Here is a 72,089-nt window from a genome sequence, read left to right as displayed (position 1 = left end):
TTGTATGCATCTGGTCCACCCTTAATTCTCTGACCAAGATGAGCAGAGACCACTTCTCTCTGCTTCACACCTGAATGCACTTAGTTGTACATATATTGCATAGCACAAGTCTGCAATGACTTTAGTCAGCAGTGTGATTCCTATAAGTGTGTCCCAGAAGTGTGAAGATTAATTTAGAATTAAAACCAGAATTGAACCACAAGGGAACTGAAGGTAACTGGCAAGTCACTATAAACAATGTTTCTGTTTGTTTTCACTTTCACCCCTATAATTCTTCACTTTCTGCAAACTCCCCTTATCCCTACTCCTAGTAAAGAACTGTTCATCTCTTCTTCAATCCTCCCCATGCATCTCACCTCCTCCTCAGAACTGTCCCTTAACGTACAATCCTCTGTCTCCAAGCACAGACAGCCACCTCATGCCCTCTCCTGCTCCCCCTGCTAACACTTTCTCTGCTCCTTCTCACTGCTGGTGACATCTCTCCAAATCCTGGTCCTCCTCACCACATCCCCACAGTCAGTCCTACCTCCCATCCACGCTCTATCACAAATTTCCGTAACCTCTCTAACCTTATACCCATTTGCCCAGCCCCCACTTCCCCAGTCCCACTAACAGGAGCTCTGTGGAACGCTCGCTCAGTCTGCAACAAGCTTTCCTACATCTACGATCTTTTTGTTACTACCAAACTTTCCTTCCTCGCCATTACCGAAACCTGGCTCACCCCTTCTGACACAGCCACTCCTGCTGCACTTTCGTATGGTGGCTTCCACCTTTCTCACACCCCGCCCCAGCAGCAAGCATGGCGGAGGAGTTGGTTTTCTCCTGTCAGATAATTGCTCCTTCACCCCAATCCCACTGCCACCCTCTGTTACCCTCCCTTCCTTTGATGTGCACTCTGTGCGCATCTACTCCCCCTCCATCCTCCAACTGGCTGTCATTTACCGCCCCCCTCAGGGCCAGCCACCACCTTCTTTGACCACTTCACCACCTGGCTACTTCATTTCTTTTCTGCGGACATCCCCACTATCATTATGGGCGACTTCAACATACCCATTGACACTTCCCTCTCAGCTGCCACTAAACTTCTATCTTTCACTTCCTCCTTCTGCCTCACTCAATGGTCTTCTGCAGCCACTCACAAAGATGGTCACACATTGGATCTCATCTTCACCTGCCTCTGCTCCCTATCAAACCTCTCTAACTCACCTCTTCCTCTTTCTGACCACAACCTACTCACATTCTCTTCCCTCTCCACTCCTTGTCTACAATCCCCACCCCACAAACTTGCACACCCTCGCAGAAATCTTAAACACCTTGATCTACACTCACTCTTTGAATCCCTCCTCCCTCTCACAGACATAAGTCCCCTACACAATGCGGATGACGCTGCCGCTCTATATAACACCACAATAGCTGCAGCTTTGGAATCTCTTGCCCCTCTCACACATACCAAAGCTCGCAAATTCAAAAGACAGCCCTGGCACACCAGCCTGACCAAAGAACTGAGGCGAGCTTCCAGGGCTGCAGAGCGGACATGGAAAAGATTCCACTCCATTGACACACTCCTGTCAATTTACCTGGAGCTTAAGTGTATCCAATTCAATTAAGCATATACGTAGTTTACTTAATTTTAAGAAGTTCATCTTGTATCCATCCATTTTTGCCAGGCTCTATGAATGTGTGGATCTAATATATGTGCACAGGATGATTTGAAATGATTTAATAGGCACATCATAATGCACATAAGGAGCACTGTGAAATACTATCCAATTAAAGCACTTGGGTAGGCAGAGGAGGGGTGAGGGTTAAATGGACAGATAGCGAGTGTATATAGCTTGGGTAAGCCAAGGACGCGTTAACCCTGACGAAGAAGGAAGCGGCTCCTTTGAAACGCGTTGGTTTCTCTTTTGGTCCCAGCACCGCTCCGTAGCCTCTGTGACGTCACACACTGAGCTATTCTGTAGACCATTTTTTCCTCGCTGGTATCCAAGGATGTCAGCGACCAGGGCCTCCCCTGGCTCTACGCAGCTCCACCGCTTTCCTGCTACACCGTGGTTGTTCCAGGCATACCGTGATAATCACCATTCGGATACTTCTCCACTGCAACCCAGCTATCGCTAGCCAACAGCCTCATGCAGCAAGAGCGGTCTCACCACGTTCAGAGTGCACAAAGCATCAGACGCATCGGTGAGTTACCAGTGGGTTTTAACAAACCCATCGAATATATTTTGCATAGCTTATGTGCGCATTGTTTCTGGGTTGTTGACCCCTTTAGCTTACTTTTCCCGGTGACATTAACCATTTGATGGCCTCTTGACTTCTCATGGTATGGATCATATAAGCCTCAGCTAACATTCTAATTATCCTATTGCCCAAACCAGGGCCTCAAGGCACATAAAGGTGGTATTTAATGGTCCAGCTGCCTTTTATAGGGTTCCATCTACTGTGTATTATACCATGCCATTAGGCGGATCCTATATACAATAGGTGCACATACATATTCTTCTTCGCTTTATACCCTTAAGTGCGGTTCAGCTGGTACAAGTACCCATTTCCGTAATACTGTGACAGGGTTGGCACCCACCTGTCTAGACTCCAGCTGCTGTGGGTATTGTTCAGGAGGTAGCGCTTGTGTGTTCTAGTGTACCAATAGAAAAGATACACAGAATCCTTTAAGACATTTTGCCATTTATTATGCTATATTATTTCTATACTGTAAGGGTATGTGCACACGTTCAGGATTTCTTGCAGAAATTTCCTGACAAAAACCGGACATATCTTCCTGAAATCCGCATGTGGTTTTTTTCACGTTTTTTGCGCATTTTTTATGCATTTTTTTCACGTTTTTTCCGGAGCTTTCCCAGTGCATTAAATAGCGGGAAAAATGCGAAAAATCCGCAAAATTAATGAACATGCTGCTTTTTTTACCGCGATGCGTTTTTTCCACGAAAAAACGCATCGCGGTAAAAAAAGCAGCATGTTCACAAAAATTGCGGAATGCATTGTAAATGATAAGATGCATATGTATGCGTTTTTTATGTGTTTTTATGGCGAAAAAACACGAAAAATCCTGAACGTGTGCACATACCCTAAGTGCGCCAATAAATAGCAACTTGGTTTATTATGTTGAAGCGTTTTATCAATATGATGTGGTGCACGGGTTTGCTTCTTAGCATTTCGTGACAGGTAATGTAATCAAAATATCTAGCTTTTTTTTTTTAAAGGAAAAATTAGTAATGCATTTTTCGCTTATAAACCACAATATGCAGATATTTCTCAGAAACTAAACCACATGAAATAAATATGGTATATATACACGTAGTAGCATCCCCAATCTAAGCTACTGACTGGACCACTGAGAATGATGCACCTTCTAGTGCTACTTGTTTTAACTCTCCTTCACATCAATGGACGTAAGTAAATGTTAGATTACTAATTAAAGGGGATTCTTTTATGTTCTGCATACTAGTACAAAATACCATACTACATAATACTCATAATGTTATACTACTACAAAATACTATACTAGTATAAAATACAATTTACACCACTACACAATACTATACAAATATACAATACTATAATACTAAATAATACTATACTACTGCAATTATTATGCTAAAAAATTAATATAATACTACTACACATGACTACACTACGAGATACCATACTACTAAACAAAACTTCACTAGTATAGAGTACCACTACAATACAGTACTATTACTACTAGTGATGAGCGCATGAGCTCGTTACTTGGGTTTTCCGAGCATGCTCGGGTGTTCTCCAAGTATTTCAGCGTGCTCAGAGATTATGTCTGAGTCTCCGCAGCTGCATGATTTGCGGCTGCTTGACAGCCTGAATACATGTGGGGATCCCCTAACAAACAGGCAATGCCTGTATGTATTCAGGTTGTCTAACAGCCACAAATCATGCAGCTGCAGCTACTCAAACATAATCTCCGAGCACACCATAAAAACTCAGAGAACACCCGAGCATGTTTGGAAAATCCGAGCTCACTCGCTCATTACTAACTACTACCAATCAATGCTGTACTACTGCATGCAAATCTTAGTTGGTCCGGTATCCAAAATAATTAACCCTTCACGACATGCGCCTTACATACATGTATATGGAAAGTAGGAAGGAGGGATCACCAACTGCGTTCCTGATAAGGACTCAATAGCATGATAAAATCAATGGATTTTATTATAAGGTTTACCTGCAAAAATTGGTTGATTTTATCCTGCTATTGAGTCCTTATCAGCAGCACAGTTGATGGCACCTCCTTCCTTCTTTCCATTTACCCTGGGCACATTTCTCACTGGCGTCATGCAGCAGCTGTAATACGTGCTTATCTCATGTTGCTATTTGCAACCACATCAGGTGAGTGGTCTCACATTACTTATTCTCCCGTTATCATCGCATAACAGGCACAGACTGGGACTGAAATTTAGCCCTGGCATTTGGAATCACATAGACCCATGCTGTCACTGTCTCCAAGCACCAGGTGGGATATATTTAGTGATGAGCGAGTGTACTCGTTGCTCGGGTTTTCACGAGCACGCTCGGGTGACCTCCAAGTATGTATGACTGCTCGGAGATTTGGTTTTCATCGTCACAGCTAAATGATTTACAGCTACTAGCCTGCTTGATTACATGTGGGGATTCCCTAGCAACCAGGCAACCCCACATGTACTCAGCCTGGCTAGTAGCTGTAAATCATACACTCGCTTATCACTAGATATATTACTAATATTACCCTGGATGGAGGAGAGTAAGATGTACTACAAGACCAATATTTCTAATGAAGCCAGAGGCCTGCTGTGGTAATTGACAGATTTGATTTTTTTTCTTTTACTTTATTGTCACATCGCTGTGATTAGCTTGTCAGAATTGATCGGTCGATTACAGAAATAGCCGACACGGGAAGGTAAAACAGCCCCCCGGGGCAAAATGCAGGGATAGGCTGCTGCCATCTTAACCCAAAAAAAGATAATAGAAATAGCAATGTCATACAGGTGTGTAAGCAAGAGAAAGAACTGGGAGACAAAAAGAGCGCAATAGGGTCTTATCAGACAGGGCCAGACTGGCCATCTGGCAATTCTAGCAAATGCCGGAAAGGCCTGTCTGGTCGTGAGCCGCTGTGCCTACTATGTTGTTAACAGAATGGGTGTCTCAAAACATCCATACTGTTAAGAGTTGTGATGAAGCACAAACTACGTTACTCCTTCTCCTATTTTGGTTTTACCCCATCCTCCACTCTCTGGTGAATTCCTCTGTTATATGTAAGTGTATATTTGTATGCCTTGTATTTTCTGTTTCCCCTGTTCGTGTTACCTTGTTCATCTGGTTGGTGTACTATGGCGCACAACTACTCCCCTCTGCCCTGGGTGGGGGAACGGTACAGAAGGAGGGCAGATTCAGGAGATAAGGCAAGGTACATGGCCCTGGCATCTTCATCTTCAGAAGTAATGGGGAACAGGGCAAGCCAGGGTGCCTCCTAGTGTTAGGGACAGGGAAGTAGCCCCTGGTCCCGGGTCAACCGACAACAGTCGTGATAGGTACCCATGGAGATTTGTGTGCTCAGATAACTTTTACTAAGGTTTCAGACCTAATTGGCCTGTAAGGGTATGTCATCACAATCAGGAAGTAGCAGTATTTTTGCTGCTTCCAAAATGCAGGCTCCGGAGTTGAGCCCACATCAAAGCCAGGACCTGTCAGCTGTTTTGTACAGCTGATATGTGCCCGCAATAGCTGCGGGTGGAATCGCGATCTACCCGCCGCTATTAACTAGTTAAATGCCGCTGTCAAATGCTGACAGCGGCATTTAACAAGCGCTTCCAGCCATGGGCCGGAAATGCATGCACCATTGACCCCTGTCTTGTGGTCAGCAGTGCATTAGCATAACAACCATAGAGGTCTTTTGAAGACCTCTATGGTTGTTGATGCCAGATTGCTGTGAGTGCCACCCTGTGGTCTGCGCTCATAGCAATGCAGCAATTCTACTACATAGGAGCGATCTGAGCATCGCCTCTATGTAGCAGAGGCATTCGAGTTGTGCCAGCTTCTAGCCTCCCATGGATGCTATTGAAGAATGGAAAATGTAAAAAAAGTTTTTAAAAATATGAACAAAATAAAACTAATATAAAAGTTCAAATCACCCCCCTTTCACCCCATTGAAAATAAAACAATAAACAAAATCAAACCTACACATATTTTGTATCGCCACGTTCAGAATCGCCCGATATATCAATAAAATAAACCTGATCGCTAAACAGCGTAGAGAGAAAAAGATTAAAAACTCCAGAATTACGTTTTTTTCGTCGCCGCAACATTGCATTAAAAAGCAATAACGGGCGATCAAAAGAACACATCTGCACCAAAATGGTATCATTAAAAATGTCAGCTCAGTGGGCAAAAAATAAGCCATCACTCAACCACAGATCACGAAAAATGGAGAAGCTACGGGTCTTGGAAAATTGCACAATTTTTTTTTTCGCTTTAGCAAATTTTGGAATTTTTTTCACCACTTAGATACAAAAAGAGCCTAGACATGTTAGGTGCCTATGAACTCGTACTGACCTGGAGAATCATATTGACAGGTCTGTTTTAGCATTTAGTGAACATAGAAAAAAAAAAACTAGTGTGGGATTGCACTTTTTTTGCAATTTCACTTGCAGTGGTGCAGGCACTGAGCTTTCCCAGGCAGACCTGCTTCAGTAAAATGCAGGCAGACTGTTTTCCTGAAGCAGGTTTACTGTCGGTTTTGCTGCTGTCTTTCACTCTATGCTGTGAAGTATAGAGAGTAGGCGTCTTCCTAGTGGAAGCCACCCAAAAAATGAGTATGGTGTTTCTTTTAACCACTTCAGTGTTTCTGAATTCTAAAGGGGATATCTGGGACTTAGTGCTTAGGCACACTTTTTGTTTCCCACAAACAGGCATGTAGTTGCTACCTACCTGCCTGTTGTGCCCAGCGTCGTTCTATGCAGACACAGAGCTGTCACACTCTGTTCTGTCAGCGATTCAGCTGCCTCTGCTGACATCATGTCGACAGAGCGGCAGCTTCTTTTCCGTGACTTCTGACATCATTCTGATTCACAGCCGGCTCCACCAGTTAGGCAGCAGGGATCCGGCTGTCAGAATAACGTTGGAAGTTCCACGCTGTCAACAGAATGGAGCAGAAAAAAAGTTGCCTCTCTGTCGACATTACATCCGCAGAGGCAGCTGAATTGCCAGCATGAGTGATCTGCTGGCGAAGAACGGCGGCGGGCACAACAGGCAGGTAAATAGCAAATACTTGCCTGTTAGTATTACACACATTTTTTGTTTTTGCAAAGTTTCCAAAATACCCTTTAAAAGAAGTGACATTAGATGGAACATCTGCACAGCAATAGCACTAGTGAAAATGGGTTCTTCTGGGTATGTGTGTTACAGTTTGTCTCAGGTCACATACAATATGATGATATAGGTACCTCCAATTTATTCAGCACACGCAAAATATTCTTTACTGTTGAAACTGGTATAACATATATACAAAAGGTAGCAGGTACAAAGTGTGTTTTTAGTTCATCTTCTATTTTACATTTATCGGTTGCAAGTAGTGGTATAGAGTTTGCAAAGCACTTGTCAACCACATGGCATAAACAACGACATCTCTCATGTGATGATGAGTCACTTCTCACAGAGAAGCCATGAGTTGGAGATGTCAAGGAGTCCAAGGTCAAGATCCAGGAGGGTATGGCAAAACAGAGAGGAGAGACAAAATCGTAGTCGGGACACAGTCTGGGGTCAGAATTCCAAGAAGGTGATGGATCAAGACAAAGGGGCTAGAAAAACTGATGATCAAAGGCAAATCCAAGGTCAGGCAAAAAAGATCACAATATCAGAATATAAGAACTCAGAGCACAGAGCAAACACACACCACTTGATTTAAGCTACAACTAGCAATGTTCTAATCATTACCAGCCAGCTAAAAAGCTACATAATCACCCAGAATTGGCGACACCTGGAGGAAACCCCACAGGTATGGCCAGATTGGATAGCAGAGCTATCATTACAATACTAACAGCTCATCATACCCCTGCCTCAGATTGGGTGGTTGAGCTGTCACTCACAATCCTTACAGCTCAGCATGCCCCTGATCCTATATGGTGGCTTAGCTGTCACTCACAATGTCCTGTTAACATTGTTAAGTTCTTTATCACTCTCTATACCCAACTCCTGCAGTAGTTCCCATTTTTTGGTCGGCATAGTGTTTTTCTTATGAAACTGCAGCGCCCCAGAGTCCTGGTCGTTGCATTAATGTCGCTCTGCCACTAAGGGGAGTGATGTTACGTCTGATGGCACTGAAGGAGTTCATCTGACCAGGTATCACAGACACCAATACATTTCACAATCTGGCCTCCAGGGGGAGCTAAGGGTACTATTCATTAGGCCACTCCTCACAGTCTGGTAAAACTGGGGGTTAGGCAGGAAGTTAGTGAGAAAGCTGACTGGGTTGAAACCAGGCAACACCTTGTGGCAGAGGGCATTGTAGGGGAAGATTCAGAGGGGTCCCTGTCAGGGGTGGGATCCTGACAGAGGCCTAGCGAACAGAGAGAACATAACGGGACCGCGCCTGCACGACATAGCGGCGGTGCCCCAAGAACGGATAAGAAGCGAGATTTATTGTGCTGAGTGAGAAACGAGATCAACGCAACAAGGAGAATACCAGTAGGAGTCGTGCTGTAAGATGAGGCAACATCCTACTGAGGCGCACAACCGGTGGCCGGAACGCCGAGGAAGTATTAGGCTCCAGGCAATACTTCAAACCTACGGCAGGACAGTCAGTTAGAGGCGGACTGTCTCAACCAATTGACCTAGGAAGACACAGGGGGGTAACAACAGGAGTGGGGCGATGCTTGAGCTCCGAGCCTCCCCGTCATACGGGTGCGTCCTAAGCTTAACATCTGGGGGACGCAGAAGAACATCAGAATCGAGTTGTGAGGGAACACGAGAAACAGACACAACAGTTGTGGGGACTATTCCGTAAGCACAGCAGGGAAGGACCACAACACACAAGCGCTAGAAGGTAGGCACAGATTTCCACCTGCAAAGGGAGCTCTGGATGTGCCATCGGACCGGCCGGACTTGCGCAGCCTGGTTAACCGTATTCCGGATTGAGGACCCTGAAGCTTTCAGTAAAGAGGTAAAGAGACTGCGACCTGGTGTCCTCGTTATTCACCGCGACCTGCACCACACCACAGCATCACCACCATTTAGCACCACCTTTCACTGGACGCCCCTCAGCAGGGTCACGGACCGGGTCTAGCCACCGTGACAATCCCAGAACAGAGACCCAGAGGCCCGGTGCCGGGTACCCCTCGGCCCTGCGGCAATGGGGGCGCTCCATTTTGGCGTCACGAACAGGATCTACTTAAGCCTGAAGAATCAGGTCATGTGTGCCTTGGAACTGTGATTTACTGTGCTTTGACTGTGCTTTATTGCAAGGACTGTGTATTGCCATTTACCGCCAAAATCTGCTATTACAGCACCCTGAGGAGATTGCAGGAGAAGAAGAAGGGCGTGGAGTGGGCGTAGACAAGCTGGAGAGCGCGAAAGACAATGGTCGCTCAGTCTAAATATTTCTGCCCCTTGAGGACGTGTCCGTCAGCAGCCGAGATCCGCCTACTGATCCTCAATGGGGGGCGGAGACGACGAAAGCGAAACCACCCACGAAGAAGAGAGCGGGAAAAGGACGAGGAAGAAGGAGCGAGCCACATGGAGGACGCCATGGCCAGCCGCCCGGAGCCGGAGCGTGGGGTCGGAGCCGAGGACTCCCCCAGCTACCCGGAGAGGTACCGCAGCCAGACCTCCACAGTTGACGCTGACCTCCTGCAGACCGGAGCGGACGGGCTGATCCACCAACCCCTACAGACGCGGCTGAGCACTGAGGCCGGGTGGAAGAAGACCATCATCGGGAGCCTCGCCAGACGTCTGTCGGCAGCCTCATCTGGTCCGGAGCAAGAAAGAAGTTCCAGCGCTTTGAAGCTGGAAAGCAGGGCCCTGCCGGAAAGCGGGACACTGCAAGCAGAGATGACAACGTCGCAGCACAAGGCCCCGCAACCAGCGTTCCAGACCCCAGTGGAGATGGAGCAGACCGGCACCGGAGGGACCGCATCTGAAGCAGGTATGAAGGACGACCCTGCCCTGACGACCGACACCACTCCAGTGACTGCTAGTGCCACAGCTGCTGACTCCGTTCCGGTGACTGATCTTGCAGCAGCCGCTACCTCTGCTGCAGCAAATGCCCCTACTCAAGCTGCGCAGACCTCCATCGCTGCGCCCGATTTAACCGTACATGCAAGATGGATTAACGGCGTTTGTCCAGCACTGGGTATAACCCTGGACCTCACTTTTCCCAGGCCAAGAAGGGTTAAGTGCCAGGTGCAGCCCTGGAAGCCATCCAACTAAACCTCGGAAACCTGAAACTGTACATAGTTAACTGTTCTGTTGTTTTGCTGCTAAAACCCGTCTAGGGTTATTCTTAAAGGGATCCCTTTGTTGACCCGGGATCCCTATTGCTTTTAGTTTGTTTTCTACTTTTGTCCCAGTTATCAAGAGACTGCCGAATCATGGACGGTGAATGATTCACAAACTGATGCTGTAAATAGTTTGCACCTTCTTAAAGGTGTCCTCTACTGGTTTTACATAAAGAAAGGACTCTTTGCGAAGACACTGTTCTTGGAACCAGCACCGGAGTCCTTGCTGCGTACGGACTTGCAGCTTGAGGAGTTGCACTACCTCATAGAGACTCGGTCCCCTCTTAAAGGGAACATTCACTCATAGCACTTAAAGTCTAATGATGCCTTAAGAGAAATAGTGATAATGCTTGCATGTAAAGTTATATGTAGAAAGCTAGTTAATTGTAAGAAATGCTTAATAATGTGTTAGAGAATGAGGACAGAAAGTGAACCCAGACGGGGTTAGTCAGTGAGTCCTCCTAGGAGCCATACCGAGATGGCTCAGTAATCCTGAACTGAAAGCTGGATGATAAGTTCTATACTGTGTATAGTAGTAGAAAGGCAGTAGGCCCGGGCAGAAAGGGGCGGTCCTGTAACAGAAAGGAGAGGCAGTAGGCCTGGAGCAGATAGGACAGGCGGTCTTGCAGATGTAAAGAAGGAGAATGCAGTAAAGTTGATTAGTATTATGATGTTTTATGAGTAGGTCTTTAGTGGATTGAGCGTGTACGTCCTTAAAGGCAATGTTAAATTATTGTTCAAAGTTTGCACTAAGTAGAATACCCGGTTGGGTAAAAGCAGTTATTTATAGTAAGTTATTCTAAATATTTAACCATGTGTGTAACGTTCAAGTGTCCTCACCTCCCATAAAGGGAAGGTCTGTTCAAAGTTGCTTATTGTTATTGCATTTCAAAATTGTATGTCTTTTTGCTGACATGTATTGTTGTTTTCTTCCCAGTCCAGGAGTACTGGATATAACCGGGGGGGAGTGCAGCGCCCCAGAGTCCTGGTCGTTGCATTAATGTCGCTCTGCCACTAAGGGGAGTGATGTTACGTCTGATGGCACTGAAGGAGTTCATCTGACCAGGTATCACAGACACCAATACATTTCACAGTCTGGCCTCCAGGGGGAGCTAAGGGTACTATTCATTAGGCCACTCCTCACAGTCTGGTAAAACTGGGGGTTTAGGCAGGAAGTTAGTGAGAAAGCTGACTGGGTTGGAACCAGGCAACACCTTGTGGCAGTGGGCGTTGTAGGGGAAGATTCAGAGGGGTCCCTGTCAGGGGTGGGATCCTGACAGAGGCCTAGCGAACAGAGAGAACGTAACGGGACCGCACCTGCACGACATAGCGGCGGTGCCCCAAGAAAGGATAAGAAGCGAGATTTATTGTGCTGAGTGAGAAACGAGATCAACGCAACAAGGAGAATACCAGTAGGAGTCGTGCTGTAAGACGAGGCAACATCCTACCGAGGCGCACAACCGGTGGCCGGAACGCCGAGGAAGTATTAGGCTCCAGGCAATACTTCAAACCTATGGCAGGACAGTCAGTTAGAGGCGGGCTGTCTCAACCAATTGACCTAGGAAGACACAGGGGGGTAACAACAGGAGTGGGGCGACGCTTGAGTCCCGGAAGAGCTCCGAGCCTCCCCGTCATACGGGTGCGTCCTAAGCTTAACATCTGGGGGATGAAGAAGAACATCAGAATCGAGTTGTGAGGGAACACGAGAAACAGACACAACAGTTGTGGGGACTATTCCGTAAGCACAGCAGGGGAGGACCACAACACACAAGCGCTAGAAGGTAGGCACAGATTTCCACCTGCAAAGGGAGCTCTGGATGTGCCATCGGACCGGCCGGACTTGCGCAGCCTGGTTAACCGTATTCCGGATTGAGGACCCTGAAGCCTTCAGTAAAGAGGTAAAGAGACTGCAACCTGGTGTCCTCGTTATTCACCGCGACCTGCACCACACCACAGCATCACCACCATTTAGCATCACCTTTCACTGGACACCCCTCAGCAGGGTCACGGACCGGGTCTAGCCACCGTGACAATCCCAGAACAGAGACCCAGAGGCCCGGTACCGGGTACCCCTCTGCCCTGCGGCAGTGGGGGCGCTCCACTACCAGGACCAGCTTACACATTGCTTTTTCAGCCCCGCTCATTCTGCTTGCGCCCACAATCCACATTTCTGTTTCTGGCTTCAGTAAATGCTCACTACAGCTGACTCCCTCCTGTCAGTTTCACTTCTTAGTGTGAAGGATCTTCCTTAGGCCATTCCTGGGTATGTCTGCCATTTCCACTCCATAGCAGTTACTTTCAGGACATCCTACCTCAGGAATCTTCCCATCACACCCGCATTTCAAGTTTGCAGTATCTCAATACTCCTGTGATCAAACAAATGTGAAACACCCATCGGGGCTTTACCCTGGGATCCTGCACTTGCACTAGGTAAGTTTCTTTACATGCATATGCACTTTGTTGGTTCATTGTTGACTGTTAGTTATTGTTATTGAACATTCTGGGACTATAGGGTAGTTGATCAAAGAACTATAGATTGTTAGACTTCAAGAGTCATTGTGTCCAACCCCCTGCTTAATGCAGAGCAGGATTTACAAAACCATCTCAGACATATGTCTTTTCAGCCTCTGTTTGAAGACTTTCATTGAATAACTCACCACCTCTTGTGGCAGCCTGTTCCACTCATTGATCATGCTCACTGTCAAAAAAAAATTTCTAATATCTAACCTGTATCTTCTCCATTTCAGTTAAACTAATTGCTTGTTTCCGTGTGCAAATGAGAACAAGGAAGAACACTCTACACTGTGACAGCCGTTTAGATATTTGTAGACAGCTATTACATCTCTTAGCCTTCTTTTCAGCAAGCAAAACATTCCCAGATCCTCTAACCGTTCCTTATAAAACATATTTTGCAGTCAACTTACCATCCTGGTAGCTCTTCTCTGAACTTGCTCCAGTTTTTCAAATTCTTTTTTAAAATGTGGTGCCCAGAACTGGACACAGTATTCCAGATGCGGCCTGACCAAGGAGGAGTAGAGTGGGATAATTAAGTCATGTGATCTGGACTCTATACTTCTTTTAATACATCCTAGAACTGTGTTTGCCTTTTTTGCTGCTGCATCACACTGTTGACTCATGTGCAGTCTGTAATTTATTAGTATATCCAAGTTTTTTTAAATCATGCTGTTGCTTAGTTCTATTCCTCCCATTCTGTAGATATAATTTTTGTTTTTCTTGCCCAAATGTAGAATCTTACATTTCTCCATTCTGTTAGTCGCTGCCTATTGTTCAAGCTTATCTAGATCCTTCTGAACCCTTTCCCTGTCTTCTCTAGTGTTAGCTATCCCTGCTAGCTTTGTATCATCTGCAAATCTGATTAGTTTACATTCAGTTCCCATACTTAGATCATTTATAAAAAAAAGCTGAACAACACTGGGGCCAGGACAGAGCCTTGTGGAACCCCACTTGAAACACTCTTCCAATTGGATGTAGAACAATTTATTACCACTCTTTGAGTTAGATCACTGAGCCAGCTATAAAAAAACCAAAACATAGCCTTGTCAATCCCATATTTGATCATTTTTTCAATAAGACTAGTATGATATACTTTATGAAATGCTTTGCTGAAGTCGAGATATAATATATCTACTGCATTTCTCTGATCCATCCAGTCAGTGATTCCATCATAGAAGGAAGTTAGATTAGTCTGGCATGACTTGTTTGCTACAAACCCATGCTGGCTCTGGTTAATTACTATATTCTTACCCAGGTACTTATATACATGCTGTTTAATAATTTGTTCAATGATCTTTCCTGGTATAGAAGTAAGGCTCACTGGCCTGTAATTTCCTAGCTCCATCTTCATTCCTTTCTTGAAGATAGGAAACACATTTGCCCTTCTCCAATCTTCTGGGACTTCTCCTGTTCCCCAGGATTTTTCAAAGATTCTGACTAGTGTTTCTGCAATTTCCTCTGCTAATTCTTTCCATACCCTAGGATGTAATTCATCTGAACCAGAAGATTTAAATTCAGTTCCCTCACAATCTATCTGTTTATGGAAAGTGTAAATTCTTGTATTCCTTCGATAAAGGAAGATCAGTTGATGTTACAATTGCTTTCTTAGAGAATAAGATGCAATATAGAAATTTAAAAGTTTGGCCTTCTCAACATCAATTTTAACCAATTCACTCTTTCCATCCTATAAAAATACTATAGCAACATTTACTTTTCTTTTGCTTTTGACATACCTTCAAAATCCTGTTTTACAGCTTTTGGTCTCCCTTGCAAGCCTTACTTCATTAATGGCTTTAGCTCTTCTGTGCAGACAGCATTATATTCTTCTTTAGATGTGCCCCCTCTTTCCATTTAATATACATTTATTTATTTCCTTTTTAACAAATGATTAACTTCTGTGTTCATCTACCCTTTTCTGTTTAAATGCTTAATAATTCTTCCTTATTTTTCAGGATTGTTACTGACTGTGCAGTGAGAATTTCATTTAGCAAAATCTCCCATCCGTCTTGGACATTTCTGTCCTTTAGAACATTCAGCCATTGGATCTTTCTTATCCTCTTTCTGAGTCCAATAAAATCTGTCTTTCTGAAGTCCAACTTTAAAGTCTGAGTCATCGCTGGTCTTCCTCCTCTTGTAATCCAAAATTCGAGACCAGCATGATCACTGCCCCCTAAATTCCCAGCCCCCTTTACTTCCTCCCTGTTGGTAAAAATTAGGCCATTGGCTGAGGCTATTGGCATTGTGAATAACAACATCTTTCTCTTTGTAACGTGTCCATTTGATTGGTGCATTATTCTGTAACTATCTTTACTGTGATTTTTTTGATCACTTGGGTGATACTGCATCTTATCTATAATTCACGTCCTTTTTATTATATCTCATTATTGTTTAGAAACATTTTTTGTAATTAATGAAAATTATGCTAATTGATTATACAATTGAAATCAGCACTCCATTTTTCAGCTATTGAATATTATTGAGTAGAAGTTTCTTCTATTTGCATACATAATTGCAGTACTAACAGGGGACCATGATATTTGCACAATTAATTTGCTCCCAGCTCACATAATTTTCAGTTTTGCTTTGAATTTTTAAGGATGTAAATAGTGATGAGCGACTATAATCGTTACTCAAGATTTCCCGAGCATGCTCGAGTGTCCTCTGAGTATTTTTTAGTGCTCGTAATTTTAGTTTTTATTGCCGGAGCTGAATGATTTACATCTGTTAGCCAGCATAAGTACATGTGGGTGTTGCCTGGTTGCTAGGGAATCAACACATGTACTTATGCTGGCTAACAGATGTAAATCATTCAGCTGCGGCAATAAAAACTCAAATTACGAGCACTAAAAAATACTCGGAGGACACCCGAGCGTGCTCGGGAAATCTCGAGTAACGAGTATATTTGCTCATCACTAGATGTAAAATACTGACCAAACACTGACCATGTGAACGTGGCCTGCTAGGTGCAGAAATGCTGCAGAAAATATGCAACATCAAAAACTCACCAAATAATCAACGTGGGAAAGTAGCCTGGGGTATGTGCATGCTGAGTTTTTAAATTGAATTTTTGGAGTTTTAACTAAGCAGAAGCTACAAGTTTTGGTGCAGATTAGAATAGGTGAATAGGATTTTGAGAGTTTCTGCTCACTGACTATGTGCACACGGCATTTGTAATTTGATGGCAGAGCCATCTGAGTTTACTTTTGCAAAGTTTCTTCAGAAAAAAGTCAGAAGATTCCTTCTTCGGCCTGTTTCACACGTCAGTGGCTACGGTACGTGTGGTGACAGTTTCCTCACGTACCGGAGACACTGACACACGTAGACACATTAAAATCAATGTGTCTCTGCAGATGTCAGTGATTTTTCGCGGACCGTGTGTCCGTGTGCAAAACACAGAGACATGTCCACGTTTCTCCGGCAGCACGGTCCGCAAAGCGTCCCACACATGTGCACACGGAGAACAGTGTGCACTCTCCTCCGTGTGCACGTACCGCCGTTAAGTGCTGTCCCCTGCTTTTTGTGCTGAAGCCGGCATTCATTCCTTCTTCCCAGCAGCGTTCGCTGGAGAGAAAGAATGAAAAATCAAGGTTTTTTTTATTTTTTTTTTTGTTTAAAATAAAGTTCGGGGTCACCTCCCGCCTCCCACCCCCTGTGCGCCCTCCTGTTTGCATTAAAATACTCACCCAGCTCCCGCGATGCCTCCTCTCAGCGCCGGCAGCTTGTCCTGTGTGAGCGGTCACGTGGTACCGCTCATTAAAGGGATGAATATGTGGCTCCACCTCCAATAGGGCCCCGAACTTTATTTTAAACAAATAAAATGAAAAAACCTTGATTTTTCATTCCTTCTCTCCAACAAATGCTGCTGGGGAGAAGGAATGAATGCCGGCTTCAACACCAAAAGCAGGGGACAGCGCTTAACTCTAGTGCTGTCTCCTGCACGGTCCGTGTGGTCCTCAGTCAGCACACAGGCGGCGCACGGCTGCCGCACATGTGCCACACTGATGTGCCATGTGAGCACACGGACACACGGACACGGATAACTCCGGTACCGATTTCTCCGCTACCGGAATTATCTGGATGTGTGAGACTGGCCTTAAGAGGAACCGCTGACAGTTTTTCCATTGTTTATGTGGTGGTATCTTTCTACTACATCTACTATTAAGAGAATGGATTGCTTCCGAGCAAAAGTCACCCGAAGAGTGGTTTCTGAATCAAGAAGCAGTTAAAAGAAGTAACAAAAGGCTGAACATGTGCTCAACAATGTTATTTCTTCCACAGACAAGAATATGTTTATTCTATTGAATGTTTTTGATGGGTTTTCAGGCAGTTTCCACAGTGGAGACCACCTGAAATTAGGTGCCGTGTACACATAACCATTTTCTGCTTTATAAACTCCTTAAAAATCCTCACTGTAACATCCCTGATGGGCCACGTCTATCATTTTCCTTTCATTCTAAATTCTGTGCTGATTTTTCCATTATAATAAATTTGTGTCTATAACTTCATTTCAGTTCATAAGGGTGGAGATATTTATTGATGCCGTCAATTGTCGGGAACTGGGATCCTTGTATTATGATGACCAGAAATGCCTGCAGATGTCAACGATAGGATCTGCTGTCACTCCATTTTGGATAATGTAATTGTTTGATTTGGAGTTTTCCACATTACAACTTGCTAGACATCATGGTGTCCCTTCAGTTATTCCAGACTAATTTCCAATACTGATCCTTATCCACAGATGTCGGCATGGATATTATTGGAGGAAAAGCTGTCACTGCGCACTCCAGAAAATACATGGCTCTTCTGATGTTAAATGGTGAATGTGGAGGGGCATTAATTAGACCAAAATGGATTTTAACTGCCGCTCATTGTAATGTGTAAGTATAAGCACCCTACCTGACAGTAGCACCAATAGTTAGAGAAACCATACATTTTATTCTTTTCAGAGGTTCTCGCAATCATCCAACGATACTCTTACACGCATTGTAACCTTGAAAGGGGCTTAGGAGGTGGGACTGAGCCATATCTGGCAGATGCCAGCTGTGTTACACAATCAGCATCCGCCTGTAACAAAAGCCACTGAGCGCCAATCACTACTGGTAATGGTAACCCTTTAAATGCTGTTGTGAATCTCAGACAGCAATTGCAGATAGCCCGAGTGACCCTTGTGACTTCACTTGTGTGAAGCCCAGCAATAGTCGACTGATTTTAGTTACGTACTGCAATTACTTCCGTACTGCAGCATGTAGAACAAGCACTCAGACAATCGTAGGTTAAAGTCCCCCTAGGGAACTAAAAAAAAAGCAACAAAAAAACAAAAATTAAATCCACTTTTATCCCACATTAAAAATAGATATACTGTATAAAAAAATCACAACATATTTGGTATTGTAGCTTCCATAGAAGTCTGAGTTCTCAAAGTATAAAATTATTTAACCAGTAATATAAATGCTACAAAGCAAAAATCTGTTTGACAGAATTGCAGATATTTGGACACCCTAACTCCACCATAAAAATGCAATAAGAAACTTTCAAAATATCATATATACTCTAATTTCTCTGTAATTCTGTACTCTGTCATTTCTCCTCAGCCTGATGGGTTGACTTCGGAGTCGGGGGTGTGCTGAAGGCTCCAGTAACTGACATATTGGTCCTCCTGTGAAGCTCAGCTGTAGGCCGGGGTCACACTAAACCTGTGGAAAATCGGTCCAAGTCTCATTGCCGAGAGTCGCACAAGTGGTCTCCCTATAGTCATCCGTGTGTAATGCGTTAGCAATGCGATGATGCGATTTTCTTACACTTATGTATCCGTATGGCTTTACATTCCTCACTGCTTTTCCTCATTGAAGTTAATGGCTCAATGGGCTGAAATGAGGAAAATGTCACACTGATGGTCTGCGTGGTGTCCGATTTTTTCTCTCACCCATAGACTTGCATTGGTGTACAATCACAGCATGCTGAATACGTCCAAGAAAAAAAAAGAGTGATGGGAGCTGCCCCATAGATTAACACTAGTCCGAGTGCTATGCGATGATTTCTCGCATAGCACTCGTCCTTATTATGCGCTAGTGTGATCCCGGCCGTAGCCTGAGCTTCACAGGAGAATTGGAATTTTTCTATATATTGCAATACCGTGGTATCAAAGTATATAGTATAAGCAATCGAACGACTGTAGGTTAAAGTCACCTAAGGGGACTAACAATGTGAGAAAAGAAAATTAAATATGAAAAAAGCATAAAAACAAAGTCAAATCCTCCCCTTCTTCATTAAAAGTAAAGAAATAATAAAAAAGTGGTATCTCTGTGTCTATAAAAGTCTAATGGTCTAATGTTTCAAAAATCTAAAATGAATTAACCAGATCAATATACACCATAATGAGAAAAATTGAAAACCCAGTATTGCAGTTTTGCGGTTGCCGCAACTCCGCCAAAGAATACAATAAGCAGTAATCAAAATGTTGTATGAAGCCCAAAATGTTATCAATAAAAAGGTCAACTTATCGCATAAAGACAAGTTCTCACACAGCCTAACTGATAGAAAAATGAAAACGTAATGGGTCTTTAAAAATGATGACAAAAACATTTCCTTTTTTTTTTTTTTTTTTTTTTTTTAAGAAATTCAAAATTTTTTCTTTTAATAAATGAGTTTGAAAAAAATCCATGCAAGTTTGGTTTCACTGTAACTCTGCTGAACTGAAAAAAACATGTTGCCAGGTAATTTTTACAGTATGACGAATTCTGAAAAAGCCTAAAAATGTCGGAATTTAACTTTTTTCTCAAAATTACTGCATTTGGATTTTTTTTCTGATTCTTCAGTACATTGTGTGGTAAAATGCAGGGCATCATTCAAAACTACAGCTCGTCCTGCAAGAAAATAGGCCTTGATATGGCTGTCGACAGAAAAATAAAAAATGATTTAAAAAAAAAGTTATGGCTCTCTCATGAAGGGCAGAAAAAAATAGAAGTAGATAAATCGTCATGTCAAAAGGGGTTAAAATGTAAAGTGATTATTGATCAACTGAGTCTTTATTTTTGTCCAAAAATGTTCTGACCAAGGTGATTTTTAACATTTTCTTTCTAGTGGCACTACTTCATATGCTGTACTTGGTGCTCATTTGCGGTCAAATATTCGTGCTGACCAGAAGTTTAACATTAAACGAGGCATTAAGTTCCCGCAGTATGATAAGGATCGCAAAATCAATGACATTCAGCTTTTAGAGGTAAGAAGAAAAACATTGAGAAGATGTAAATCAAGGCTAAAACCAGAACAGTAGAGTTACATAGTAACCGGCAGCTGCAACCACGTCCTGGCACTGACTGACAGCCAGCTCAGAAGGGCTTAATTACAGAGCTGGCTGGCTGTTAGTACCGTGGCCGTAGGCGTGGATACAGCTCACCTATGTACTGAGCAGTGACTGACGCCGTGCCTCTATGACTGAAAGCCTGAGGTGGGCAGGAGAAATTATGTTCATTTCCTCTCGGTTGCCAAGCTTTCAGTATAGCGGCTGCACCTCTTTAGAACCCCATTAACCTGCAGATTAAATCCATTTCTGCAGGTTAATAGCATTTTTTGACATGACAGGTTCCCTTTAACCCCTTTCTGACATCAGACGTAACAATCTATCCATGTGACCTGGGCCAATTTAAAACGGACAGATTATTATGTCTGCACGATCGCCCACGCTCACTAGTGGTGGGCGGGCGATCCCCGCCGGGTGTCAGCCTATTTTGACAGCTGATACTCGGCTTAACCCCCAAATTGCAGTAATTGAACACGATAGCAGCGTTCGGGGATCTGGCAGAGGGCTGACAGCCTTTGGATCGAAGAACCCGCAGTGTGACGCAGTGTCCCCATCGTTACCATGGTAACACCAGAGCTAGGAAACATGCTGATCATGCGCAGTGCATGATCAACAACTTTCCATGTCAGTGCAGAGCTGACAGATTGACATGGGGATGCTGCAAACATGATACATCATTTTGTCCTGCAAAAAAAAAAACGCCAAACAGCTCGATCAGCGGAAAAATCTAAAAGTTATAGCTCTCATAATAAAGTGATAAAAAAATGATTATTTTTTCGATAAAACAATTTCTATTGTGTAAAAGCGCCAAAACATAAAAACTATATAAATGAGGCATTGCTGTAATCGTACTGACCCGTAGAATAAAACTGCCTTATCAATTTTACAACACACGGAACAGCTTAAGCCCCCCCCAAAAAAAAAAAAAAAAAATTCCTGAATTGCTGGTGTTTGTTCACTCTGCCTCCCAAAAATTGGAATAGAAAGTGATCAAAAAATGTCATTTGCGTGAAAATGGTCCCAATAAAAAGTTCAACTCGTCCTGCAAAAAACAAGACCTCACATGTCTCTGTGAGCCAAAATATGGAAAAATTATAGCAATCAAAATGTGGTGATGCAAAAACTTGTTTTAGCAATAAAAAGCGTCTTTTAGTGTCTGACAGCAGCCAAACATAAAAACCTATAAATCGGGTATTGCTGTAATCACACTGACCCAAAGAATAAAGTCACCTAATTACTTATGCCGCACAAGGAATGGCATAAAAATAAATAAAATCAATTCTTCACCTACTGTTCATTTTTTTATTCTGTCTCCCAAAGATCGCAGTAAGGCCTGGCACACATTTGTCCTGCGTTCTGCGTTGAGCGCTTACACCGGGGTTTCCGTGTAAATCTCTGAAATATGTGATTCAGACGTAACCTCTGACAGAATATTCCCTCTAATGAGACAGATGGAGGCACTGTGGACGCCGTCTGACCTATGATACGGCGGTGTTCATCTTTTTAGAATTGCATAAAAGTGCCGTTGGCCACAGTTTTGTGCACTTCTGAAATGAACACCGCTGAATAGAGGCCAGAAGGAGTCCAGAGTAACTCTGCTGCCTCATTATAGGAGTGGATCCTTTGAAGTTTCAACTGAATCACGTCACTCAGAGATTTTGATGTAAACCCCAAAGTAAGTGGTCAGCGTAGAGCGCCGGATAAATGTGAACCTAAACCTTATGTAAAATATTCCCAATAAAAGTCCTCACTCAGGTACATCATCTGTTAATGGAAATATTGGGGGCTTCCACGTTACTGGCAGTACAAAGGGTCTCCAAAAGTTAAATGGCTCCTTACCCGCCAAAAGAAATTCAGCAAATTCGGCCCTTACAAATCCAAATGCCCCCTACCTTTGGAGCCCCACAGTGTATCTAAACCACATATTGTGTCCACGTTTGGCATTTCTGAAGTGATGAGAGCCTACCTAACTTACGGGTGCATGTCTCCAGAAGTATGGGCTGGGCATAATGTACTGGTCACTGCAACAGCAGTTTACAATTTTCATTTGGCATCATTCATTGCTGCTTGCTTCTGGAAAATACCAATGGAGTCAAAATCATAGTTACACCTGTAGACAAAATTTTCCCAAGGGGTATAGTTTCCAAAATGGGGTCCAATGAGTGGGGATTTTGCTCTTCTAGCAATTAGGCTGGGTTCACATTGCGTTAATTATTATTATTAGCATTATTTATTTATATAGCACCATTAATTCCATGGTGCTGTACATGAGAAAGGGGTTACATACAGGGTTATAAATATCGTTTACAGTAAACAAGTTTACAGTGACAGACTGGTACAGAGGGGAGAGGACCCTGTCCTTGCGGACTTACATTCTATGGGATAGTGGGGGAGAGACAGGTAGGTCGGAGGTGCAGCAGCTCTGGCGGTGGTGAGGCGGCTGCTCTGGCGATGGCAAGGCAGCAGAATGGTTATTGCAGGCTGTAGGCTTTCTTGAAGAGATGGGTTTTCAGGTTCCGTCTGAAGGATCCGAGGGTGGTGGATAGTCGGACGTGTTGAGGCATGGAATTCCAGAGGATGGGGGATATTCGGGAGAAATCTTGGAGGCGGTTGTGTGAGGACCGAATAAGTGTGGTGGAGAGTAGGAGGTCTTGGGAGGATCGGAGATTACGCGAGGGAAGGTATTGGGAGATGAGTTCAGAGATATAGGGAGGGGACAGGTTGTGGATGGCTTTGTAGATCAGTGTTAGTAGTTTGAACTGGATTCGTTGGGGAATTGGGAGCCGGTGGAGGGATTTGCAATGGGGAGAAGCAGGGGAGTAGTGAGGAGAGAGGTGGATTAGCCGGGCAGCAGAGTAGAGGACAGACTGGAGCAGTGCAAGAGAGTTAGCGGGGAGGCCGCAGAGGAGGGTGTTGCAGTAGTCGAGGCGGGAGATGATAAGGGCATGCACAAGAGTCTTAGTAGATTGTGAGGTGAGGAAGGGATGGATTCTGGCAATATTTTTGAGTTGGAGGCGACAGGAGGTGGCAAGAGTTTGAATGTGCGGTTTGAAGGACAAGTGTTGTGAATTTACTTTTTGGCTCCCTCTAGTGGCTACTAGGGATTTGACTCTGGGTATGTCTGTCATTCCTTTTATGCTCACCTGGGTCGTTAGGTCAGGGGTGTTGCTATATAAGCTCCCTGGACCTTCAGTTCAATGCCTGGCAACGTTGATATCAGAGCTAATCTGTAGTGCTCTTGTCCACTGATCCTGGTTCCTGCTTCATTAACCCCTTCCCGACATGCGCCGTACTAGTACTGCGCTGCCGGCACTGCGTTACTGACAGCCGCAGTACTAGTACGGCGCCCCGATCACCGCGGTCTCACGCTGAGCGCCGCGGTGATCGGGTGCGGGTGTCAGCTGTATATGACAGCTGACACCCCGCAGCAATGCCCACGATCGGCGCTGTCGCCGATCGCGGGCATTTAACCCCTCTGATGCCGCTGTCAATAGTGACAGCGGCATAGAGGGGGATCGCGCAGGGACGGGGGCTCCCTGCGCTCTCCCACCGGAGCAGCGCGATGAGATCGCGCTGCTCCGGTGACCTGGAAGAAGTCCCCGGATCCAAGATGGCCGCGGGACTCCTTCCGGGTCATAAGATGACCCTGCTTGCCGGCGTCTGCTGAGAATCCTCATAGCAGGCGCCGGCAAGCCCCTGCAATGTGCCTGGCACATCGGTGATCAGACCGAGTACTATGCACACGGTCTGATCACCGATCTGTGATGTCCCCTCCTGGGACAAAGTAAAAAAGTAAAGAAAAAATTTTTCCACATGTGTAAAAAAAAAAAAAAAAATAAATTCCTAAATAAAGAAAAAAAAAATAAATATATTCCCATAAATACATTTCTTTATCTAAATAAAAAAAACACCACACAATAAAAGTACACATATTTAGTATCGCCGCGTCCGTAACAACCCCACCTATAAAACTATATCACTAGTTAACCCCTTCAGTGAATACCGTAAAAAAAAAAAAAAAAAAACGAGGCAAAAAACAACGCTTTATTCTCATACCGCCAAACAAAAAGTGGAATAACACGCGATCAAAAAGACGGATATAAATAACCATGGTACCGCTGAAAACGTCATCTTGTCCCGCAAAAAAAAAGCCGCCATACAGCATCATCAGCAGAAAAATAAAAAAGTTATAGCTCTCAGAATAAAGCGATGCAAAAACAATTATTTTTTATATAAAATAGTTTTTATTGTGTAAAAGCGCCAAAACATAAAAAAATTATATAAATGAGTTATCGCTGTAATCGTACTGACCCGAAGAATAAAACTGCTTTATCCTTTTTACCAAACGCGGAACGGTATAAACGCACCCCCTAAAAGAATTTCAGGAATTGCTGGTTTTTGTTCATTCCGCCTCCCAAAAATCAGAATAAAAAGCGATCAAAAAATGTCATGTACCCAAAAATGGTACCAGCAAAAACGTCAACTCGTCCTGCAAAAAACAAGATCTCACATGACTCTGTGGACCAAAATATGGAAAAATTATAGCTCTCAAAATGTGGTGATGCAAAAACTATTGTTTGCAATAAAAAGCGTCTTTTAGTGTGTGATGGCTGCCAACCATAAAAATCCGCCCAAAAACGCTATAAAAGTAAATCAAATCCCCCTTCATCACCCCCTTAGTTAGGAAAAATAATAAAATTTTAAAAAATATATTTATTTCCATTTTCCCGTTAGGCTACTTTCACACTAGCGTCGGTACGGGGCCGTCGCGCTGCGTCGGCCCGACATACCGACGCATACTGTGCAAGCGCCGCACAACGGGGGCAGCGGATGCTGTTTTTCCACGCATCCGCTGCCCCATTGTGAGGTGCGGGGAGGTGGGGGCGGAGTTCCAGCCGCGCATGCGCGGTCGGAAATGGTGGACCGTCAGCACAAAAAAAGTTACATGTAACGTTTTTTGCTGCCGGCGGTCCGCCACAACACGACGCAACCGTCGCACGACGCTTGCGACGTGTGTCAATACGTCGCTAATGTTAGTCTATGGGGAAAAAACGCATCCTGCAGATGACTTTGCAGGATGCAAAAAAACGCTAGTGTGAAAGTAGCGCTAGGGTTAGGACTAGGGTTAGGGTTGGGGTTAGGGTTTCAGTTAGAATTGGGGAGTTTTCACTGTTTAGGCACATCAGGGGCTCTCCAAACGCGACATGGCGTCCGATCTCAACGCGTTTGTTTGCGTTAAAAACGCATGCGTTTTTATAGAAAAAAAACAGAACACACACTGAAAAGTCACCCACCACCATCAAGGTGATAAAGGGATCCAAACCCTAACCCTAACCCTACCCCTAAACTCATCCCTAACCGTTTAATGAACATTTTCTGACAGTCATAGTGCCACGTATTTCAGTGCCACGTATTTCAGTGCCACGTATTTCAGTGCCACGTATTTCAGTGCCACGTATTTCAGTGCCACGATATTTCAGTGCCACGTATTTAAGTGCCACGGTATTTCAGTGAAATACGTGGCACTGAAATATCGTGGCATTTACGTGAAATACGTGGCACTTAAATACGTGGCACTTAAATACGTGGCACTTAAATACGTGGCCACTGAAATATCGTGGCACTTATATACGTATATACGTATATACACGTATTTCAGTGCCACGTATTTCAGTGCCATGTATTTCAGGTTAGGGGTAGGGGTAGGGTTAGGGGTAGGGTTAGGGTTTTTTGGTTTTTTCTTGTTTTCTTGTGTTTTTCTATAAAAACGCATGCGTCTAAAAAAACGCATGCGTTTTACCGCGATTACATGCGTTTTTTCACACATGCGTTTTTAAAAAAAACGCAAGTGTGAAACCAGCCTTACCCTTGGGAAAATAAAAACATGGGGGCTAAAATATAATTTTCGTGGAAAAAAATATATTTTTTATTTTCGCGGCTCTGCGTTATAAACTGTAGTGAAGCACTTGGGGGTTCAAAGTTCTCACAACACATCTAGATAAGTTCCGTGGGGGGTCTAGTTTCCAATATGGGGTCACTTGTGGGGGGTTTCTACTGTTTAGGTACATCAGGGGCTCTGCAAATGCAACATGACACTGCAGACCAATCCATCTAAGTCTGCATTTCAAACGGCGCTCCTTCCCTTCCGAGCTCTGCCGTGCGCCCAAACAGTGGTTTATCCCCATATATGAAGTATCAGCGTACTCAGGACAAATTGGACAACAACTTTTGTTGTCCAATTTCTCCTGTTACCCTTGGGAAAATAAAAATGTGGGGGCTAAAATATAATTTTCGTGGAAAAAAAAATATTTTTTATTTTCATGGCTCTGCGTGATAAACTGTAGTGAAACACTTGTTGGTTCAAAGTTCTCACAACACATCTAGATAAGTTCCGTGGGGGGTCTAGTTTCCAATATGGGGTCACTTGTGGGGGGTTTCTACTGTTTAGGTACATCAGGGGCTCTGCAAATGCAACATGACACCTGCAGACCAATCCATCTAAGTCTGCATTTCAAACGGCGCTCCTTCCCTTCCGAGCTCTGCCGTGCGCCCAAACAGTGGTTCCCCCCAATGTATGGGGTATCAGCGTACTCAGGACAAATTGGACAATAACTTTTGTGGTCCAATTTCTCCTGTTACCCTTGGGGGAAAAAAAATTGCGGGCTAAAACATCATTTTGTGGAAAGAAAAAATGATTTTTTGATTTTCACAGCGCTACATTCTAAACTTTAGTGAAACAACTGGGGGTTAAAAGTGCTCACCACACATCTAAATAAGTTCCTTAGGGGGTCTTCTTTCCAAAATGGTGTCACTTGTGGGGGTTTCCACTGTTTAGGCATGTCAGGGGCTCTCCAAACACGACATGGGTTCCGATCTCAATTCCAGCCAATTTTGCATTGAAAAGTCAAATGGCGCTCCTTCCCTTCCGAGCTCTGCCATGCGCCCAAACAGTGGTTTATCCCCATATATGAAGTATCAGCTTACTCAGGACAAATTGCACAACAACTTGTGGGGTCCAATTTATCCTGCTACCCTTGGGAAAATAAAAAATTTGGGGCAAAAAGATCATTTTTTGTGAAAATTAATATTAATTTTTTTTACGGCTCCACATTATAAACTTCTGTGAAGCACTTGGAGGTTCAAAGTGCTCACCACACATCTAGATTAGTTCCTTAGAGGGTCTACTTTCCAAAATGGTGTCACTTGTGGGGGTTTCCACTGTTTAGGCACGTCAGGGGCTCTCCAAACACGACATGGGTTCCGATCTCAATTCCAGCCACTTTTGCATTGAAAAGTCAAATGGCGCTCCTTCCCTTCCGAGCTCTGCCATGCGCCCAAACAGTGGTTTATCCCCATATATGAAGTATCAGCGTACTCAGGACAAATTGCACAACAACTTTTGGGGTCCAATTTATCCTGCTACCCTTGGGAAAATAAAAAATTTGGGGCAAAAAGATCATTTTTTGTGAAAATTAATATTAATTTTTTTTACGGCTCCACATTATAAACTTCTGTGAAGCACTTGGAGGTTCAAAGTGCTCACCACACATCTAGATTAGTTCCTTAGAGGGTCTACTTTCCAAAATGGTGTCACTTGTGGGGGTTTCCACTGTTTAGGCACGTCAGGGGCTCTCCAAACACGACATGGGTTCCGATCTCAATTCCAGCCAATTTTGCATTGAAAAGTCAAATGGCGCTCCTTCCCTTCCGAGCTCTGCCATGTGCCCAATCAATGGTTTACCCCAACATGTGGGGTATCGGCGTACTCAGGACAAATTGTACAACAACTTTTTTGGTCCAATTTCTCCTGTTACCCTTGGTAAAATAAAACAAATTGGATCTGAAGTAAAAATTTTGTGAAAAAAAAGTTAAATGTTCAATTTTTTTTAAACATTCCAAAAATTCCTGTGAAGCACCTGAAGGGTTAATAAACTTTTTGAATGCGGTTTAGAGTACCTTGAGGGGTGCAGTTTTTAGAATGGTGTCACTTTTGGACATTTTCTGTCATATAGACCCCTCAAAGTCACTTCAAGTGTGAGGTGGTCCGTAAAAAAAATGGTTTTGCAAATTTTGTTGCAAAAATGAGAAATCGCTGGTCAACTTTTAACCCTTATAACTCCCTAACAAAAAAAAATTATGTTTCCAAAATTGTGCTGATGTAAAGCAGACATGTGGGAAATGTTGTTTATTAACTATATTATGTGATATAACTCTCTAATTTAAGGGCATAAAAACGAAAAATTTGAAAATTGCTAAATTTTCATAATTTTCGACAAATTTCTGTTTTTTTCACAAATAAATGCAAGTCATATCGAAGAAGTTTTACCACTATCATAAAGTACAATATGTCACGAGAAAACAATCTCAGAATCACCAGGATCCGTTGAAGCGTTTCAGAGTTATGACCTCATAAAGTGACAGTGGTCAGAATTGTAAAAATTGGCCGTGTCAGTTAGGTGAAAACAGGCTTCGGGGTGAAGGGGTTAAGCTAAGTCTGTTTTTTTTGCTTTTTGCAATTTGTTTTTGTTTGCTATTTTTGTCCAGCTTGTATATAATCTGTATCCTGATCTTGCTGGAAGCTCTAGGGCGGCTGGTGTTCTCCCCCCGGGCCGTTAGACGGTTCGGGGGTTCTTGAATCTCCAACCTTGATTTTTTTGATAGGGTTTTTGTTGACCATATAAGTTATCTTACTATATTCTGCTATTAGTAGTGGGCCTCTCTGTGCTAAACCTAGTTCATCTCTGTGTTTGTCATTTCCTCTTACCTCACCGTTATTATTTGTGGGGGGCTCGTATCTTACTTTTGGGGTCCTTTCTCTGGAGGCAAGAGAGGTCTTTGTTTTCCTCTTCTAGGGGTAGTTAGCTCTCCGGCTGGCGCGAGACATCTAGCGACCAACGTAGGCATGTTCCCCGGCTACTTCTAGGGTTGGCGTTAGGAGTAGATATATGGTCAACCCAGTTACCACTGCCCTATGAGCTGGATTTTTGTACTTCGCAGACTTGCTGATATCTCTGAGACCCTCGCCATTGGGGTCATAACAGTTTGCCAGGCCTGTATTAAATGTTAAATGCATTGCAGAAGTGGGATTATAAGAAAGAAAGCTCTGAGTTTTTTTTTCTCTCTCTCATTTTTTTTTCTTTTCCCCTTTACCTCTGAGTGGCTTGTGATTGCTGCAGACATGAATGTCTAGACCTTGATTACAAGTGTGGACCAGCTTGCTGCTCGTGTGCAGGGCATACAAGATTATGTTACCAGAAATCCTATGTTAGAACCTAAGATACCGATTCCTGAACTGTTTTCCGGAGATCGATTTAAGTTTAGAAATTTCAGGAATAATTGTAAGTTGTTTTTGTCCCTGAGACCCTGTTCCTCTGGAGACTCCGCTCAGCAAGTGAAAATTGTTATTTCTTTTTTACGGGGCGACCTGTTGTGATTTTGCTTTTTGCTCCCTCCAGTGGTCATTAGTGATTTGACTCTGGAGCTTCTGTCTTTTCCTATATCCTCACCTGGGCCGTTAGTTCAGGGGCGTTGCTATATAAGCTCCCTGGACCTTCAGTTCAATGCCTGGCATCGTTGAAATCAGAGCTAATCTGTTGTGCTCTTGTCCTATGATCCTGGTTCCTGTATTTCAAGCTAAGTCTGCTTCCTTGCTTTTTGCTTTTGTTTTGTTTGGTATTTTTGTCCAGCTTGTTCCAATCTGTATCCTGACCTTTGCTGGAAGCTCTAGGGGGCTGGTGTTCTCCCCCCGGACCGTTAGACGGTTCGGGGGTTCTTGAATCTCCAGCGTGGATTTTTATAGGGTTTTTGTTGACCAGATAAGTTATCTTGCTATATTCTGCTATTAGTAAGCTGGCCTCTCTTTGCTGAACCTGGTTCATTTCTGTGTTTGTCATTTCCTCTTACCTCACCGTTATTATTTGTGGGGGGCTTGTATCTTGCTTTGGGGTCCCTTTCTCTGGAGGCAAGAGAGGTCTTTGTTTTCTTCTCCTAGGGGTAGTTAGATTCTCCGGCTGGCGCGAGTCATCTAGCGATCACCGTAGGCATGATCCCCGGCTACTTCTAGTGTTGGCGTTAGGAGTAGCTATTTGGTCAACCCAGTTACCACAGCCCTATGAGCTGGATTTTTGAATCTCGCAGACTTACACGTTCCTCTGAGACCCTGTCCACTGGGGTCATAACAGTATGCCAGGCCAGTATTAAATGTTTAATGCATTGCAGAAGTGGGATTATAAGAAAGAAAATTTTGAGTTTTTTTTTCCCTCTCTCATTTTTTTTTTTTTTTTTCTTTTCCCCTTTACCTCAGAGTGGCTTAAGCTTGCTGCAGACATGAATGTCCAGACCTTGATTACAAGTGTGGACCAGCTTGCCGCTCGTGTGCAGGGTATACAAGATTATGTTACCAGAAATCCTAAGTCTGAACCCAAGATTCCGATTCCTGAACTGTTTTCAGGAGACCGATTTAAGTTTAGGAATTTCAGGAATAATTGTAAATTGTTTTTGTCCCTGAAACCTTGTTCGTCTGGAGACTCTGCTCAACAAGTAAAAATTGTTATTTCATTCTTACGGGGTGACCCTCAAGATTGGGCTTTTTCGTTGGCGCCAGGAGATCCGGCATTGGCTGATATTGATGCGTTTTTTCTGGCGCTCGGTTTACTTTATGAGGAACCCAATCTTGAGATTCAGGCAGAGAAAGCCTTGCTGGCTATGTCTCAGGGCCAGGACGAGGCTGAGGTGTATTGCCAAAAATTTCGGAAATGGTCCGTGCTGACACATTGGAACGAGTGTGCACTGGCCGCTAATTTTAGAAATGGCCTTTCTGAGGCCATTAAGAATGTTATGGTGGGTTTTCCCATTCCCACAGGTCTGAATGATACCATGTCCCTGGCTATTCAAATTGACCGGCGGTTGCGGGAGCGCAAAACCGCAAATTCCCTCATGTTGTTGTCTAAACAGACACCTGATGTGATGCAATGTGATAGAAAAACCGCAAATTCCCTCATGGTGTTGTCTGAACGGACACCTGATTTGATGCAATGTGATAGAATCTTGACTAGAAATGAGAGGAAAATTCATAGACGCCGGAATGGCTTGTGCTACTACTGTGGTGATTCTACACATGTTATCTCAGCATGCTCTAAACGTATATCTAAGGTTGTTAGTCCTGTCACCGTTGGTAATTTGCATCCTAAGTTTATTCTGTCTGTAACTTTGATTTGCTCACTGTCATCTTATCCTGTCATGGCGTTTGTAGATTCAGGTGCTGCCCTGAGTCTTATGGATCTCTCATTTGCTAAGCGCTGTGGTTTTATTCTTGAACCATTAGAAAATCCTATCCCTCTTAGGGGTATTGATGCTACGCCATTAGCAGAAAATAAACCGCAGTATTGGACACAGGTTACCATGTGCATGACTCCTGAACACCGCGAGGTGATACGTTTTCTCGTTCTACATAAAATGCATGATTTGGTTGTTTTGGGGCTGCCATGGTTACAGACCCATAATCCAGTCCTTGACTGGAAGGCTATGTCAGTGTCTAGTTGGGGCTGTCGTGGTATTCATGAGGATTCCCTGCCTGTGTCTATTGCTTCTTCTACGCCTTCGGAAGTTCCGGAGTATTTGTCTGATTATCAGGATGTCTTTAGCGAGTCCAGGTCCAGTGCATTGCCTCCTCATAGGGAATGTGACTGTGCAATAGATTTGATTCCAGGCAGTAAATTTCCTAAGGGAAGACTTTTTAATCTGTCGATACCTGAACATACCGCTATGCGTTCATATATCAAGGAGTCTCTGGAGAAAGGACACATCCGTCCGTCTTCTTCCCCTCTTGGTGCGGGATTCTTTTTTGTGGCTAAAAAGGACGGATCTTTGAGGCCTTGTATTGACTATCGGCTTTTAAATAAGATCACTGTCAAATTTCAGTATCCTTTGCCGCTGTTGTCTGACTTGTTTGCCCGGATTAAAGGTGCCAAGTGGTTTACCAAGATAGACCTTCGTGGTGCGTACAACCTTGTGCGCATTAAGCAAGGGGATGAATGGAAAACCGCATTCAATACGCCCGAAGGTCATTTTGAGTACTTGGTGATGCCTTTTGGGCTCTCTAATGCCCCTTCAGTTTTTCAGTCCTTTATGCATGACATTTTCCGGAACTATCTGGATAAATTTTTGATCGTTTATCTGGATGATATTCTGTTTTCTTCTGATAATTGGGACTCGCATGTGGAGCAGGTCAGGATGGTCTTTAAAATTTTGCGTGAAAATTCTTTGTTTGTCAAGGGCTCAAAGTGTCTTTTTGGTGTACAGAAGGTTCCCTTTTTGGGGTTCATTTTTTCCCCTTCTGCTGTGGAGATGGACCCAGTCAAGGTCCGAGCTATTCTTGATTGGACTCAGCCCTCGTCAGTTAAGAGTCTTCAGAAGTTCTTGGGTTTCGCTAACTTCTACCGTCGTTTTATCGCTAACTTTTCTAGCATTGTGAAACCTTTGACGGATATGACCAAGAAGGGCTCCGATGTGGTTAATTGGGCTCCTGCTGCCGTGGAGGCTTTCCAGGAGTTGAAACGTCGGTTTACTTCGGCGCCTGTTTTGTGCCAGCCTGATGTCTCGCTTCCCTTTCAGGTTGAGGTGGATGCTTCAGAGATTGGAGCAGGGGCCGTTTTGTCGCAGAGAGGCCCTGGTTGCTCTGTTATGAGACCTTGCGCCTTTTTCTCTAGGAAGTTTTCGCCTGCGGAGCGAAATTATGATGTGGGCAATCGGGAGTTGTTGGCCATGAAATGGGCATTTGAGGAGTGGCGTCATTGGCTTGAGGGTGCTAAGCATCGTGTGGTGGTCTTGACTGATCACAAAAATCTGATGTATCTCGAGTCTGCTAAACGCCTGAATCCTAGACAGGCCCGCTGGTCATTGTTTTTCTCCCGTTTTGACTTTGTTGTCTCGTATTTACCAGGTTCAAAAAATGTGAAGGCCGATGCTCTTTCCAGGAGCTTTGTGCCTGATGCTCCTGGAGTCACTGAACCTGTTGGTATTCTTAAGGATGGTATTATCTTGTCAGCTATTTCTCCTGATCTGCGACGTGTGTTGCAGAGATTTCAGGCTGATAGGCCTGATTCTTGTCCACCTGACAGACTGTTTGTGCCTGATAAGTGGACCAGCAGAGTCATTTCCGAGGTTCATTCCTCGGTGTTGGCAGGTCACCCAGGAATTTTTGGCACCAGAGATCTGGTGGCCAGATCCTTTTGGTGGCCTTCCTTGTCTAGGGATGTGCGGTCATTTGTACAGTCCTGTGGGACTTGTGCTCGAGCTAAGCCTTGCTGTTCTCGTGCCAGCGGGTTGCTCTTGCCCTTGCCTGTCCCTAAGAGACCTTGGACACATATCTCCATGGATTTCATTTCTGATCTTCCGGTGTCTCAAGGCATGTCTGTTATCTGGGTGATATGTGATCGCTTCTCCAAGATGGTCCATTTGGTTCCTTTGCCTAAGCTGCCTTCCTCTTCCGATCTGGTTCCTGTGTTTTTCCAGAACGTGGTTCGTTTGCACGGCATCCCTGAGAATATTGTGTCAGACAGAGGATCCCAGTTCGTTTCCAGATTCTGGCGATCCTTTTGTAGTAGGATGGGCATTGACTTGTCGTTTTCGTCTGCTTTCCATCCTCAGACTAATGGACAGACGGAGCGAACTAATCAGACTTTGGAGGCTTATTTGAGGTGTTTTGTCTCTGCTGATCAGGACGATTGGGTGACCTTCTTGCCGTTGGCTGAGTTTGCCCTTAATAATCGGGCTAGTTCCGCCACCTTGGTTTCGCCGTTTTTCTGCAACTCTGGTTTCCACCCTCGTTTTTCTTCGGGTCATGTGGAACCTTCTGACTGCCCTGGGGTGGATTCTGTGGTGGATAGGTTGCAGCGGATCTGGAATCTTGTGGTGGACAACTTGAAGTTGTCACAGGAGAGGGCTCAGCGCTTTGCCAACCGCCGCCGCGGTGTGGGTCCCCGACTACGTGTTGGGGATTTGGTGTGGCTTTCTTCCCGCTTTGTTCCTATGAAGGTTTCCTCTCCCAAATTTAAACCTCGTTTTATTGGTCCTTACAAGATATTGGAAATCCTTAATCCTGTATCCTTTCGCCTGGATCTTCCTGTGTCGTTTGCTATCCACAACGTGTTTCATAGGTCCTTGTTGCGGCGGTACGTTGTGCCTGTGGTTCCTTCTGCTGAGCCTCCTGCTCCGGTGTTGGTTGAGGGCGAGTTGGAGTACGTGGTGGAGAAGATCTTGGATTCTCGTCTCTCCAGGCGGAGGCTTCAGTACCTGGTCAAGTGGAAGGGCTATGGTCAGGAAGATAATTCCTGGGTGGTCGCCTCTGATGTTCATGCGGCCGATTTAGTTCGTGCCTTTCACGCCGCTCGTCCTGATCGCCCTGGTGGTCGTGGTGAGGGTTCGGTGACCCCTCACTAAGGGGGGGGTACTGTTGTGATTTTGCTTTTTGCTCCCTCTAGTGGTCATTAGTGATTTGACTCTGGAGCTTCTGACTTTTCCTATATCCTCACCTGGGCCGTTAGTTCAGGGGCGTTGCTATATAAGCTCCCTGGACCTTCAGTTCAATGCCTGGCATCGTTGAAATCAGAGCTAATCTGTTGTGCTCTTGTCCTATGATCCTGGTTCCTGTATTTCAAGCTAAGTCTGCTTCCTTGCTTTTTGCTTTTGTTTTGTTTGGTATTTTTGTCCAGCTTGTTCCAATCTGTATCCTGACCTTTGCTGGAAGCTCTAGGGGGCTGGTGTTCTCCCCCCGGACCGTTAGACGGTTCGGGGGTTCTTGAATCTCCAGCGTGGATTTTTATAGGGTTTTTGTTGACCAGATAAGTTATCTTGCTATATTCTGCTATTAGTAAGCTGGCCTCTCTTTGCTGAACCTGGTTCATTTCTGTGTTTGTCATTTCCTCTTACCTCACCGTTATTATTTGTGGGGGGCTTGTATCTTGCTTTGGGGTCCCTTTCTCTGGAGGCAAGAGAGGTCTTTGTTTTCTTCTCCTAGGGGTAGTTAGATTCTCCGGCTGGCGCGAGTCATCTAGCGATCACCGTAGGCATGATCCCCGGCTACTTCTAGTGTTGGCGTTAGGAGTAGCTATTTGGTCAACCCAGTTACCACAGCCCTATGAGCTGGATTTTTGAATCTCGCAGACTTACACGTTCCTCTGAGACCCTGTCCACTGGGGTCATAACAGCGACCCTCAGGATTGGGCTTTCTCGCTGGCGCCAGGAGATCCGGCATTGGCTGATATTGATGCGTTTTTTCTGGCGCTCGGTTTGCTTTATGAGGAGCCCAATCTTGAGATTCAGGCAGAAAAAGCCTTGCTGGCTATGTCTCAGGGCCAGGATGAGGCTGAGGTGTATTGCCAAAAATTTCGGAAATGGTCCGTGCTGACCCAGTGGAACGAGTGTGCATTGGCTGCAAATTTTAGAAATGGCCTTTCTGAAGCCATTAAGAATGTGATGGTGGGTTTTCCCATTCCCACAGGTCTGAATGATTCCATGGCCCTGGCAATTCAAATTGACCGGCGGTTGCGGGAGCGCAAAACCGCAAATTCCCTCATGGTGTTATCTGAACAGGCACCTGATTTAATGCAATGTGATAGAATCCTGACTAGAAATGAGCGGAAAATTCATAGATGCCAGAATGGCTTGTGTTACTACTGTGGTGATTCTGCACATGTTATCTCAGCATGCTCTAAGCGTCTTACTAAGGTTGTTAGTCCTGTCGCTATTGGTAATTTGCAACCTAAGTTCATTCTATCTGTAACTTTGATTTGCTCACTGTCATCGTATCCTGTCATGGCGTTTGTAGATTCAGGTGCTGCCCTGAGTCTTATGGATCTGTCATTTGCCAAGCGCTGCGGTTTTGTTCTTGAGCCATTAGAAAATCCTATCCCTCTTAGGGGTATTGACGCTACGCCATTGGCAGAAAATAAACCGCAGTTTTGGACACAGGTTACCATGTGCATGACTCCTGAACATCGGGAGGTGATATGTTTTCTTGTTCTGCATAAAATGCATGATTTGGTTGTTTTGGGGTTGCCATGGTTACAGACCCATAATCCAGTCTTGGACTGGAAGGCAATGTCAGTGTCAAGTTGGGGCTGTCATGGAATTCATGGAGATTCCCTGCCCGTGTCTATTGCTTCTTCTACGCCTTCGGAAGTTCCGGCGTATTTGTCTGATTATCAGGATGTCTTCAGCGAGTCTAGGTCAAGTGCATTGCCTCCTCATAGGGAATGTGACTGTGCAATAGATTTGATTCCAGGCAGTAAGTTTCCTAAGGGAAGACTGTTTAATCTGTCGGTACCTGAACATACCGCGATGCGTTCATATATCAAGGAGTCTCTGGAGAAGGGGCATATCCGTCCTTCTTCTTCCCCTCTTGGTGCGGGATTCTTTTTTGTGGCTAAAAAAGACGGATCTTTGAGGCCTTGTATTGACTATCGGCTTTTAAATAAGATCACTGTCAAATTTCAGTATCCTTTGCCGTTGTTGTCAGACTTGTTTGCCCGGATTAAAGGTGCCAAGTGGTTCACCAAGATAGACCTTCGCGGTGCGTACAACCTTGTGCGCATTAAGCAAGGAGATGAATGGAAAACCGCATTCAATACGCCCGAAGGTCATTTTGAGTACTTGGTGATGCCATTTGGGCTCTCTAATGCACCTTCAGTTTTTCAGTCCTTTATGCATGACATTTTCCGGAAGTATCTGGATAAATTTTTGATCGTTTATCTGGATGATATTCTGGTTTTTTCTGATGATTGGGACTCGCATGTGGAGCAGGTCAGGATGGTTTTCAAGATTTTGCGTGAAAATTCTTTGTTTGTTAAAGGCTCAAAGTGTCTCTTTGGTGTACAGAAGGTTCCCTTTTTAGGGTTCATTTTTTCCCCTTCTGCTGTGGAGATGGACCCAGTCAAGGTTCGAGCTATTCATGATTGGACTCAACCCTCGTCAGTTAAGAGTCTTCAGAAGTTCTTGGGTTTTGCTAACTTCTACCGTCGTTTTATCGCTAATTTTTCTAGCGTTGTTAAACCGTTGACGGATATGACCAAGAAAGGCTCTGATGTGGCTAACTGGGCTCCTGCTGCCGTGGAGGCTTTCCAGGAGTTGAAGCGCCGGTTTACTTCAGCGCCTGTTTTGTGCCAGCCTGATGTCTCACTTCCCTTTCAGGTTGAAGTGGATGCTTCGGAGATTGGGGCAGGGGCCGTTTTGTCGCAGAGAAGCCCTGGTTGTGCTACTATGAGACCTTGTGCCTTTTTCTCTAGGAAGTTTTCGCCGGCTGAGCGAAATTATGATGTGGGCAATCGGGAGTTGTTGGCCATGAAGTGGGCATTTGAGGAGTGGCATCATTGGCTCGAGGGTGCTAAGCATCATGTGGTGGTCTTGACTGATCACAAAAATCTGATGTACCTCGAGTCTGCTAAATGCCTGAATCCTAGACAGGCCCGCTGGTCATTGTTTTTCTCCCGTTTTGACTTTGTGGTTTCATATTTACCAGGTTCTAAGAATGTGAAGGCCGATGCTCTGTCTAGGAGCTTTGTGCCTGATGCTCCTGGAGTCGCTGAACCTGTGGGTATTCTTAAGGAAGGAGTTATCCTGTCAGCTATTTCTCCAGATCTGCGACGTGTGTTGCAGAGATTTCAGGCTGGTAGGCCTGACTCTTGTCCACCTGACAGATTGTTTGTGCCTGCTAAATGGACCAGCAGAGTCATTTCCGAGGTTCATTCCTCTGTGTTGGCAGGGCACCCGGGAATTTTTGGCACTAGAGATCTGGTGGCCAGGTCCTTTTGGTGGCCTTCCTTGTCAAGAGATGTGCGGTCATTTGTGCAGTCCTGTGGTACTTGTGCTCGAGCTAAGCCTTGCTGTTCTCATGCCAGCGGGTTGCTCTTGCCCTTGCCTGTCCCGAAGAGACCTTGGACACACATCTCTATGGATTTCATTTCGGATCTTCCGGTGTCTCAGGGCATGTCTGTCATCTGGGTGATATGTGATCGTTTCTCCAAGATGGTCCATCTGGTTCCTTTGCCCAAACTGCCTTCCTCTTCTGATCTGGTTCCTGTGTTCTTCCAGAACGTGGTTCGTTTGCACGGCATTCCTGAGAATATTGTGTCGGACAGAGGATCCCAGTTTGTTTCCAGGTTCTGGCGATCCTTTTGTGGTAGGATGGGCATAGATTTGTCGTTTTCGTCCGCTTTTCATCCACAGACTAACGGTCAAACGGAACGAACTAATCAGACTCTGGAGGCGTATTTGAGGTGTTTTGTCTCTTCTGATCAGGATGATTGAGTGACCTTCTTGACGTTGGCTGAATTTGCCCTTAATAATCGGGCAAGTTCTGCCACCTTGGTTTCGCCATTTTTCTGCAACTCTGGTTTCCACCCTCGTTTTTCCTCGGGACATGTGGAGCCTTCTGACTGTCCTGGGGTGGATTCTGTGGTGGATAGGTTGCAGCGGATCTGGAATCATGTGGTTGACAACTTGAAGTTGTCACAGGAGAAGGCTCAGCGTTTTGCCAACCGCCGCCGCGGTGTGGGTCCCCGACTTCGCGTTGGGGATTTGGTATGGCTGTCTTCTCTATTTGTTCCTATGAAGGTCTCCTCTCCCAAATTTAAGCCTCGATTTATTGATCCTTACAAGATATTGGAGATCCTTAATCCTGTATCTTTTCGCCTGGATCTTCCGGTGTCGTTTGCCATTCACAACGTATTTCATAGGTCCTTGTTGCGGCGGTACGTTGTGCCTGTGGTTCCTTCTGCTGAGCCTCCTGCTCCGGTGTTGGTTGAGGGCGAGTTGGAGTACGTGGTGGAGAAGATCTTGGACTCTCGTCTCTCCAGGCGGAGGCTTCAGTACCTGGTCAAGTGGAAGGGCTATGGTCAGGAGGATAATTCCTGGGTGGTCGCCTCTGATGTGCATGCGGCCAATTTAGTTCGTGCCTTTCACGCCGCTCATCCTGATCGCCCTGGTGGTCTTGGTGAGGGTTCGGTGACCCCTCACTAAGGGGGGGGGGTACTGTTGTGAATTTACTTTTTGGCTCCCTCTAGTGGCTACTAGGGATTTGACTCTGGGTATGTCTGTCATTCCTTTTATGCTCACCTGGGTCGTTAGGTCAGGGGTGTTGCTATATAAGCTCCCTGGACCTTCAGTTCAATGCCTGGCAACGTTGATATCAGAGCTAATCTGTAGTGCTCTTGTCCACTGATCCTGGTTCCTGCTTCATTAAGCTAAGTCTGTTTTTTTTGCTTTTTGCAATTTGTTTTTGTTTGCTATTTTTGTCCAGCTTGTATATAATCTGTATCCTGATCTTGCTGGAAGCTCTAGGGCGGCTGGTATTCTCCCCCCGGGCCGTTAGACGGTTCGGGGCTTCTTGAATCTCCAGCGTGGATTTTTTGATAGGGTTTTGTTGACCATATAAGTTATCTTACTATATTCTGCTATTAGTAGTGGGCCTCTCTGTGCTAAACCTAGTTCATCTCTGTGTTTGTCATTTCCTCTTACCTCACCGTTATTATTTGTGGGGGGCTCGTATCTTACTTTTGGGGTCCTTTCTCTGGAGGCAAGAGAGGTCTTTGTTTTCCTCTTCTAGGGGTAGTTAGCTCTCCGGCTGGCGCGAGACATCTAGCGACCAACGTAGGCATGTTCCCCGGCTACTTCTAGGGTTGGCGTTAGGAGTAGATATATGGTCAACCCAGTTACCACTGCCCTATGAGCTGGATTTTTGTACTTCGCAGACTTGCTGATATCTCTGAGACCCTCGCCATTGGGGTCATAACAGACAAGGCAGAGTCAAGCGTTACCCCAAGGCAGCGGATTTCAGGTGCGGGACAGAACGTGATGCCGTTTACCATAATAGATAGATCAGGTAGGGGGGATACGTGTGATGGGGGAAAGATGATGAGTTCGGTTTTGTCTACATTGAGTTTTAGGAAGCGAGAGGTGAAGAAGGAGGATATGGCTGACAGAAACTCCGGGATTCTGGACAGGAGAGGGGCAACATCTGAGCCAGAGAGGTAGATCTGAGTGTCGTCCGCATACAGGTGGTACTGGAAGCCATGGGACTTTATGAGTTGCCCTAGGCCAAGGGTATAGATGGAAAAAAGTAGGGGCCCTAGGACAGAGCCTTGAGGGACTCCAACAGAGAGAGGGCAGGATGAGGAGGTAGTGTGGGAGTAGGAAACGCTAAATGTGCGGTCGGAAAGGTATGAGGCAATCCAGGACAGGGCAAGGTCTTTAATGCCAAGGGAAGAAAGAATCTGTAGCAGTAGGTAGTGGTCGACTGTGTTGAAGGCAGAGGACAGGTCAAGAAGGAGGAGGATGGAGAACTGTCTGTTAGCTTTGGCCGTGAGTAAGTCATTAGTCATTTTTGTCAGGGCAGTTTCCGTGGAGCGGTTGGGGCGGAAGCCAGATTGGAGGTTGTCAAGGAGAGAGTTAGATGAGAGGTGGGAGAAAATTTGAGCATGGACATGCTGCTCAAGGAGTTTTGAAGCAAACGGAAGCAGTGATATGGGGCGGTAGCTTTGCATAGCAGTTGGGTCAAGGTTAGTTTTTTTGAGGATGGGTGTGATGGTAGCATGTTTGAAGGCAGAGGGGAAGGTACCAGAAGATAGCGATAGGTTGAAGAGATGTGTTAGGGCTGGAATGAGCATGTTAGTGAGGTTGGGGAGCAAGTGGGAGGGGATGAGGTCAAGTGCACAGGTGGTGAGGTGTGATTTGGAGAAGAGGTGAGTAAGCTCTCCTTCAGTGATGTTGGAGAGGGAGGTTATTAGGGAAGGGCAGAGGTCTGGTATATGGAGTGGTTGGGGTGGTGGAACAGTAAAGGTTTGCCTTGTTTGGTCGATCTTGTTTTTGAAGTAGGTGGCAAAGTCCTCGGAGGAGATGAGGGGAGTTGGGGGTGGCAGTGGTGGGCGGAGGAGGGAGTTAAATGTGCTGAACAGTTGTTTTGGGTTGTAGGATAGTGAAGATACAAGGTTAGTGAAATAGGTCTGTTTAGCGGAGGTGAGGGCTAATTTGAAGTCAAATGTAGCTTGTTTGAAAGCAGTGAAGTCGTCTGGCATGCGTGTTTTCTTCCAACGTCGCTCTGCAACCCTGGATGCTTGTCTAAGTTTTTTGTGAGGTTGTTATGCCAATCCGCTGACGGCGGCACTAACGCTATGTAACGGATGCGTTAGCACACCCATTGACTGCCATTATGTAGCGCATCGCTAACTCATGTCATAATCGGCATGGTTAGCGATGTGCCATCATTCTGTGACGGACCCTCAGACGCGGTCTGCAGCGTTTTCGGGTCCGTCACCACTAGCACAGATGAAGCATCTGCGCTAGCGCGATCGTATAACGCGATCTTTTTCTGCATTTGCGTTAACGCAGTCCGTTTAACACATGCGTTGAATGGACTGCACTAACGCAATGTGAACCTAGCCTTAGGGGCTCTGTATATGGAGTCCGCAAACTGTTCTAGGAAAATCTGCGCTGCGTTCCGCCCGAGTCTCTCCGTGTGGCTAAGTAGTACTGTACAGCCACATATGGGCTATTGCCACATTCAGTAGAAATTGCGGGACAAATTTTAGTGCCATTGTACCCCCTTCTTGTGTGAAAATGTAAAATCTGGAGCTAAAAGAAAGTTTTCGTGATAACAATGTAGTTATTTTTTCTTCACTACCCAAAGGTATAAAATTCTGTGACACCCCCCTGGTGTCAATATGATCACTGCACCCCTAGATGAATTCATTGAAAGATGTAGTTTGTAAAATTGGGTCACTTATGGGGGGTTGTGCTGTTCTTGTTCATGGGTTCTCCCAGTGGGTCATGGCACCTGCAAACCATAACAGTAAAATCTTGTGCTCCTTACCATATGAGCACTGTGCCTGAAAAATATTTCCCGATTACATGTAGGGTATTGGCGCACTGTGGAAAAAATGGACCTCAGTTTGTTGTAAAAAATATTTCCTATTAGCCCTTAGAAAAATTAAAAACTTGGGGCTAAAACAACATTTTAGTGGTAAAAATGTAATTTATTCTTTCTTCACAGTTCAGTGGTGTAAAATTCTGTGAGGCACATGTGGTATTAATATGATCACTGAACCACTAGATGAATTCATTGGGGAGTGTAGTTTGTAAAATGAGTTTACATATAGGGGATTCTGTTGCTCTGGCACCTCAGGGGCTCTGCCAATGTGACGTGGCACCCTCAAACCATTCCAGCAAAATCTGAACTCCAAAATGGCACCTATTCCCTTGAGCTTTGCAGTGTGCCTCAAAAGTAGTATTCCCCCACATATGGGATATTGGTGTGCTCAGGAGAAATTGCACAAAAAATTTTATGGAGCAATTTCTCTTGTTACCCACATGAAAATGCCAAATTTGGGGTTCAAATTACATTTTTGTGAAGAAATGGGACAGGACATTCGCTAATGATTCCAGGAAATTTTACATTCAAAAAGTCAAATGACGCTCCTTCCATTCCAAGCCTTGCTGGAAACCAGGGATTCAAGCTTGAGGAGGATAATTTGCATATTCCAGGTGCCTTCTGGGAAAAGCGAAGAGTCTCCCTCAGCAAGAAGATCGTTGGGTACAGCCGGGACCAGCTGCTTGGAAAGCATCACCAAACCAGGGATTCAAGCTTGAGGAGGATAATTTGCATATTCCAGGTGCCTTCTGGGAAAAGCGAAGAGTCTCCCTCAGCAAGAAGATCGTTGGGTACAGCCGGGACCAGCTGCATGGAAAGCATCACCAAACCAGGGATTCAAGCTTGAGGAGGATAATTTGCATATCCCAGGTGCCTTCTGGGAAAAGCGAAGAGTCTCCCTCAGCAAGAAGATCGTTGGGTACAGCCGGGACCAGCTGCTTGGAAAGCATCACCAAACCAGGGATTCAAGCTTGAGGAGGATAATTTGCATATTCCAGGTGCCTTCTGGGAAAAGCGAAGAGTCTCCCTCAGCAAGAAGATCGTTGGGTACAGCCGGGACCAGCTGCTTGGAAAGCATCACCAAACCAGGGATTCAAGCTTGAGGAGGATAATTTGCATATTTCAGGTGCCTTCTGGGAAAAGCGAAGAGTCTCCCTCAGCAAGAAGATCATTGGGTACAGCCGGGACCAGCTGCTTGGAAAGCATCACCAATTTTTGCCTGTAGGACATTATTGCAAGAAAGCTTGGCTGAGTAGATTACACAAGAAGGAAAACACACAGCAAGTCAGCAGGATCTAGGAGCAACATGGCAGATGTGACAACCTACATGGTGAGCTGCAGCATGTGCTACATGTTCACAGATCGACCAGAAGAAGAATCCAATTTCACCTGTCAGAAGTGTAGACTAGTGGCCCTTTTAGAAGAAAAGGTGCGGGGTCTGGAAGAAAGAATAGCAACTTTGAAACTCATCAAAGAGAATGAAGACTTCCTAGACAGAACAGAAGCATCTCTACTGGTCACAGAAGTTGAAAAAAGTGTCAGAGAACCTCCAAAAGCAGATGAGTGGAAGCATGTGACCAAAAGAAGCAAGAAGACCATGGAGAAATCACCAACCACACAACTGAAGAACCGATATCAAATCTTTGTAGAGGATGAAGATTGCACACCTAAGGATGAAGCACTACCAGCAAGCAAAAAAGAAAAGGGTGCACAGCAACAAGTGACAGCAAAAAGTACAGCCAAGAAGCAACGAAGAGTGGTGGTGGTGGGAGACTCACTACTGAGAGGCACAGAAGCAGCCATCTGCAGACCGGACATAACCACAAGAGAAGTATGCTGCCTTCCAGGTGCGATGATTAAGGATGTGACCGATAGGATACCAAAGCTCTTCAGCTCCAAGGACGTCCACCCATTTCTTCTGATACATGTTGGCACCAATGACACGGCAAGGAAGGACCTACCGACAATCTGCAAGGACTTTGAAGAGTTGGGGAAGAAAGTAAAGGAGCTGGATGCACAGGTAGTTTTTTCTTCTATCCTTCCAGTAGACGGGCATGGCACCAGGAGATGGAACAGGATCCTTGATGCGAACAACTGGCTAAGACGATGGTGCAGACAACAAGGATTCGGATTCCTGGACCACGGTGTGAATTACTTGTACGATGGACTCCTCGCCAGAGACGGACTACACCTCAACAAACCTGGGAAACACACATTCGCCAGAAGACTCGCTACACTCATCAGGAGGGCGTTAAACTAGAAGAAGGGGGGACGGGAAGAAAAACATTAGACTCGAACAAAGAAGACCCTGGAAAACATACTCAGAAGGGAGGTAAGAACATTTCTAAAACAATCCACAGCGAGGAGATTGGAACAAAACAAACTCCTCTAAACTGCATGCTCGCAAACGCCAGAAGCCTGACAAACAAGATAGAAGAACTAGAAGCAGAAATATCTACAGGTAACTTTGACATAGTGGGAATAACCGAGACATGGTTAGATGAAAGCTATGACTGGGAAGTTAACTTACAGGGTTACAGTCTGTTTAGAAAGGATCGTAAAAATCGGAGAGGAGGAGGGGTTTGTCTCTATGTAAAGTCTTGTCTAAAGTCCACTTTAAGGGAGGATATTAGCGAAGGGAATGAGGATGTCGAGTCCATATGGGTCGAAATTCATGGAGGGAAAAATGGTAACAAAATTCTCATTGGGGTCTGTTACAAACCCCCAAATATAACAGAAATCATGGAAAGTCTACTTCTAAAGCAGATAGATGAAGCTGCAACCCATAATGAGGTCCTGGTTATGGGGGACTTTAACTACCCGGATATTAACTGGGAAACAGAAACCTGTGAAACCCATAAAGGCAACAGGTTTCTGCTAATAACCAAGAAAAACTATCTTTCACAATTGGTGCAGAATCCAACCAGAGGAGCAGCACTTTTAGACCTAATACTATCTAATAGACCTGACAGAATAACAAATCTGCAGGTGGTCGGGCATCTAGGAAATAGCGACCACAATATTGTACAGTTTCACCTGTCTTTCACTAGGGGGACTTGTCAGGGAGTCACAAAAACACTGAACTTTAGGAAGGCAAAGTTTGACCAGCTTAGAGATGCCCTTAATCTGGTAGACTGGGACAATATACTCAGAAATAAGAATACAGATAATAAATGGGAAATGTTTCAGAACATCCTAAATAGGCACTATAAGCGGTTTATACCTTGTGGGAATAAAAGGACTAGAAATAGGAAAAACCCAATGTGGATAAACAAAGAAGTAAGACAGGCAATTAACAGTAAAAAAGAAAGCATTTGCACTACTAAAGCAGGATGGCACCATTGAAGCTCTAAAAAACTATAGGGAGAAAAATACTTTATCTAAAAAACTAATTAAAGCTGCCAAAAAGGAAACAGAGAAGCACGTTGCTAAGGAGAGCAAAACTAATCCCAAACTGTTCTTCAACTATATCAATAGTAAAAGAATAAAAACTGAAAATGTAGGCCCCTTAAAAAATAGTGAGGAAAGAATGGTTGTAGATGACGAGGAAAAGGCTAACATATTAAACACCTTCTTCTCCACGGTATTCACGGTGGAAAATGAAATGCTAGGTGAAATCCCAAGAAACAATGAAAACCCTATATTAAGGGTCACCAATCTAACCCAAGAAGAGGTGCGAAACCGGCTAAATAAGATTAAAATAGATAAATCTCCTGGTCCGGATGGCATACACCCACGAGTACTAAGAGAACTAAGTAATGTAATAGATAAACCATTATTTCTTATTTTTAGGGACTCTATAGTGACGGGGTCTGTTCCGCAGGACTGGCGCATAGCAAATGTGGTGCCAACATTCAAAAAGGGCTCTAAAAGTGAACCTGGAAATTATAGGCCAGTAAGTCTAACCTCTACTGCTGGTAAAATATTTGAAGGGTTTCTGAAGGATGTTATTCTGGATTATCTCAATGAGAATAACTATTTAACTCCATATCAGCATGGGTTTATGAGAAATCACTCCTGTCAAACCAATCTAATCAGTTTTTATGAAGAGGTAAGCTATAGGCTGGACCACGGTGAGTCATTGGACGTGGTATATCTCGATTTTTCCAAAGCGTTTGATACCGTACCGCACAAGAGGTTGGTACACAAAATGAGAATGCTTGGTCTGGGGGAAAATGTGTGTAAATGGGTTGGTAACTGGCTTAGTGATAGAAAGCAGAGGGTGGTTATAAATGGTATAGTCTCTAACTGGGTCGCTGTGACCAGTGGGGTACCGCAGGGGTCGGTATTGGGACCTGTTCTCTTCAACATATTCATTAATGATCTGGTAGAAGGTTTACACAGTAAAATATTGATATTTGCAGATGATACAAAACTATGTAAAGCAGTTAATACAAGAGAAGATAGTATTCTGCTACAGATGGATCTGGATAAGTTGGAAACTTGGGCTGAAAGGCGGCAGATGAGGTTTAACAATGATAAATGTAAGGTTATACACATGGGAAGAAGGAATCAATATCACCATTACACACTGAACAGGAAACCACTGGGTAAATCTCACATGGAGAAGGACTTGGGGATCCTAGTTAATGATAAACTTACCTGGAGCAGCCAGTGCCAGGCAGCAGCTGCCAAGGCAAACAGGATCATGGGGTGCATTAAAAGAGGTCTGGATACACATGATGAGAGCATTATACTGCCTCTGTACAAATCCCTAGTTAGACCACACATGGAGTACTGTGTACAGTTTTGGGCACCGGTGCTCAGGAAGGATATAATGGAACTAGAGAGAGTACAAAGGAGGGCAACAAAATTAATAAAGGGGATGGGAGAACTGCAATACCCAGATAGATTAGCGAAATTAGGATTATTTAGTCTAGAAAAAAGACGACTGAGGGGCGATCTAATAACCATGTATAAGTATATAAGGGGACAATACAAATATCTCGCTGAGGATCTGTTTATACCAAGGAAGGTGACGGGCACAAGGGGGCATTCTTTGCGTCTGGAGGAGAGAAGGTTTTTCCACCAACATAGAAGAGGATTCTTTACTGTTAGGGCAGTGAGAATCTGGAATTGCTTGCCTGAGGAGGTGGTGATGGCGAACTCAGTCGAGGGGTTCAAGAGAGGCCTGGATGTCTTCCTGGAGCAGAACAATATTGTATCATACAATTATTAGGTTCTGTAGAATGACGTAGATCTGGGGATTTATTATGATGGAATATAGGTGGAGCGCCCCCACACCGCCGCAGGGCCGAGGGGTACCCGGAGCCGGGCCTCTGGGTCTCAGTCCTGGGGTTGTCACGGTGGCTAGACCCGGTCCGTGGCCCTGTCTGTCAGTGGGGGACGTCCGGTGCAATAAGTGGTGTTGTAACGGTGCAGTTGTGGGGTGCAGGTCGCGGTAAATAACGAGGACACCAGGTTGCAGTCTCTTTACCTCTTTACTGGAGATCTCTGAGTCCTCAGTCCAGAATACGGTTCACCAGGCTGCGCAAGTCCGGCCGGTCCAATGGCACCTCCTGAGTTCACTTCACAGGTGGAAATCGGTGCCTTCCTTCTTAGCGCTATGTGTTGTAGTCCTCCCCTGCTGTGCTTACGGAAAGTACCCCACAACCGTTGTGTCTGTTTCTTAAGTTCCCTCACAACTCGATTAAATGATGTTCTTCTAATCTTCCGTCCCTTCCTGATGTTACAGTTAGAACGGCACCCGTTTGTCGGATAGGCCTGGAGTTCTTCCGGGACCCTAGAGACGCCCCTCTCCCGCAATTGCCTCCCAAGACTTCATAGGTGATATGTGTTAGACAGCCCGCCTTAAACTGACTGTCCTGCCACTGTTTAGAGTATTGCTTGAAGTGGAATGTTATAATACTCCCTCGGCGTTCCGGCCACCGGTAGTGCGCCTCAGTATGGTGTTGCTCCGGTCTTACAGCACGACCCCTACTGGAATTCTCCTATTGCTTGATCTCGTTTCTCACTCAGCACAATCTATCTCGCTTCTAGTCCTTTCTTGGATCCCGCCGCTTCCCGGAGCTGGCGCGGACCCGTTACATTCTTTTCAATGCCAAGCCTCTGTCAGGATCCCACCCCTGACAGAGACCCTACTGTCTCTTCCTCCACAACACCCTCTGCCACTAGGTGTTGCTTCGTCCAATCCAGTCAGCTTTCTGATCTAACTTCCTGCCTGACCCCCAGTTTACCCACTATGGTGGGGAGTGGCCTAATGAATAGAACCCTTAGCTCCCCCCGGAGGCCCGGCTGTGAAATGTATTGGTGTCTGTGATACCTGGTCAGATGAACTCCTTCAGTGCCATCGGACGCACCATGGCTCCCCATAGTGGCGGAGCCACAGTACTGCAACGACCAGGACTCTGGGGCGCTGCACTCCCCCCTGGTTAAACACAGTACTCCGGGACTGGGAAGAAAACAACAATACAAGTTAGCAAAAAGACATACAATTTTGTTGAGTGCAATGACAATAAGTATACTTGAACAGGCTTCCCTTTATGGGAGGTAAGGACACTTGAACGTTACAAACATGGCAAAAATGTCATAGCAACATGCTATAATTAACTTTTCTTACCCAACCGGGTATTCTACTAAGTGCAAACATTATTGAACAATAATTTAACTTTGCCTTTAAGGACATACACTCTTTATCCACTAAAGACCTTCCTATAATCACATTATAAGGCATTTTAACTTTCTCATTCTCCTACTTTGGATCTGCAGGACCGCCTGTCCTATTGGCACCAGACCTACTGCCTCTCCTTTCTGTTACAGGACCGCCCCGTTCAGCCAGGGCCTACTGCCTTTTCAACTACTATACACAGTATAGAACATAACACACTTTCGGGTTTGAGAACACTGAGCCATCTACTTATAGCTCCTAAGAGGACCTACCACCTAACCCCTACGGGTTCACTCTCTGTCCCCGGTATCACATTATTAACTCTTCTTCTTACAATAACTAACTTCTTATGGAGGACTCAGGGTCTACCTTCTATCCCCCCTTTTCTATCAACATTATTAAATATCGAACTTCCATCTTTACTCTTCTTACTACCGACTATGCAGGACACTGTGTCTACCCCTACGGGCCTACTGCATCTTTCTTCTAGCTCTCATTCTTTCTTCTAAAGGACATTATCAACATTTCTTTGTCTTACAGCCAACTAGTTCAATACAAGTAACTTCAACATATAAGCATTATCATCACATTACTGTTCTAAAACAGTATCACTAATAATTACACTTTTGGCATCCCCTTTAAGAGGGGATCAAGTCTTTCTGAGGTAGCATGTCTTCTCAGACTACCAGTCCTTACTCAGCAAAGGTTCCAGTGTGGTATCTTCACAAAGAGTCTCTTTCCAAGTAAGACCAGTAGGAAGCGCCTTTAAGAAGGTGCAAACTATATACAGGAAGTTTGTATCATGCACTGTTCATGATTACGGCAGTTCTTATAACATTGTGGAACAAAAAGCAAAAACGAAAGTGAAAGCAAAAATAAAAAGCAATAGGGATCCCGGGTAAACAAAGGGATCCCTTTAAGAGTTAACCCAGGACGGGTTTTAGCAGCAAAATAGCAAGGAAATAAACAGTTAACTATTTACAGTTTCAGGTTTCCGAGGCTTAGTTGAACGGCTTCCAGGGCTGCACCTGGCACTTAACCCCTCTTGGCCCGGGAAGGGTGAAGTCCAGGGTTGCACCTAGTGCTGGACACACGCCGTTAATCCGTCTCTCATGTACAGTTAAATCATGCGCAGCGATGGAGGTCTGCGCAGCTTGAGTAGGGGCATTTGCTGCAGCAGAGGTAGCGGCTGCTGCAAGATCAGTCACTGGAACGGAGTCAGCAGCTGTGGCACTAGCAGTCGCTGGAGTGGTGTCGGTCGTCAGGGCAGGGTCGTCCTTCATACCTGCTTTAGATGCGGTCCCTCCGGTGCCGGTCTGCTCCGTCTCCACTGCGGCCTGTAGCGCTGGTTGCAGGGCCTTGTGCTGCGACGCTGTCATCTCTGCTTGCTACAGTACCTCGCTTTCCGGCAGGGCCTTGCTTTCTGGCTTCGGAGCGCTGGAACTTCTTTCTTGCTCCGGACCAGACGAGGCTGCCGACAGACGTCTGGCGAGGCTCCCGATGATGGTCTTCTTCCACCCGGCCTCAGTGCTCAGCTGCATCCGCCGGGGTTGATGGATCAGCCCGTCCGCTCCGGTCTGCAGGAGGTCAGCGTCAACTGTGGAGGTCTGGCTGCGGTGCCTCTCCGGGTAGCTGGGGGAGTCCTCGGCTCCGACCCCACGCTCCGGCTCCGGGCGGCTGGCCATGGCGTCCTCCATGTCGCTGAATTCTTCTTCCTGGTCCTTTTCCCGCTCTCTCCTTCGTGGGCGGTTTCGTTTTCTCTGTCTCTGCCCACCATTGAGGATCAGGAGGCGGATCTCGGCTGCTGACGGACACGTCCTCAAGGGGCCGAGATATTTAGACTGGGCGGCCATTGTCTTTCGCGCTCCAGCTTGTTCACGCCCACTTCCACGCCCTTCTTCTCCTGCGCTCTCCTTAGCGCTGTAATGGCGGCGGTTTTGGCGCGAACTTTTGGCGGCAAGTGACAATCCACAGTCTTTGCAATAAAGTACAGTAAATCACAGTTCCAAGGCACACATGACCTGATTCTTCAGGCTTAAGTAGATCCTGTTCGTGACGCCAAGTTTGGAGCGCCCCCACACCGCCACAGGGCCGAGGGGTACCCGGAGCCGGGCCTCTGGGTCTCAGTCCTGGGGTTGTCACGGTGGCTAGACCCGGTCCGTGGCCCTGTCTGTCAGTGGGGGACGTCCGGTGCAATAAGTGGTGTTGTAACGGTGCAGTTGTGGGGTGCAGGTCGCGGTAAATAACGAGGACACCAGGTTGCAGTCTTTTTACCTCTTTACTGGAGATCTCTGAGTCCTCAGTCCAGAATACGGTTCACCAGGCTGCGCAAGTCCGGACGGTCCAATGGCACCTCCTGAGTTCACTTCACAGGTGGAAATCGGTGCCTTCCTTCTTAGCGCTATGTGTTGTAGTCCTCCCCTGCTGTGCTTACGGAAAGTACCCCACAACCGTTGTGTCTGTTTCTTAAGTTCCCTCACAACTCGATTAAATGATGTTCTTCTAATCTTCCGTCCCTTCCTGATGTTACAGTTAGAACGGCACCCGTTTGTCGGATAGGCCTGGAGTTCTTCCGGGACCCTAGAGACGCCCCTCTCCCGCAATTGCCTCCCAAGACTTCATAGGTGATATGTGTTAGACAGCCCGCCTTAAACTGACTGTCCTGCCGCTGTTTAGAGTATTGCTTGAAGTGGAATGTTATAATACTCCCTCGGCGTTCCGGCCACCGGTAGTGCGCCTCAGTAGGGTGTTGCTCCGGTCTTACAGCACGACCCCTACTGGAATTCTCCTATTGCTTGATCTCGTTTCTCACTCAGCACAATCTATCTCGCTTCTAGTCCTTTCTTGGATCCCGCCGCTTCCCGGAGCTGGCGCGGACCCGTTACATTCTTTTCAATGCCAAGCCTCTGTCAGGATCCCACCCCTGACAGAGACCCTACTGTCTCTTCCTCCACAACACCCTCTGCCACTAGGTGTTGCTTCGTCCAATCCAGTCAGCTTTCTGATCTAACTTCCTGCCTGACCCCCAGTTTACCCACTATGGTGGGGAGTGGCCTAATGAATAGAACCCTTAGCTCCCCCCGGAGGCCCGGCTGTGAAATGTATTGGTGTCTGTGATACCTGGTCAGATGAACTCCTTCAGTGCCATCGGACGCACCATGGCTCCCCATAGTGGCGGAGCCACAGTACTGCAACGACCAGGACTCTGGGGCGCTGCATAGGCTGAACTGGATGGACAAATGTCTTTTTTCGGCCTTACTAACTATGTTACTATGTTACTATGCTGTGCGCTCAAACAGAAGTTTTCTCTCTCATACTGGATATTGGTGTACTCAGGAGAAATTGCACTATAAATTGTATGGCGCAATTTCTCCTTTCATCCTTATAAAAATGCAAAATTTGGGGCTAAAATAACATTTTTGTGTGGAAAATAATATTTTATTGTTATCATGGCTCAACCTTATAAACTTTTGTGAAGCACCTGGGGGTTCACGTTGCTCACCATGCATCTAAATACATTCCTTGAGGGGTCTAGTTTCCAAAATAGGGTCAATTGTGGGGGGGTTTCCACTGTTTAGGCACATCAGGGGCTCTCCAAATGGGACATGATGTCTGCTAATGATTCCAGGAAAATTTACATTAAAAAAGTCAAATGGTGCTCCTTCTCTTCCGAGCTCTGCCAGGCGCCCAAACAGTGGTTTTCTCCCTCATATGGGCATGCTCAGAAGAAATTACACAACAAATTTTGGGGTCCATTTTTTCCTGTTACCCTTGTCAAAATAAAAAAATTGGATCTGAAGAAAATTTGTGAAAAAAGATAAATGTTCATTTTTTTCCCCCCACATTCCAAAAATTCCTGGGAAGCACTTGAAGGGTTAATAAACTTCTTGAATATGGTTTTAGGGTATGTGCACACGTTGCGGATTTGGCTGCTGATCCGCAGCGGATTTGACACTGTGGATTCGCAGCAGTTTTCCATGCAGTTTACAGTACCATGTAAACCTTTTGAAAACCAAATCCGCAGTGCTCATGCTGCAGAAAAATATGCACGGAAACAGCGGTTTATTTTCTGCAGCATGTCAATTCGTTGTGAGGATTCCGCAGCATTTTATTTCTATTCCTTAATAGGAATCCGCAGGTGTAAAAACGCAGGTGAAATCTGCACAAAAACCGCGGTTAATCCGCAGGTAAAATGTAGGACATTTTGCCTGCGGATTTTTCTGAATCTGCACATACCATTAAGCACCTTGAGGGGTGCAGTTTTTAGAATATTGTTACTTTTGAGTATCTTCAATCATATAGACGCTTAAAAGTGACTTCAAATGTGACGTGGTTCCTAAAAAAATGGTTTGGAAATTTTGTTGTAAAACTGAGAAATCGCTGGTCAATTTTTATCCCTTTAAACTTCCTAACAAAAAAAAAATTGGTTCCAAAATTGTGCTGATGTAAAGTAGACATGTGGGAAATGTTACTTCTTAACTATTTTGTGTGACATTTCTCTGTGATTTAAAGGCATGAAAATTCAAAGTTGGAAAATTGCAAAATTTTCGCCAAATTTCAGTTTTTTCCCCAAACAATCGCAAGTCATACTGAAGAATTTTACCACTATCATGAAGTACAATATATCATGAAAAAATATTCTCAGAATCACCGGGATTAGTTGAAGCTTTCTAGAGTCATAACCACATAAAATGACAGTGGTCAGAATTGTAAAAATTGGCCTGGTCATTAACGTGCAAACCACCCTCAGGAATAAAGGGGTTAATATAACTTGATAAAGTTTTCTGAGCACTTATTTTTGCTCAGAATTATTCAATTCAAAACATGCATGATGTCATGTATATTATTTATAAATCTTACTGTCTAGAAGGAAAAACCTTAACTCATTCCTAACGAGCCCATTTTGGGTTTCCTGAGTCCTGACCAAGCCAAATTTCTCCTTTGTCCCTTTATATGGTAATAACTCTGGAATGCATCTACAGATCTCAGTGACTGTTTTTTTATGACACGTATTCTAAACTTTGAAAATAGTATGACCTTAGAACAGATAGTCCTGTAAGGGAACATTCTGGCCTGGTTCCAAAACATCCGATAAACCCCTACTACTCGTCGATTTTCAGTTTTTTCATTTTCGTTTATTCCTCCTCTTTTTCCAAAAGCAATAACCCTTTTATTTTTCTGTCAATATAGTTATATGAGGGCTTGTCTTTGCCTTTTAGTGTACTGGAAAGTGGGAAAAATATTCCAAGTTCGTTGAAATTGCACAAAACGTAGAATTCGACAATTTTTTGTATTTTCATTATATGGAAAAACTGACCTGGCAAAATGATTCTCCAGGTCTGTACAAGTACACTGTGTTGTGAAATTGGATTCTGGGCTCCCCCGGTGGCCACTTGTGGAATTGAACTTGTGTGCATCATCCCCTCTGTTCACCTGCTCCTATCAGGATGTGGGAGTCGCTATATAACCTTGCTCCTCTGTCAGTTTCTTGCCGGTCAACAATGTAATCAGAAGCCTTCTGTGCTTGTTCCTGCTACTAGTCAACTCCCAGCTAAGTTGGACTTTTGTCCTTGTGTGTTTTTGCATTTTGTTCCTGTTCACAGCTGCTGTTTCGTTACTGTGTCTGGAAAGCTCTTGTGATCGGAAATTGCCACTCTGGTGTTATGAGTTAATGCTAGAGTCTTAAAGGAATTTCTGGATGGTGTTTTGATAGGGTTTTCTGCTGACCATGAAAGTGTCCTTTCTGTCTTCCTGCTATCTAGAAAGCGGACCTCGATTTTGCTAAACCTATTTTCATACTACGTTTGTCATTTCATCTAAAATCACCGCCAATATATGTGGGGGCCTCTGTCTGCCTTTTGGGAAAATTTCTCTAGAGGTGAGCCAGGACTGTCTTTTCCTCTGCTAGGATTAGGTAGTTCTCCGGCTGGCGCTGGGCATCTAGGGTTAAAAAACGTAGGCATGCTACCCGGCCACTTCTAGTTGTGCGGCAGGTTTAGTTCATGGTCAGTATAGTTTCCATCTTCCAAGAGCTAGTTCTCATATATGCTGGGCTATGTTCTCTCGCCATTGAGAATCATGACAGTTTGACCGGCCAAAAAAAAGGGTTAAATTACTGGCTGAGAAAGGAGAGAAAAAAGAAGTCTGCTACAATTTTTTTTTTTTTTTTTCCTCTAGTTCTGAGTGTGCTCTTAATTGAATCACTTGCTAGTCTGCCTATACTGCAGCCTTCCTCTCTTTCTCTCCTTCTAATCCTTGAATGGCTCTGTGTTCACCTGTTTCAAATGGATCTTCAGAGTGTAGCTACAGGTTTGAATAATCTCGCCACAAAGGTACAAAATTTGCAAGATTTTGTTGTTCATGCACCTATGTCTGAGCCTAGAATTCCTTTGCCTGAATTCTTCTCGGGGAATAGATCTCACTTTCAAAATTTTAAAAATAATTGCAAATTGTTTTTGTCCCTGAAGTCTCGCTCTGCCGGAGACCCTGCACAGCAGGTCAGGATTGTAATTTCCTTGCTCCGGGGCGACCCTCAAGACTGGGCTTTTGCATTGGCACCAGGGGATCCTGCGTTGCTCAATGTGGATGCGTTTTTTCTGGCCTTGGGGTTGCTTTATGAGGAACCTCATTTAGAGCTTCAGGCGGAAAAGGCCTTGATGTCCTTGTCTCAGGGGCAAGATGAAGCTGAAATATACTGCCAAAAATTCCGCAAATGGTCTGTGCTTACTCAGTGGAATGAGTGCGCCCTGGCGGCGATTTTCAGAGAAGGTCTCTCTGATGCCATTAAGGATGTTATGGTGGGGTTCCCTGTGCCTGCGAGTCTGAATGAGTCCATGACGATGGCTATTCAGATCGATAGGCGTCTGCGGGAGCGCAAACCTGTGCACCATTTGGCGGTGTCTACTGAGAAAACGCCAGAAAATATGCAATGTGATAGAATTCTGTCCAGAAGCGAGCGGCAGAATTTTAGACGAAAAAATGGGTTGTGCTTCTATTGTGGTGATTCAACTCATGTTATATCAGCATGCTTTAAGCGTACTAAGAAGCCTGACAAGTCTGTTTCAATTAGCACTTTACAGTCTAAGTTTATTCTATCTGTGACCCTGATTTGTTCTTTGTCATCTATTACCGCGGACGCCTATGTCGACTCTGGCGCTGCTTTGAGTCTTATGGATTGGTCCTTTGCCAAACGCTGTGGGTATGATTTGGAGCCACTGGAGGCTCCGATACCTCTGAAAGGGATTGACTCCACCCCATTGGCTAGTAATAAACCACAATACTGGACACAAGTGACTATGCGTGTTAATCCGGATCACCAGGAGGTTATTCGCTTTCTGGTGCTGTATAATCTACATGATGTTTTGGTGCTGGGATTGCCATGGCTGCAATCTCATAACCCAGTCCTCGACTGGAGAGCTATGTCTGTGTTAAGCTGGGGATGTAAAGGAACTCATGGGGACGTACCTTTGGTTTCCATTTCATCATCTATTCCCTCTGAGATTCCTGAATTCTTGTCTGACTTTCGTGACGTTTTTGAAGAACCCAAGGTTGGTTCACTACCTCCGCACCGGGAGTGCGATTGTGCCATAGACTTGATTCCGGGTAGTAAATACCCTAAGGGTCGTTTATTTAATCTGTCTGTGCCTGAACACGCTGCTATGCGAGAATATATAAAGGAGTCCTTGGAAAAGGGACATATTCGTCCTTCGTCATCTCCCTTAGGAGCCGGTTTTTTCTTTGTGTCTAAGAAAGACGGCTCTTTGAGGCCGTGTATTGATTATCGACTTTTGAATAAAATCACGGTTAAATATCAATATCCGTTACCACTGCTTACTGATTTGTTTGCTCGTATAAAGGGGGCCAAGTGGTTCTCTAAGATTGATCTCCGTGGGGCGTATAATTTGGTGCGAATCAAGCAGGGGGATGAGTGGAAAACCGCATTTAATACGCCCGAGGGCCATTTTGAGTATTTGGTGATGCCTTTTGGTCTTTCAAATGCCCCTTCAGTCTTCCAGTCCTTTATGCATGACATTTTCCGCGATTATTTGGATAAATTTATGATTGTGTATCTGGATGATATTCAGATTTTTTCGGATGACTGGGACTCTCATGTCCAGCAGGTCAGGAGGGTTTTTCAGGTTTTGCGGTCTAATTCCTTGTGTGTGAAGGGTTCTAAGTGTGTTTTTGGGGTTCAAAAGATTTCTTTCTTGGGATACATTTTTTCCCCCTCTTCCATCGAGATGGATCCTGTCAAGGTTCAGGCTATTGGTGATTGGACGCAACCCTCTTCTCTTAAGAGTCTTCAGAAATTTTTGGGCTTTGCTAACTTTTATCGTCGATTTATTGCTGGTTTTTCTGATGTTGTAAAACCATTGACTGATTTGACTAAGAAGGGTGCTGATGTTGCTGATTGGTCCCCTGATGCTGTGGAGGCCTTTCGGGAGCTCAAGCGCCGCTTTTCTTCCGCCCCAGTGTTGCGTCAGCCTGATGTTGCTCTTCCTTTTCAGGTTGAGGTCGACGCTTCTGAAATCGGAGCTGGGGCAGTGTTGTCGCAGAGAAGTTCCGACTGCTCCGTGATGAGACCTTGTGCTTTTTTTTCCCGTAAATTTTCGCCCGCCGAGCGGAATTATGATATTGGGAATCGGGAGCTTTTGGCCATGAAGTGGGCTTTTGAGGAGTGGCGTCACTGGCTTGAGGGGGCCAGACATCAGGTGGTGGTATTGACTGACCACAAAAATTTAATTTACCTTGAGTCTGCCAGGCGCCTGAATCCTAGACAGGCGCGCTGGTCGTTGTTTTTCTCTCGGTTTAATTTTGTGGTGTCGTACCTACCGGGTTCTAAGAATGTTAAGGCGGATGCCCTTTCTAGGAGTTTTGAGCCTGACTCCCCTGGTAATTCTGAGCCCACAGGTATCCTTAAAGATGGAGTGATATTGTCTGCCGTTTCTCCAGACCTGCGGCGGGCCTTGCAGGAGTTTCAGGCGGATAGACCTGATCGTTGCCCACCTGGTAGACTGTTTGTTCCTGATGATTGGACCAGTAGAGTCATCTCTGAGGTTCATTCTTCTGCGTTGGCAGGTCATCCTGGAATCTTTGGTACCAGGGATTTGGTGGCAAGGTCCTTCTGGTGGCCTTCCCTGTCACGAGATGTGCGAGGCTTTGTGCAGTCTTGTGACGTTTGTGCTCGGGCCAAGCCTTGTTGTTCTCGGGCTAGTGGATTGTTGTTGCCCTTGCCTATCCCGAAGAGGCCTTGGACGCACATCTCGATGGATTTTATTTCGGATCTGCCTGTTTCTCAGAAGATGTCTGTCATCTGGGTGGTGTGTGACCGTTTCTCTAAGATGGTCCATCTGGTTCCCTTGCCTAAGTTGCCTTCTTCTTCCGAGTTGGTTCCTCTGTTTTTTCAAAATGTTGTTCGTTTGCATGGTATTCCTGAGAATATCGTTTCTGACAGAGGGACCCAATTCGTGTCTAGATTTTGGCGGGCATTCTGTGCTAGGATGGGCATAGATTTGTCTTTTTCGTCTGCTTTCCATCCTCAGACTAATGGCCAGACCGAGCGGACTAATCAGACCTTGGAGACATATTTGAGGTGTTTTGTGTCTGCGGATCAGGATGATTGGGTTGCTTTTTTGCCTTTGGCGGAGTTCGCCCTCAATAATCGGGCCAGCTCTGCCACCTTGGTGTCCCCGTTTTTCTGTAATTTGGGGTTTCATCCTCGATTTTCCTCCGGTCAAGTGGAATCTTCGGATTGTCCTGGAGTGGATGCTGTGGTGGAGAGGTTGCATCAGATTTGGGGGCAGGTGGTGGACAATTTGAAGTTGTCCCAGGAGAAGACTCAGCTTTTTGCCAACCGCCGTCGTCGTGTTGGTCCTCGGCTTTGTGTTGGGGACTTGGTGTGGTTGTCTTCTCGTTTTGTCCCTATGAGGGTTTCTTCTCCTAAGTTTAAACCTCGGTTCATCGGCCCGTACAAGATATTGGAGATTCTTAACCCTGTGTCCTTCCGTTTGGACCTCCCTGCATCCTTTTCGATTCATAATGTTTTTCATCGGTCATTGTTGCGCAGGTATGAGGTACCGGTGGTGCCTTCCGTTGAGCCTCCTGCTCCGGTGTTGGTTGAGGGTGAGTTGGAGTACGTTGTGGAAAAGATCTTAGACTCTCGTGTTTCCAGACGGAGACTCCAGTATCTGGTCAAATGGAAGGGATACGGTCAGGAGGATAATTCTTGGGTCACTGCCTCTGATGTTCATGCCTCCGATCTTGTCCGTGCCTTTCATAGGGCTCATCCTGATCGCCCTGGTGGTTCTGGTGAGGGTTCGGTGCCCCCTCCTTGAGGGGGGGGTACTGTTGTGAAATTGGATTCTGGGCTCCCCCGGTGGCCACTTGTGGAATTGAACTTGTGTGCATCATCCCCTCTGTTCACCTGCTCCTATCAGGATGTGGGAGTCGCTATATAACCTTGCTCCTCTGTCAGTTTCTTGCCGGTCAACAATGTAATCAGAAGCCTTCTGTGCTTGTTCCTGCTACTAGTCAACTCCCAGCTAAGTTGGACTTTTGTCCTTGTGTGTTTTTGCATTTTGTTCCTGTTCACAGCTGCTGTTTCGTTACTGTGTCTGGAAAGCTCTTGTGATCGGAAATTGCCACTCTGGTGTTATGAGTTAATGCTAGAGTCTTAAAGGAATTTCTGGATGGTGTTTTGATAGGGTTTTCTGCTGACCATGAAAGTGTCCTTTCTGTCTTCCTGCTATCTAGAAAGCGGACCTCGATTTTGCTAAACCTATTTTCATACTACGTTTGTCATTTCATCTAAAATCACCGCCAATATATGTGGGGGCCTCTGTCTGCCTTTTGGGAAAATTTCTCTAGAGGTGAGCCAGGACTGTCTTTTCCTCTGCTAGGATTAGGTAGTTCTCCGGCTGGCGCTGGGCATCTAGGGTTAAAAAACGTAGGCATGCTACCCGGCCACTTCTAGTTGTGCGGCAGGTTTAGTTCATGGTCAGTATAGTTTCCATCTTCCAAGAGCTAGTTCTCATATATGCTGGGCTATGTTCTCTCGCCATTGAGAATCATGACAACACTGATACCAAACATGTATAGTTGTTTTTTTTTACTAAAGTGGTGAAAAAAATTTCAGAAATTTGTAAAACCAAATTTTGCTTTTGTTGCTATTTTCTAAGACCTTTAGCATTTCTATTTTTTGGTATCTGGGCCTGAGTTAGGATTTAGTCCCTTTAGGAGACTTGAAGCTGTTACACTTGGGTACTTTGACAGGGTGGGGGCAAAGTTATTAGAGGCAGGTTTTCCTGATGGTTTTAAAATTCAGTTTGTTGATAAAAAAAAGGTAAGTTCCCCACAAAAAATTTTAAATCGGCATTACAATTCCTGGAGGTTGTGTCAGAGAAATTAAAAAAAGGAAGTTTCTTTTGGTCAAATGGATGGGCCATTTTCGGAGGTTCCTTTTAGTAATCTTAGAGTTTCACTGTTAGGGGTTGTACCGAAAAAGGAACTTATCAAGTTTCGGTTGATTCACCACTTATCATTTCCAAGGGGTGCCTCAGTTAATGATGGCATAAATCCAGAGTTATGTTCAGTAGTTTATACTTCATTTTATAGAGCCTTTACAGGCCATCCTGATAGTATGCACTTGTTGGGCTGTTTTTGGGATGAGGGTTACTTTGCAGACCGGTGTTTGCCAATGGTGTGTTCCCAGTTCTGTGCATATTTTGAATCTTTGAGCCCTTTCTTGGAGTGGGTAGTGAAGGATATTTTGGGCATAAAATCTTGCATAGACTACCTGGATGATCATTTGTGCATTGGCCCAGCGGGATCATTTGAATGTTTATTGTTGTTCCATACTATGGAAAATATAGCCCAAAAATTTGGTGTTCCCTTGGCACAAGAAAAAATGGAAGGTAAGAGGTATGAGAAGTTGGTAGACCTTATGGCGGAGGTGCAGGGAGTTAAACAATTATATAAGGTAATGTTAAAAGAGTTGAAATCATTACTTGGCAAATTGAATTTCGCTTGTTGCATTATGCCAATAGGCAGGGTGTTTTGTCAAAGGTTGGCAATGGCCACAGTGGGGGTGAGGGCCCCACATCTTTTTATCAGGTTAAAAAAGAATTGGGGGAGGATATGTGGGGCTGGCTGTGGGGACATACATACATGAGGCTGGCTGTGGGGACATATGTTGGGCTGGCTGTGCGGATATACGAGGGGCTGGCTGTGGGGACATATGTGGGGCTGGCTGCGTGAAGATATACATGGGGTTGGCTGTGGGGACATATGTGGGGCTGGCTGCGGAGTCATATACGTGGGGACCTCTATGGAGACATACATGGGGCTGGCTATGGGGACATGCTTGGGGCTGGATGTGTGAACATTTTTGGGGCTGGCTGTGGGGACATATGCGGGGCTGGCAATGGGGACATATGTGGGGCTGGCTGCAGAGACATATGTGGGGCTGGCTGTAGGGACATAAAAAAATATTTTTGTTTTGTAGTGACATAATCATGCTGATCTGAAAAATCATATTGCCAAGTAATTTTTACAGCACAATGTTTATTTTTTTAATGACATTCAATGACGGAATTAGATTTTTTGGGGGGTGAAGTGAATAATTTAATTGAAAATTACAACTTGTCTTCCATAAAAAAGCAAGCCCTTATGTGATTATATAAACTTAAAGATAAGAAAAAGTTATGGCTCTTTGAAAAAAAGGGAGGAAAAAAGGCACAAAAAAAGAAAAAAGGCGAGGTCCTGAACAAGGTGTGATCCTGTCATCTGAGCAACAAGTCTTACAAGACCAAGGTCTATGATGAGGAGTATTCAATAATTATCTACACAAAGCAGCACATTTATACACACAACTGTGCTGATACTACATCACAGTCCCAATTATGTGCTGCTTGCTGGAGGAGCTGGAGGGTAGACCTTTATCAATCACGTATCTTGTGGGTAAGCCATGTTTTATGGTCAGTATTTTTAAACTGAGTTCAATATATCTGTTGTCTTACAGCTGGAGAAACCTGCAAAGTTGAACGAGTTTGTTGATATTCTTCCATTGCCATTGAGAAAGAATGTAATTCGAGACAAGAAGATATGCAGCGTGGCCGGGTGGGGAATAACAGAAGACAGGACAAAATCAAATGCTCTTCGAGAAGTTAATGTGGCAATTGTTAACAATACGGACTGTAAAAATAAATACAACAGAATAAATCTAACCATAAACGATGACATGATGTGTGCTAGTTCCCCGGACAGTAATCGTAAAGCTGGCCCGTGTGTGGTAAGTAATGCTATTTGAAAATGCATGTTGCGAGAAAAAAAATTAGAATATAGACAACGTGAAACTGAATAAACACATACTACAGTTTGTGAATTAATACCACACATACCATCATGACCACTTTCTCTGTCCATAACATGCCCCCATAAAATGTAACACACAGACATCTTTTTCTTATTGCTTTTCCAGCTCCTTCTCCACATACTACAGCTCTACACAAACCATTTAGTGCTGTAACCAGTGCCGGAGACAGTAATAATGCCCGCTCTGTGCCCTGCACAGTTATAGTTCATTAACTTTGTGCTGAACATAGTAACAGTGCCCCCTCTGTGCCCTGCACAGTTATAGTTCACTACCTTTGGGCTGAACATAGTAACGGTGCCCGCTTTGTGCCCTGCACAGTTATAGTTCCCTACCTTTGTGCTGAGCATAGTAACAGTGCCCCCTCTGTGCCCTGCACAGATATAGTTCACTACCTTTTTGCTGAACATAGTAACAGTGCCCCCTCTGTGCCCTGTACAGTTATAGCTCACTACCTTTGTGCTGAACATAGTAACAGTGCCCCCTCTGACTACATTTGTGCTGAACATAGTAACAGTGCCTCCTCTGTGCCCTGTACAGTTATAGCTCACTACCTTTGTGCTGAACATAGTAACAGTGCCCCCTCTGACTACATTTGTGCTGAACATAGTAACAGTGCCCCCTTTGTGCCCTGCACAGTTATGGTTCGCTACCTTTGTGCTGAACAAAGTAACAGTGCCCCCTTTGTACCCTGCACAGTTATAGTTCACTACCTTTGTGCTGAACATAGTAGCAGTGCCCCCTCCGTGCCCTGCACAGTTATAGTTCCCTACCTTTGTGCTGAGCATAGTGACAGTGCCTCCTCTGTGCCCTGCAGTTATATTTCACTACCTTTGTGCTGAGCATAGTAACAGTGCCCCCTCTGTGCCCTGCACAGTTATAGTTCACTACCTTTGTGCTGAGCATAGTAACAGTGCCCCCTCTGTGCCCTGCACAGTTATAGTTCACTACCTTTGTGCTGAACATAGTAACAGTTCCCCCTCTGTGCTCTGCACAGTTATAGTACCCTATTTTGATGTTAAACATATTAATAGTGCCCCCTCTGTGCCCATACACAGTAATATTGTTCCCTCTGTGCCTCCACATAGTAAATAGTGGTCCCCTCTATGTCACTTATTAATAATAATGTGCCATCTTACTATACAGCCCCCTATGTGTGTAGTAACATTGTCCATCTGTGCCTCCTTATGATAAAATCCCTGTGCCTCCTTTTAATAATAATGACCCTCAATACCTATTTATAATAATATTTTCACACCATGTGATTTCTAATAATAATAATAATAATAATAATAATATCCTTTGTGATTCCCTGTAAAGATAATGTTCTTCTATACCTCCTTATAATATCCCCTATGACTCCTCATAATAATCTCCATACTGCCTTATAATAATATTATTTTCGACTCTTGTGCTTTCTTACAATAATATTGTTCCTTGTGCTTCCTCATAATGCTCTCCTGTTCCCCCTTATAAAAAAATACCTCCATTGCACCTCCTTATATTAATACCTTTCATAGTGACTTCATGTACTAATGTCCTAGCATGCGTCTTTATTACAGTAATTCCCACCATAATGCCTTCTCCCAATGCCTTCCACTGTGCCTCCTTATTATAATGCTCCTCATTGTACGTCTTTATTATATTGCCCCTATTGTGCTCCATAATTAGTCATTCTTGGGGTGGGGTGGTAGCTCTGCTCTGTTAATATTTACATTAAATTAAACAAACAATATTTTTTTTTTCTTGTGATCTGATCTCGCCAGGATTCAAACCCTCATCCTGCGTCATTGTAGACAGTAGCAAAAGCTGCTAGGCACAACCTGCACATTCCGGTGTGGAACATTTTTCCGTACTTGGATTTGCACTGTAGGTTCTGCAATTACAGACAGATTGACTTAGACATAGAGACACATCTCTATATAGAAGTGGATTTCAATGTCTCTCTATTTTAGAGGGAAAATAAAAGAAAGGGTTTTTTTCTTCCTATAAAATTACTGAAAAACAATTACAAAAATGTCATTTTTGATGCACTTAAAAAAATAGAATGAACATTACAAATCAGCAAATAACAGACATATTTGGTATCCCTGTAATAATAAGAAATCGTACAATACAGTAAACTGATTATGTATGGTGATCAGTATATCGTTTAACAACAATTAAGTGATTTATTTATTTTTCTACATTAAACGCTTAAAAAATGTGATAAACATGTAGCGCTGAGCCCATGTTCATACGTTGCGTAAATGCTTAATTTTTTCTGTACGTTTTCCTCCATTCTGCACCACACAACGCAGTAACAATCGTCTCTGATTATTGAGTTTTTGCTGCTTTTTTATGCCTCTTATTTGATGCGCTTTTGGTACAGATTCGAAGCAGCTTTTTTAACTCTTTTTTAGTAGTACAGAAAACTTTGCATTCCAAACTTAAAAATGCAACTGTGCTTTTCTCAGGCTCCAAATAGAAGCTTATAGAGAAGAAAGTGCACCAAAACCGCACACTTTAACAACATCTTTAGATGCACCGTGGTCCAGAGTTTTCATAAATTCACATACACTTTGCTTGGATATTTGTGCCATGTTCACATATAACATAAACGCTGCTACTTTTTGCGCAGGAATTCTGTGTTTAACTGTTCAAGCAAATCGGATTTGATTAAAACTGAGCCCATGGTGCGTCTAAAGACACTGCTGAACTGTGTGACATAGCTGTTTTTTCTCTATTGGAATCGATGTGGATCATGAAAAAAACACATGTAAAAACACATTATAAAACTGAATTTTAAGTAGCTAATCAATGCTTTTCTGTACTATAAAAAAAAATTAAAACTGTGCTTCAAAGCTGCACCAAAAATGCCTCAAATAGTTGGATAAAGCATAAAAATATGTGGAAAAATGCAATACAGCTTTACAGACACAAAAAAGCAAGATGTCGGATAGTGAAGCAAAACATAAAAGTGAGAGCGTTCTGGCTGCTGCTACTACAAATGAATAAAAAGCAAATACAAAGGTCCCAACCAGCCTGGATAGAGATGAGCCAATATTTCAATGTTTGGCTCCGATTCCGATCACCGAATTTGCAATATTCGCCGATTTATTCGTTGAATATTCGCCGAACATAGCTGAACTCCATTACAGTCAATGGGAGGCAAAAACAAATGCATGCACAACACCTTCAAACAGCCCCAAAAGCTGCCAAAACGCATGAAATGAGGGACAGACACCAGGAGAGTGGCCTCAATTCACCCACAGTACAAAATGTAGCATGGCACTGCATCAATCAGCCATGCATGAGGTATTGGGGTCTGGGACAGCATTTACAGCTTTGAATTGAACGTCAGAGTAAGACATAGTGGCTTAGGGATCAGTGTAGTCCTGCTGTGCTGGGAGCCCTGATACCACCTGTAATAGCTCAACCTGCTTTCATGCTCAGCTACACTCAGGTGGCACAAACATCAGTTTCGTAGACAACTATTGTCAGAAAAATCTTTCTTAAAGAAAGTGGAGGCCTGACGGTCTTGGAGGCCTACTGCAACAGGCAACACGCAAGAAGGAGCCACAACCAGGAGTCAACATATTTAACAAAATTATTGGCAGACACCACCAAAGTGGCATACATTTTGCAAGAGTAGAAATTGTATAATATGGACCTACAGGTCTTCCACTACAGCCAACCCAGCAGATGAACATCCAACCAGGAGTGTTCACATTTCCAAAAATTATTGGCAAACACCACCAAAGTGGCATCAATTTCACCACAGTAAAAATAGTATAATTGAGACCAACAGGTCTTCCTCTACACCCAACCCAGCAGATGGACACCCAACCAGGAGTGTTTACATTTATAAGAATTATTGGCAGACCCCACCAAAGTGGCATCAATTTTACGAGAGTTCAAATAGTATAATAGTGATCAACATCTCTGCCACTACAGGGAACCTATCACATGTACATCCAAACAGATGTGTTCACATTTCCAAAAATTAGGGCTTGAAACCACTGAAGTAGCATCAATTTCACAAGAGTAAAAATTGTATCATGTCTTCCACTACAGCCTACCTAGTAGATGTAGACCCAATCAGGAGTCTTCAAATTTCAAAAAATGAGAGCCTGAAACCACTGAAGTGGCATATATTTTACGAAAGTAGTACAGTAGGGACCGACTCGTCTTCCACTACAGCTTACCCAGCAGATGTAGACCATCCATGACTGTTCACACTTCCACAAATTTGTGTTAACATCTGCAGCAGCAGCGTCAGCAGCAGCAAAAGCAGGCAGAGAAGCTACACTAAAGATATCACGTGCAGTTACGCGAGATTAATGCAGCACACTAAAAATTTAAACATTGCCTAGTCTGTACAGTCTGCAATTGGGGTGCAAATGTCCTTTGAGATCCATGACTTGTTCATCTTGATGAAAGCTATGCGGTTTACACAGTCAGCTGCGCTTATTCCTCAGGACACCACCAGCAGCACTAAAGACACGTACTGAGAGAACACTGGCTGCTGGGCATGATAAAACCTCCAGGGCATGTGAAGCAACCTCAGGCCACTCATCTATTTTGGAAGATCAAAATGTGAAAGGAGGCAAACCCTCCCTGATGGTATTGGTATTCAGTTCTAGAGACTCCCTCACCATCCTCTCCATTCGTTCACTACGTGTGAGATTTGGACTCTGTTGTGCTGTTGCATGAGCTGATTGGCTAGCCGCATTGTGCACAAATAAAGTTAGGACAAAATATTACCGGTTACAAGCACGCCGCGCCTCTGAACTCTGCAAACTCACTCCCCTCATCAAACTCATGCTCAACACTCATCATACACCACCATTATCGTTGTCAAAGTGATCAAAATACTTTAGTGGCAATGCAAATATTTTCCTGCACTTTTTACCGAATGTTACCTATTTTTTACGATTTTATAAAATTTTGCTCGTGTTTCCAATCACTAATCCCAGTGTGCCATATTCGTGCCGAATTTATGTTTAATGATCATTTTTCAAACAAATTCGCTCATCACTAATCCTGAATACCACAGGACAGTCCTGGATTTGGGTCCACATACTGCAGTCCTGGGCATCTGCTAAATGTACCTCAGAGCCACTGACATCTCCTACTGCCATGGTAGACATATATGGTAAATAGGTGTGACTAAGTGCGTGGTCAAAATTCACCATGACGCTCTATTAGGGCATAGTTTGTACCCCTTTCTATCCTGTAAAAGTTAGGAGGTATCCACATATTTTCAAAGGCCAATTTGTGTGGGATACTGGTGGTAATGTTTCTGTTAAACAAAATGCAGTCAGAAAATGTACTGTGCAAGCCCTGCTTGTTTATGCAAATAACTGTATGTAGTTCTGGAATGTGCCAATGGACAGTGTGGCCTTACCCTTAGTGCAGGTGCAGATGGCTGTAGACTCTCCCAGCCGAAAGAATCAAGCTGATCTGCAAATGACACTCTGATCAAACTCTCATCGGTGTCAGCACGGTGCGATCTGATTCTCTTGTATGAGGAGAAGATGTACAGTACAATGTTTTCCACGCACTCATTGACTTACATAGCCGAATTCTATCTGAATACCAGATCAAGCTTCGAGCATGCAACGATTTATTCCTCGGACAGTCTCTGTTAAATGAAAATATCGTAAATTTGCAAAACCTCGACTACCAGATCAAGCTTCGAGCATGCAACTATTCATTCCTCAGACAGTCTCTGTTATATGAAAATATCGGACATGTGCAAAACCCCATAGACTAACACTGTTCCGAGTACGTTGTTTTATTGTATCTTGTATATTGTTTGAATCAGCCCTTAGGGAACCTTTGTGCGTGTAATAGAAGGGCGAAAAAATCAACTGTGTCCTGCATTTATAATAAGCATGAAATGAATGTGTCCTCTGATCTGTTCCAGGGTGACTCCGGCGGTCCATTGGTCTGTGATGGAAATTATGTCGGCCTTGTCGCATGTGGAACATGTAATTGTGGCAATCCAGCATTTCCAGCAGTCTTCACACGACTTACAAACGATTATCTCAAGTGGATTAGAGAGACAATCGGCAGAGATTACTCTGAAACATACACAATATAAATATATTCTGCAGAAAATAAGAGCTGGAATCTGTTCAAAAATGGTCCAAACGTATGTCTCTAATGGGTCTATAGGGTATAATATCCCAACACATGATAAGAATCCAGGACAATATACACACAAGCACTGTGGGGAGTAACCGGTAAATGTAGAGCTGGACACATCTTCAGTAGTATGCCCAACATAAATTCTATACCTTTTGGATTACGTTTTGTCCATCTACGTTGCCCACATAAGAACATCCACCAAGATGTTTATATGAATTTACAATGGTGATGTATGTAACTGTGTTTACATACATAACTGAAAAGTATGTATGTGTCAGGTTCAGAAACAGAGTGAACACATGCTTACATACACAACCACTAGTCTATACTGTATGTCTAAATCTATCAGCACCAGAAGTTTATTAGCTCTGATGAAGTCGGATTTTGAAACTAGTTATCGTCGACCAGAAAAAAAATATTTTTCATACTCACTGTCCGTTAGATATATAGAATATATGTCCATTTCATATGTTGTTGAATTCCGATCCAAAATAGCCATAGACCCCTGGAGTACATGCTCTGGACACAGATTCAGATGGACCTCATGGGCATTGCCTTCTTGGCAGAACCTGGGCTTGGTCCCTGGAGGTTCCTCCAGCCTTGGTTGCTTAGTTTACCAGATTAGAGTAATGCTTTTCTGAAATGATGTTTTCTTTTTGCTTTATGCCATAGGAGGGTAAGAGCTGTTTATGTAAGTTGCAATATAGAGCAATTTAGATGAAACCACAATAAACATAATCATGATATCTGATGTCCTGTCATTACTTCTGCAGTTCATGCATGCATCATCAGACTGGTGCACAGAGTTTCACCAATGGAAATGATTTTGAGGGGACACATTCCAACTATCATTAGTTTAGTATGCTCAATTTTATGAAAAGTTTGTTAATAAGAAACAGAGTTAGAAAAATATAGGGCAATATTTTTACAAATAAATTGATTGACGCTATGACAAAACCTGACAGACCCCATTATAAATAACCTAATGCTGAGCTGTAAGTGCCAGGGTGTGGATACAGCCGTCACTGACTAGGCACTGAGCAGTGACTGAAGCCACGCCGGCCCACCCCTATTAGTGAAAGTCAAAGGCTTCCGGGAGGAAAAACGCTCCATTCCTCCCAACAGCGGGGATTTCAGTGCAGCAACCAGGCAACTTCAGAATCTTATTAACCTGATGATTAACCCCATATCTACAGGTTAATAGCATTTTTTTTACATAACAGGTTAATAAACACCAAAAAAAATGAAAAAAACGCAAAACACTGCAATGGAAAATTGAGTTTCTGATTATTCCGACTTTTCATCTTCTCTTAACGCATCAGGCTTTCAAAGACGTGAACCGGTTAAAAGAATTTTCTACTTGCGAACAGCTCAATGCAATTTTTTTAAAAAAAAACAAGTTTGCCAACAGATACACTGATTGATAGATTGTTCTACACGGATAGCCTGGCACTGTTCTCTGCAGCTAAGGTCCTGCTTACACAAGACAATGCACAGCTAAGAATAATCATCTTTTGTTGAAACCCAGAGGTCGTTTCACACTATGAGCAAGCAGTTTGGCAGGTGATCGGTAGCCTGTTTAGACTGCTCGATTATTGTGAAATCATTTTTCTTAGAGAATCTCGTTTATGGTAAACATGTAATGTAAATTCACCTTAAAATACCAGCCCTGCAAACAAAGTTTGTTGATTGTGTCTAGAAGAGATGCAATAAGTAAAGACCCAATAAACATTAGATGGTCATTGGCAGAACAATGTTTAGGCTGCCAGACATCTTGGCGGGCTCTCCAGTACACAGGAGCGATCACTCAGTCATGCTGTCCTGTGTTCTCTATGGAAGAGCTGACGAGTAGGGTTGAGCGACTTTCATTTTTTTAAGATCGAGTCGGGTTTTGTGAAACCCGACTTTGTCCAGAGTCGAGTCGAGTGCAGTCGGCCGATTATCGCTGAAAGTCGGGGATCGACCGAAACACGAAACCCAATGCAAGTCAATAGGGAAGCATAGTCGGCAGTGAGTGGAGGCCAGGAAAACACCTACAGTGCCCATTTTAATGCCAAAAACATCCATTCTTGTTTCTGAAGCTTGTCAATCTTAATTAACTTTATAATAATAGTTGGGCATAGGAAATTGGGGGTCATTTGGCAAAAGTTGTGGGGGGAGTAGGGCTGGCTCAAGTTTTTCGTGGGTCCAGGAAACGCGGACTACGTCACGGCGGTGGAGCAGGGAGAGGTAAGTATTTCAACGTTGCAAGTGCTGTGATCCTGAGCAAGCAGGGGGGGCCCACTCGTTCGCATTGGCACTGGCACAGGGCCCCTCAAAGTACGGCGGTGTGTTTGCATGGCGGGGGCGCCTCCCACCAGCAGAGACACTTTTGCGTACTCTGAGGGGCCCTGTGCCAGTGACGTCGCCAACGAGTATGCCCCCCCCACCTGATGAAGGAACCTGCACTTTCATTTGCACCTTCCTCTTTGTCCCTGTGTAAGGTGGTATAACATGCAGGAAGGGGAGCCTTACTTTCAGCAGGGTCAGATTCTGGCTGTGTAGAGTGCAAGGGGAATGTAGTGGTCTAGGTCAATGTACCAGCAGACTCATCTAGCAGTGGCTGGGCAATGGGCAGGATGAGGAGGAAACAGATATAGGGCCAAAGAATAAAGTAGGCTAAATGCAGTTCAAAATTGGTAACAGGACTAAACAGGCGGCATTGCTTTGTTCAGTGGAGTAGCAAACCCAAGAGCAGCAGACACTGTTTCAAGGGCCCAACCACACTAGTAGGCCAAATGCAGTTTAATATCTGATAGTATAGGCCGAAAGCCAGAAGGTAGAAGCTCAGCTTTATTCAGTTGAGGACAACACCAGGCAGGGGCAGACACCGTAAGTAGGCCGGAACCACCAATTTTTTAAAAAACAGCAGTTAATCAGAGCCAGAAGGTAGAAGCTCAGCTTTATTCAGTTGAGGACAACATCAGGCAGGGGCAGACACCGTTAGTAGGCCCATAACCACCTATTTTTACAAACACAGCACTTAAAGAGAGCCAGAAGGTGGAAGCTCAGCTTTGTTCAGTTGAGGACAACACCAGGGAGGGGCAGACACCGTTAGTAGGCCGGAACCACCAATTTTTTAAAAAACAGCAGTTAATCAGAGCCAGAAGGTAGAAGCTCAGCTTTATTCAGTTGAGGACAACACCAGGCAGGGGCAGACACCGTTAGTAGGCCGGAACCACCAATTTTTTAAAAAACAGCACTTAATGAGAGCCAGAAGGTAGAAGCTCAGCTTTATTCAGTTGAGGACAAACACCAGGGAGCAGCAAACAGAGGTATTAGGCCCCATCCAGCAATAAAAAAAAAAAAAAAAAGCTTAATCAGAGCCAGAAGGTAGAAGCTCAGCTTTATTCAGTTGAGGACAACACCAGGCAGGGGCAGACACCGTTAGTAGGCCCATAACCAACAATCTTTTAAAAAACAGCACTTAATGAGAGCCAGAAGGTGGAAGCTCAGATTTATTCATTTGAGGACAACTTGAATTAGGGACTGCAGACAGACTTACCAGGCTGTCCCCTGTGTGGACCATGCATCCAATACATTAACCCATTGCGCCACAAAGGACACGTAACCTTCCGTGGCCATGCCTACCGCTCCATGTGTCTGTTGTCAGGTGTACCTTTGGACTCACAGATTGACAGAATGAAAGGACAATGTGGTCTTTA

The 72,089-nt window shown here is 44.5% G+C and overlaps 1 protein-coding gene across 1 annotated transcript; it reads left to right on the top strand.

Annotated features, from left to right (window-relative positions):
- The first annotated feature begins 17,778 nt into the window (after positions 1 to 17,778).
- On the top strand, positions 17,779 to 69,130 carry LOC143793724 (granzyme A-like). The gene is made up of 4 exons (XM_077280742.1): positions 17,779 to 17,911; positions 20,115 to 20,253; positions 61,900 to 62,169; positions 68,162 to 69,130. The coding sequence occupies exons 1-4, from the start codon at positions 17,781 to 17,783 to the stop codon at positions 68,336 to 68,338; spliced, it is 717 nt and encodes a 238-aa protein (XP_077136857.1). The 5' UTR covers positions 17,779 to 17,780; the 3' UTR covers positions 68,339 to 69,130.
- Positions 69,131 to 72,089: the final 2,959 nt, after the last annotated feature.

This window comes from Ranitomeya variabilis, chromosome 1 (assembly GCF_051348905.1).
Source record: "Ranitomeya variabilis isolate aRanVar5 chromosome 1, aRanVar5.hap1, whole genome shotgun sequence".
Lineage (NCBI taxonomy): Eukaryota > Metazoa > Chordata > Amphibia > Anura > Dendrobatidae > Ranitomeya > Ranitomeya variabilis.
The sequence above is the reverse complement of the archived record's forward strand: the minus strand, read 5'-3'. Positions and strand labels throughout refer to the sequence as shown.

Excerpts from the sequence above, each read along its gene's own strand:
- LOC143793724 (XM_077280742.1), top strand. The coding sequence starts at position 17,781 with ATGGATATTATTGGAGGAAAAGCTGTCACTGCGCACTCCAGAAAATAC. Across the intron at positions 20,254-61,899 it reads ATGACATTCAGCTTTTAGAG|CTGGAGAAACCTGCAAAGTT; the intron begins GTAAGAAGAAAA and ends GTTGTCTTACAG. Across the intron at positions 62,170-68,161 it reads GTAAAGCTGGCCCGTGTGTG|GGTGACTCCGGCGGTCCATT; the intron begins GTAAGTAATGCT and ends GATCTGTTCCAG.